Below are 72089 nucleotides of genomic sequence, written 5' to 3' on the forward strand. Positions count from 1 at the left end.
AAGGGCAGGTTGGATGGGGTCCTGTCAGCCTGGTCTAGTATTAAATGGGGAGTTTGGTGGTCCTGCATGTGGCAGGGGGGTTGGAGCTTGATGATCCTTGAGGTCCCTTCCAACCCTGGCCATTCTGTGATTCTGAGAAAATTTATCCTGAGGAAGAGCAGAGATAGGCTGGGGGCTGTCAGGATGCAGAGCTCATGCCGTAGGGGTGTAGTGAAGCAGAAGCGATGAAAGGTAGCAAAGGAATAGTTTCCGGAGTTTCTTCTTTGAAGAAGATAGTAATTGGAAACAGTTGAATAAAGGGTGTGAATAAGCAGAGGGAAAACAACAGTGGGAGTATAGGACAGACAGAGAAACAAAGACACAGTATAAAGTTAAAAGGACTAAAAATAGAAGTAGGAAACTTCAGAGCTTGGAAGCAAAAAAAAAAATAAAATAAAAATTAAGCCTTTCTGAATGTGCTGTGCATACCAACTTTAGGTCTTCTGAATATTTGGGAGGATCATGCCTGACCAATGTGGTGGCTTTCTGTGATGGAATGATGGCAAAAGAATGGCAACTGATGTAGTGAAAGGCCTTCCCACACCACATCCTTACCTCTAAGTAAGGAAAGATACCGATTGAAAGGGTGGACTATTTGGTGGATAAGGAACTGGTTGGAAGGTCATAGCCAGAAGATTGTGGTAAATGACTTTATGTGCAGATGGAGGCTGGTAGCAAATGGCATCCCCTGAGGATTTTGGGACTGGTACTCCATAACATCTATCAGTGACCTAGATGATAGGATTGACTGCACCCTCAGAAACTTTGCTGTTGACCCCCAGCTGAGTGGTGTAGTTGACACATCAATATGAAGTTGTCCAGAGGAACACTGAAAAATCTGTAAGGTTGGCTCATGTAAATCTAGTGAGGTTCAACAAAGCCAAGTGCAAGGTGTTGCTTTTGGGTTGGGGCAATCCCAGATATGCGTACAGACTAGGAGAGCTCACTAAGAGCAGCCCTGTCAAGAAGGTCTTAGAGGTCCTGGTAGATGAAAAACTTAACATGAGCCACAGCAGTTCCGAATACCAACAATATTCTGGGTTGCATCAAGAAAGATGGCAGGCAGGGCAAGGGAGGTGGTTGTTCTACCTGCTCTGGCCTTGTGAGGTTCCATCTGCAGTACCATGACCAAGCCTTGGGACCCAGTACAGGAGGGATGTGGAGCTTTTGGAGTAGTTCTAGAGAAGGGCCACAAAAGTGATCAAAGGGCTGGAGTACCGGTCCTATGCGGACAGGCAGAGGGAAGTGGGCTTGTCTAATCTGGAGAAGAGAAGGCTCTGGGGAGACCTTATTGTGGCCTCCCAGTATTTAAAGGGAGATTATAAACAGGATGTATAATCAACTTTATACATGGTTAGCTAGATATATAAGACAAGCAAGAATGGTTTGACTAAAGGAAGGGAGACTTTGATTAGCTTCCACAGGGAAATTTTTCACTGAGAGGGTGGTGAGGCACTGGAACAAGCTTCCCAGAGGAGCTGTGGATGCCCCGTTCCTGGAGATGTTCAAGACCAGGCTGGATGGGACTTGATCTAACTGTCAGCACTTTGACTGCATCAGGAGGCTGGAACTAAATCATCCTTGAGGTCCCTTCCAACCCAATCTATTCCATGATTCTACAGTATTATGATTCTACGATTCTAAGACATAACACTAACATCATAGTGAATATTTAAAATATATCCTGATTACTCGGTTGTTTGTGTCATAAATCTCAAAGCGAAGACAAAAGTAAGGGAAAGATTGGATTTAACAAAATACTAAGTCTTAAAAAATATTTACATGACTCATTTTTAAATAAAAAGACTCAGATTAAGTCTGCATGTACCTGTGTCACCATTCATTTACACAGTTATTGTATTCATACTCCTGTACTTTGTTGGTAGGGATTATAAAACTTCCCATCTTATTTCAAATGTATTATTTGAAAGTATAATTTTAACACATTTGTTCAACAAAATCCTATCAGTAGCTAATCACTAAGGATATTTCACACTCCACATCACTTGCTCCACCTGTTTGTTCCATTCACTGAAAAATTCTCTCCTCTACACACATGGAGTGATCTGTGCATGTTCTTCATTTAAGAAGGACAGATTTCATGTCCATCGCAGCATTCAATTGCTCCAGTTATTCATGTTGCACTTCAACAAGCAGTTATTCAATGATAACTGGTTGTTGAAGCAGTTATGGTCCGTGAGGTCTTCAGGAAAGACGCAGTTTATTCCTTGGGACCACCTTGCTACCTAAAGTGTCTACAAAAACCTTTGATAAAGTATCATTTTGAGGCGTTTCTATACTCAAACTTTGATGCACATTCCCAAGTAATTATGGAGTAGAATATTAAATATGTTATCACATCTTTCATGTACAGGCCCAAAGCTTGTAGCCCAAAGCTCCTGTAGTTAGATACTAAAAATGCACTGTAGGTTTCAAAGGCAAAAGTATTTACCAGTATGTGCTCAGCAGGATAGAACCTTGAACTCAGTGCAGAATTTCCACTGAAAGGAAAAGATGACAAACACACCGATGTTACCTTTTATGAAAACCACTGGTTCTTATGATCTAGGATTTCAATATTAAAAGGAAAGACACTAATTCTTGTTTCACATACCTACATGCACGCATATTATATACATGCATATATGTCTGTATATAAAATGAGAGTATGAATAGTATGTATATATTGTAAAAGAATATGTAGCATACATAAAGCACACACGTATGTAAGCATGATTTTCTGATCTGCTGCTCCTCCATGGAAAAAGAGGATACAAGTCACTACTTTGCTTTACACAACCACTCAGGTTTGACCACTTCAGGTGACTTGAAAATTAATGTGGAAAGGTATGTTAATTTATTCTTTTCTCAGAGTAGAATTCACTTGTGCATTTCTGTTCCCATTTCCAAAAGTTTTATCAATGATTATGGTTAGGAATGGGAAGAGCTACAGAATTGGAAGGGATGGATTGTGTTTGAGATGGGAAGTTTATGGCCCTTAGCACTGGCTGAGGACAAGTTTAATGTTACCTCTCTGATATCATCAGAATAACATACCAAGTTTGGGGTAAAATGAAGACCAGCAAAAGTATTTTCAAAAATAGCAATCTCCGCACAAACTTATCGGAGCTTACATTTGGAGGGTTGACTTATTCAGTAAAATCATTTAAAACCTCAGGCACCTTGTAAGAGGAAATTTTCTCATAAATTTGTTGAAAAATGTCCAAGAATATTCTCTAACTACCCCCGTAACGATCACCTCTGTAAAGATATGCTGCTGATATGAACGGAAAAGTTCCCTAAGAATGATCAAGAGTATGTAGAAGTGGATATAGACCAAAGGAGAAAGACTTTCTGCATTTAAAAAAAAAAAAAAAAAAAAAAAAAAAAAAAAGCTAATAATTAGTAAATATTCTGTTCTCAGTGTTGTAGCTTTGGACTTTTGTTCATTTTTCCTCTCTCCTAAGTTCTCGCATAACTCCTTTATTCTGGTGAAAACAACATTTTCCCTCACAGATATATAGAGATGGAGCTGGGAAGCAGAGGTAACAAAAACTCTGTCAGGAGAGCTTCCTCCATTCTGAGGTCTTTGTTCATGATTGTCCTCAATTTTTTTCCTGTTTTCATGCTTGCTTATTTTTTTTTTTTTATTTTTTTTTTAATATCTTTTGTGAAAGGAAAACAACAGATCTTAGCAAAGTCAGTGGTTATCTGCACAAAGAAATAGAAAAGTGTAAACAGAAAGTTGCAAGGTGAGTATTATTATTTGTAATAAGACAAATAGCTTTTGATGCTGCACATCTAATTTTCCTTCTATTACTAGTTAATGAACTAAAAATTCCTACTGATCACAGAATCAGTAAGATATAGGCCTTTACTATAGGAATATAAAAATTGTTTCTGATTATATGATAGTGTCAGGCGTTATACATAGCTAAACATTTCCATTTCAAGAACAATTTTTAATTTGTGCAAATTTTACAAAAGGGAAAATTACCTTTCATGGCCACTGGAAGAATATATTACAGTAATACAGGAGAAAAAGATTTAAATTTGATGTCATAAGCATTGGCTCTCTATTCTGAAGAATGGATTCCAACAATTGCAAAGAGCATTTTGGCATTGACAGACCCTCCACACAGATCCTTACTTCATTCTTCCAGAGCCCATTGCTGGTCAGAGATTATGCATTTATGCTTCAGTTCCAGATCCAGCCACCAGCAAAGTTGTGCATGATTTTAGAAGGATAGGACTTGGTCTCACACTATACCAACTGTCCCTATCCACGCTCTCTTGTTCTAATTCCATTTAAACTAGAAACTGATATGAACGAGAACATAACACCTTAATGTACTTCAGAGTAAGCAGGAAAATATCACAAATCTAAAACTCTTCAAGAACTGACAGAAAGGTCAAAGAATGATACACAGTACACAGTGTACTGCCAGCCAATGCCGCTCTAAACTCACCTCAAGGAGCTCAAGGTGATGAAACTCTGAAAGTTACTCTGATTTAGCCCTGAAAGAATGGCAACTGTTGTTTCCAGGCTAAATCAGAGCAGTTCTGCCAGTAAATCTGAGAACTTAAAAGTGTACAGTATTTCTTGTAGGTTGTTCTCTGTTTTTTTAATTAATAAGAACCATGCTTATGGAGTATTGTACCTATTAAGAATTACTAAGTAAGAAGATAGCAGACAATTTTCTCTTAAGTCCCCCTTGTATCAACATTTAAAGTTACGAGTTATCCGAAGGAGCATTTTATTTATATTCAGGAGGCCTTTTTTTCTTTGATATATGGACCCCTAAGCATTTTCCAGTCGAAATCCAGAGCCCAACATAAATAATATTTGCAGTGGGCCTCTTTTTTATTACCTTTTTCTTTTGAATGATACTATTATCACATAATAGTGGAGACTGAGGTGTTAAAGTATCCCTATCTAGAATCACAGAATCACGGGGGTTGGATGGGACCTCCAGAGAACACTGAGTCCAACCCCCAGGAAGAATGAAGATCCAGCCTTGTTGGAGATTCACAGCCAGGGGCATTTCTCAGCAGAGATACAAACTGATAACTGCTCAGTGAGGTCAAGAGTCAGGGCAGACAGAGGTACTTTTGCTTGCATCGCTCTTGCATAAAGCTGACCAGTCAGAGATGCTACGTTAGGCTACTGTCCATGAGCAGCAACAAAAGAAAATACAACACAGAACGTAAGCTATTGAAGTATATTTTATTGTACAGTAATTTTCAATACAGGAGAATACAGCTCTTTTGAAAAATATACAAAATTACAGTGGATGCACACCACAGTTCTGATTGTAAACAATATAAAGTTTTTAAAGTTTTAACAATTTAGAGCCTTCATACACATATTTGCTTTATTAAAAGCTGGCATGTGCAATTGGCACTGAATTTCTTCCCCATACTAGTAAGAAAATACACTGCTGTTTTAAACACTTCACTGCAGTAACCTCAGCAGCTTGTGTTTATTGGCTACTCAGCCACTTGATTAATATGATTCATTTCATATACACTCCCTTATAGATCTAATTCAAAGGGCAGAAACAGTAGGAAATTGACTCCATTTTACAAACAATATAATGCATTTTCACCTGCTTTCTGGATACATCCGAGCCAAATTATTTTTAACCACAGGGAAGGTTTTCTCACAAAATAGGAAATGTGGGAGAAAAAAAAAAAACAAAAAAACCAAACAGGCAATGATCAATAACAACATTACCAGTCCTAGGGAGGTGTGTAAGCAAGGATTTGGCCAGATACTGATACAGTGGGAGAAAAATGCTACAGGCTTTAGTGCTGTAAAAAAGTTTCTTCAACCATAAGAAGCCTGAACATGATCAGAGGGACAGCATCACGCTACATCAAATTTGGAAAAAAACAGTGGTAAAGGACATCTGAACTGAAGATGAGCTATTGGATTTTTTTTTTTTTTTTTCATTACTTACTACGGTAAGAAACATCTTGGAAGATTCTTCTTACAATAATAAAGACTGTAAAGTCTATGAAAACTATATGAGGAACTAACTCCCTTTTGTTTATGAATCAGGATCTTTCACTGAAGTCTTTATTCCGCCTGCTCTGGCACAGGCTCTATTAGCTGAACTGTGCATCTGCAGCAGTGCGCGCCTGCATGAAGCTCCTTGAAGGAGCGGCCTGTATTTTCCAGGGAACACATTTTAATAGATGTACAGATACAAAACTGTTACTTATTTTTCCTAAAACAGAAGAGGATTTTGCAGTCAGTACAAAATTAGATACACTGAAACCTTCAATCAATGTTAGGCCATAATTACATATTTAAGAATAATTAACCAAACGTGCAGCATTAAGGCACTAATGTAAGTCACAAGGCAGTTAGAACACTCATTTGATCCCAACATTTCCAGTGTCTTAACAGAAATTCCTGCCTCAGAAATGTGCACTCTGCCACAATTAGAAAAGGTCAAAAACAATATAGGACAAAATAATACTTCCATATCAACTGAAAAAAAAAAATATTTACAGATTGTGAGGAGAGACATGAAAAGCCTCTCCTTTCTGAATAAATACATGTATTAAGGGAATACATCCACTAACTAAAAAAATAGCTTTGTATTGTTAAATGAATAGTTCTCAAGTACTGTGTAAAACAATAAAAACATTTAAAGTACAATAGTGCAACTATATCAGAGCATAAAGCTGATATTTGTCACTTTACATTTCAGATAGAAGGCAAGGTAACTTTTTAAAGCAGAACAACAGAAAACCTTAAATATTTGTTATTTCCATGTATAAATACATGCTTCTGTTTCTACATTGAAATAAATATTTTTATTCCAGATTCTTTTGCTTTAACACAAATTCATTCTACCTGACAGTAGGTGAATATTCAGACTTGATGGAGCTGATCATCACAGAGTTTCCAAAAACAGTTCAAACTGAGCTATAGCTATATCCCCATTCAGTAGTGCTTTTTCCAGTAATCAATTGTACATTGATCATAAAACTACTCCAAGGTAAAACTTTGTTATCAGTTTCCAACCCTGAATCTTATTTAAAAATAAAACACTGTTGCTTTGTACGACACACATTAAAATTACGTAGCTTACAAAGTGATTCATTTTACATAGCTTAGCCAAAGAACACAAGATATATTTTGCTCATTAAAATAAATGAGAAAAAGTATCCAAAATACCTAGGGCCCAATCCAGGACAGAGAAAAAGTAAGTCTCTGAACTCACGCCCTTCAACCTTGGTTGATACCAAAGGGTATCAAACCTTCACACACCATTCTGTATGAAAAGAACCTTGGCTGTGAAAGGAATTACTGCACACACACACACACTGATAACGTCAAATATCTGAAAGCCACATTTGTCAGGGGCGCTCTGCAATGAATTACGCTGCTGAAGATAAGAAGGTAGACAGTGATCTTTCAGTAGCCTACAGTGACTGAAATTATATGATCTATTCAGCTACTGATAGTTACCACAGCCAAATTGTTCTTGGGAGCAGCAGATGGTATCAAAAAGGGGAAACGGATTTGTATTTTTACATAGTGGTTTATTTTTAAAATAAATAAAGGGAGATTCAAATTCATTGTTAGGGGGAAATGTTTTACTAAGAGAGTGGTGAGACATTGGAACACATTGCCCTGAGTAGGTCTGGATGCCCCACGCCTGGAAGTATCCAAGACCAGGTTGGATGGGACCCTGAGAAGCCTGATCTGGTGTGGGTGGCAACCCTGCTTAGGGCAGAAGGTCCCCTTCAATCCAAGCCATTCCACGAGTCTACAATTCTGTGACTGATGATGACAGAAATATCTACAATTTCTACTACATTAATTTTGGGAACTAAGACAAGCAATAATAACTCAGATCTTAGAAACACCTGCACTTAAAAATACCATTTACTGCTGCGTATCTTGGAAATTTCTTACAGTCAGGCAACAATATTCTCATTATCATAGTTGGCTGCCATTCACTCCAGCAGTTCCTTTCAATGAACGGTTCATACAGATGTTTGTGTGTGTGCAATAATTCTTTCACCTAAAACTTGAAAAATGCATAAAGAATTTACATTAGAACAGACTCTTCTGTACCATTACAATCACTCAACTAATGTCTAATAAAAAGCTTTTGAAAAACACAGGAAAATTACAATCCAAATCTCTCTATTACACTGTCAATGATCTAGTTTAAACAAACAGAAGGGTACTGAAACATCATTTCATCTCATCCTGCTTATCACAGGTATTACAGGTCTCTTTAGAATTTGGAACTGTAATGGTCCATGCAAATGTTCCTTTTGCTATTGAGCTGTGTAGGACTAGAAATAAAGTCTACTTTTTAGTTCCCAATCAAATCTCAACTCTTCAATTTAAATAAATCCTAACTTACTGCGATAAAATTACACCAGTAGCCTACGTATCTGCCACTGTCTTCTAATAAACCATTCCACTTTTTGTCCACAACTTGATTTACTTTTAAGTGGGTGATACTTTAATGGCTTTGGGTTTTCTTGGGAAATTTTTCATGAATGTGTAAGTCAAGACCTTCAAAAAACTGGGTACACAAATATGAGCAAAAAAATTATATTAATTCACATTCTTGGCAGAACTTTTTTTCTGTTCCTATGAGCGATACATGATACTGTCCTACCATATTCTGTAAGAAATGGAGCCCAAAATGAAACCCAAAAAGATACCAGGTAAAGGAGATAAAATATATTACAGTGTTACATGCACTGACTACTGTAGAATTGATTCTGAGCTCGCTTCATCGAATTTTGTTGCTTAAGAAGAGTGAAAACAGAGACTAAGGGTCAAAGCAAGTATATAAAGATGAATTAGTAGAAAGTCTGGATTTTTTCCATGATGTCCATCTCCTAAATACACAAATGTATAAAAACATAGTAAAAAGAAGACATAATAGAAATCCTTCATTTTTCTTTTCTTTTCTTTTCTTTTCTTTTTTTTTTTTTTTTTTTTTAAATATACAAATTTCTTATGCCAGGTAAAGTGTCTGTGACTTAAACATTGCAGCAATTTTTCATAAGTGCTGATTTTTTGACAGGCGTCCCAGCCAGGTTAGTTACCGACCTTGTATCATCTTGATTATCACTTCGTTTTCTCACTTCACTGTGAAAAAAAGAGAAAAAAAACAGCCACACAATAAAAATGCAGTTAATTAATGTATTCTTATTCAAGCCCAAGTTTACTATTTTGTTTCTTCCAGTATATCTTACACAATTCAACATCACCTAATGCCCAGGAAAATATTATTGCAATTTTTAGTCCACAGAATCAACATGTCTTCTAAGATTTCATTCAGGAAATTGAATCAATATTTCCATACAAATCACTGTACATATGGTTTCTGATATGTAAGAACTCCACAATGTTCTTTTTTCCCTTTTATTTTCTATTGCTCATTTTAATTTAATGTTTTTGCTTCAGTATATTACTATAAAAGGTTACATTCAAAGCTGAAAATAAAAAAAAAAAGAAGAAAAAAACTAAACAACTGCAATTTCAAGTATGAATTCATCCTCAGAGGAAAAGCACAAATTGAATATCTTGTACACAGACTTAAAAGTTGTGTAAGTATGAGAAATTATGTATCTTTACAGGGCCACTGTGATGAGTCCTCCTAGAAACTCAAAAGCAAGTTCTAGAATTTCTTGCTAACATGTATATGTATATGCATTATATATATATGTACATATACATACATTTAAGTTCTCCTTGTATCAGTAGAATAAATTCATGAAGGTGGGAGAATTTTAAATTCAGAGCATCATATTATTCAACAAAACAAATAATAGGAGAAAGGAATCCTACAAAGAAGTAACAGGTTAGTCTGGAGGACTATCTGCTCTAATGATATGTTTTTTAAGAATTTTTTTTTACTTCAAAATGAAATGTTTCTTTCAAAGTATAAGTATTACTAAATTCAAGAAATTGCAGCCAACCATTCCAGACTGAGTCTAGGTGATCTCCAGAGCATTTAAGGAACTATGAACCTACCAAAGAAAAAAAAATTTGGAGGTTCTGAAAAGAAATGCTGCAACTGCCAAAACATTTTTATCCTTGAGGCAGTTAAACAAATATATCATGTTTAAATATTAGAGAGAATTTTCCAACTGTGATTAAAATTATGTAACTGTTAAGTATGCTCTCTAATTTATTAAGTCACAGGTTCCTGGAAATTAGTCATTTAAATCAGCAATTAATCTTGACATTAACAGAAAAACAAAACACCTGTGCTCATGCAGCATCTCCAGTTGAGTTGTTTTCTTGAAATACATGTGTTCTTGAAGACCAAATGTGAAGAAGCAATTATGCTCTCCAAAAAGCCAGTACTTTTATTCAGGCCATGTTTTAACACTGAATAAATAAATACTGACCAAATGCCATAATGTTTGATGAGTAAGCATGAGCACATGAGTAAGTAAAGCATGAGCATGAGTAAGTCAAAAAACAAAATGAATATAGTCAAAATTGTAGCCTTGATTTCGATGACTAAAACTGAGAAATCTGAGCTTGAGGATTTCTTACTGCCAGCCTTTCAAAACACTGTAGCACAGAACAGTTTGGAAAAGTTGTAAAAGTGTAATGTTTGATTCACATTCTTCACAGAAATACCACATTGCTAAATGGATGTAATGCAGAGTTCTGTCTTTTAAATAATTTAGAGAAAGTGACATCAAGAAAATATGTGAGATTAGAATGATCAGGAATAAAACTGAACACGTGTTAATAGATATGATAGAATTAAGAGTTACTTACATGCATAATTATAAGTATTAGAAATTGATCTATGTATTTGAAAGAATTAAGAAAGTAAATCCATCTACCATTAAACGTATTATTCATTCACCAAGTTTTAAAACTGTTAGATCCATAACTAAGTTCTAAATCAAATATCGATAAATAAGACAACTATGTAACATTTGTAAGCAAAACCATTGACTACACTGAGAATAAAACCTGCTTTGCACGTCTCTATAGAATCAACATGGCATTCCTTCTCTAATTTAATTTGTTGAACTTGATGTTGGGACAATTTTAAATTTGTACATGCATGTCTTTATATGTAAATTTATATATAATGTCTATTTTATAAAATATATTGAAAACAGAAACATTACTACTTACCGAGCAAGATGAAGAACTGCTTCTACAATATTAGATCCATCTTTAGCACTTGTTTCACAGAATAGAGCATTGTAAGTCTGTGAGAGAAAAATAAGATGTTAAGCCAACTCATCTGAAATCGATCTGATTTGGATATTTATATTTAAATGAACAAGATTTCCTTTGGTATTCCTCATTCTCCAATATATTCACCTCAGTACAGAAGAAACAAATTGCTTTTTAAATGCAATTTTTGCTGTAACAGCAATATTTAGTTATATTAGTACATAACTAGTAAATTCTTTTATATTTAGTATATTCTGAATTAGCAAACTGAGTTAAAAACATATAATAAGCTCAATGTCTGAATTCAATCTTTTTGTCCAGAAGACTCTAAAATAGAAAGAGTTGCTAGGACAGGTTACTGAATTCAGCACCGTTACCCACTCATAATCTGCATCATTCCAGTATTCTAGCTCAACCTACAGCTTAACCAGAAACATGATTCCGTAATTATCAGCCATAATTATCAGCCATGCTACTTGTCCTACAATAAATTGTACAAGCAATTTTGAAGAACAGCAAGATGGCGAAGAGTCTAGAGAAGAACTATTTGAAGTGGCTGAGGTCCTTGCATGTGTGTTCAGCCCAGAACAGGGCAGGCTGAGGGGAGGCCTGAACGTAGCTGCAGCTCTTCACAGGGAGAGGAGAGGAAGCATTGAGCTCTGCTCTGTGTGACACAGACAGAATCCAAGGGAATGGCATGGAACTACATCGCATGAAGTTCATATTGGTGTATTTGGTCTGGATGAGATGGAGTTAACCTTCCGCACAGCAGCCCACACTGCATTGTGCTCTACATTTGTAGCAAGAAGAGTGTTGATATCACACCAATGTTTTATTATTGCTGAACAACACTGGCACAGCATTAAGACTATCTCCAAATTACTCCAAGCAAAACCATTAAGTTGAGGACAGCTGATCCAAAAAAAGTAGAAGAATATGTCATACCATACCATATGTCATCCTCAGCAATTAAATGAGGAAAAGGGGGGCAAAGAAGGGTAGGTCAGAGGGGACTTCTTCTTAAGAAAAAAATCAGTCCTCCTAAAAAACTGCTATTCATATGGAGGCCCTGCTTCCCAAGACATGGTCAGAAACTGCTTACTAATGGGAAATACAGAAGAAGTGTGCTCACTCTCGGTCTCTGCTTCTGCATGACTTTTGCATGGTTGATTTTTTTTCCTTATTTTCCCTTTAGTTAAATTATCCTTATCTCAAGACATAAGCCTTCTTTTTCCATCATATTTACTCCTTCCCACTTCCTTCAAGAGTAGTTGTGAATTCAGCTGTCCATCTGGATGAAACCACAGCAATTGGAAAAGATTCCCATTTACAGTGGTCATGGCACCAATCCTCCCAGAATTCTAGAAAAATTTGGACAATGCTCTCAGAAATACAGTTGGAATTTTGGATGATTAGATGTGGAGGCAGGAGATGGATTTGATAATCCTTGTGGGTCCTTAGAACTCAATATATTATATGATTCTAAGCGAGGTTAAGATTCTCATCTGCCTACTAACGTGCTTCATTTCAGTGGCAAAATTCTATTTGGAGGTTAAAAAACTTTGTCTCCTGGTCCATTCACCTTAGAAACATGAAGGCTGAGAAGAATATCCCAGAAAATAAAAAAGTTCAGCTTAGCTGCACTGAGGCAAAATTTAGCTCAGCAAGCACCATCAGAAGAAAAGAAGCTTTCATGAAAATTGTTCATGAATCATAATAACTAGATCTGAACAAGTGACCAGTAAACGACTTTTGTTTACAAGTTATTCACAGAGTTCCAAGATTAAGTTATAAAAACCATTTTATACTGAAAAGATAGTCATTGTTCTTACCATAGCCAGCTTTTCTCCATAGCTTATAGGTACACATTTTTGCCCTTGTTCTGTAACTGCTTGGCGAAGATCTGCTTTGTTTCCTACCATCATAATTGGAATATTCTCATGAGTTGCATCCTGTAAAGAAATTTCTTTTCCTTATTGCTAAAATTCTCAGAATAAAAAAAGTTAGCTAGCATCATGTCATAGTGACTTCCTTCCCACAAAAATTCCTATGTGCTACCAAAAAACACATCATTTTATGTTACATAACTGTTCAGAGAGAGTACATACTTCAAGAAGCCAGTTTAAACATCAGCCTGCAGAGATATGCATCCATACTCATAAACTCTGTTACACAACCATGAATTTAATGTTCTAGCAGAAATAGTTATCATATCTAAATGCTTTATGATAAAACTATTGTGGGAAGAGAGATCAACTTCTATTTTACTATTAAAAAAAAAAAAAAATGCCTTAAGAAGAGGAATTTTGCTTACATTTTCCCTCCAATTAAACAACTGTGGCACAATAGAAAAATTCTTTTCATCAAATACAAATTTGTATTAAAATAAGCAAGTAGTAGCAGATAGAAATACTGAAAATTTCAGCTGGAGAATAGCTAGTTTAAAGAATTTAATATACTGATTTAAAATGCAGGAGCTCCAAGGAATAGTCAAGCCATCCACAGGAAGGTATCTGAAATGGGCTCTCATGTTTCTTCCAAAAGGAAGTGAATGGGAACAGTGATGATCTTTCATATTAAAACTGCTTTCATTTTACACTAAGCATATCAGAATATACTTTAATAAATTAGAATTTCCATTTAGTTTGCACTTACACAGGAGACTGCAGTTTGGCTAATTCCTGAGTTACACAACTTTTACCTATTAAACAAAACAATCTAAAAGGTCTCTGGAATTCTAAAGCAAAGAATAAGATTTCCATACCTTCTTTTTTCAGACAGTCAGACATTAGAGTAATGAAACATAGTTTTAAAGTTGCAGATATTTAAGATACTTACCCCAATCATATCAACCCATTCTCGCACATTAAGAAAGCTTTTTTCACATGTTACATCATATAAGAGTAAGACACCATCTGCTCTTCTGAAGTACGATTTAGCAATACTTCGGAATCTTTCAAGGGAAAAGAAAGATTTGTGTAAGGCTAAGGAGTTACACTGCAGAGTGTAGCAGAGTGGATTACTCTGCTACATTTGAAAAAAATATGAAGCAGTAAACTTCCAGGAATTAACTCCAGGAATTAATTCAACAGTTATAATCATCTTTTAACATAGGAGAGTCTACTTAGCAACTGTACAACAACTAGGTAATTACATTACACATTAAAATATTCTTCACAAATTTATTACGTGGGAGGAGAATAAATGTGTCTCCAACTTCCTATGTCTCATAAGCACTCTTTTAGGTAAAAGTAAATATACACAGACCAGTACAGAGCTTTGCCACTGAACAGATAAAAATGACGTGGATTTGTCCTGTTTGGTATCTTACTGATGACCTGGGTGAGGGCACTGAGTGCACCCTCAGAAAGTTTGCAGATGACATCAAGTCAGCAGAAAGTATTGATCTGCCTCAGGCAGTAAGGCCCTAATGAGGGATCTGAACAGGTTGGATTGCTGGGCTGAGGTCAGCGAAATAAAGCTCAACAAGATCAAGTGCAGGTCCTGCACTTCAGCCACAACAACCCCAAGCAATGCTACAGGCTTGGGGAAGAGTGGCTGGAAGACAGTGTAGAGGAAATGGACCTAGGGGTATTGGTTGATGCTCAGCTGAACGTGAGCCAGCAGTGTGTCTAAGTGGCCAAGAAGGCCAATGGCATCCTGGCTTCTATCAGAAAGAGCATCCCTCTGAACTCAGCACTGCTGAGGTCACACTTCAAGTACTGCGTTCAGTTTTGGGCCTCTCACTACAGGAAAGACACTGAGACCCTGGAGCATGTTCAAAGGGCAGTGACACCAGAGAAGAGTCTGGAGCACAAGCCTGACGTGAAGCAGCTCGAGGAGATGGGATTATCTCATCTGCAGAAGAGGAGACTCAGGGGTGATCTTATTGCCCTCTACAACTACCTGAAGGGAGGTTGTAGTGAGGTGGGAGTTGGCCTCTTCTCCCATGTAACTAGCAACAGCACTAGAGGGAATGGACTCAAGTTACACCAGAGGTAGTTCAGGTGGGATATTAAGAAGTACTTCTTCTCTGAGAGTGGTCAGGCACTCCCAGGGCTGCCCAGGAGGTGGTGGAGTCACTGATCCAGGAGGTTTCCAAGAAATATTTAGATGTTGCACTGAGGGACATGGTTTAGTGGAAAATATTGGTGATATGTAGACAGTTGGACTCGATGATCAGAGAGGTCTTTTCTAACCTTGGTGATTCTATGATTCTATGACTTCCAAAATCTTAGATTAAACTTGTAATGAGCCCTAGATGTCAATAAAGTAATGGCTCTACAAGTAAGTGATATAAGATTTCGTGAAAATTCTACGTAGAAAATTGAAGAACTTTAGTTGCATACTTAGTAATCTCAAATATAAACCATCAGACAGGCAGATCTGTAAGAACAAACATAGGAACAAGATAAAAATCTAGATGAAAAAAATCCAAATTTAACTTAGAAAAAAACAGAAACACTGAAATGACTTAAGTTGCAGTCAGTCACCAACCTCTCCTGCCCAGCTGTGTCCCATAATTGTAGCACTGTAGGTTCTCCATCAACAATTAACCTTTTCATTTGAAAATCAACACCTGAAAAGCATAATTTATATAGTCTGAGAAAAAACACCAACAACCTTAAAAAATCCACAGAAAGTTATGCTGCATATAAGAGCATATAGCAGCTATCTCAAACTACATGGCTTGTACTAGATCGACAGATCCACTCATATAGCGCTGGAGTGCAATAATCCCTGAATATAGAAATACATACTTAATTTGTCTTTAGAAAAACATCTAAAGGAATATTAGAACCAGATATTTTCCCAGAAACATTGATACAAATTTAGCATTATGATCAACAAACAAGTTCCATCTGTGCTTCATTTTGCAAAATTCTCCTGTAAGTGAAAATATTTTATAAGACAGACTTTATTTCAAATCCCAACAAAGGGAAAAATAAATCATAACAAAAATATAACAAAAATCCTAAGTTTGAGTCAGTAAAACAAATACACAACTATGACTAGATTAGAAAGCAGAATTCAGTCTTTGGAAACAGTAAGTCAAGTTTGTCATCTGGCAGCTAGAAAAATATACACAATAAGCCAGTCAGAAATCCCTCCAGCTTCAATGACATTTTGAAGAAATGGAGATAAAGAACAATAGAAGATCAAAGAATATTGTGCAATAGTAATATTCAATTTAGTATTTAAGAAGAACAACAGTACCAAGGGTTGCACTGGTATTGCCTCTAAATTCATTCTTGCAAAGTCTCATAAGGAAACTAGATTTTCCCACTGCTGCATCTCCAGCAAGAACAATCTTGTAAGCCTTCTCTGAACTTGGATATTTTGGAGTACATTCTGTTGCATCTGACTGAAAAAAAAAAAAAAAAAAAAAAAAGGAAAAGAAAAAAAAAAAAAAAAACACCTGATTAGTCTCATATAAAACTGATTAAAATACAGTTTTTTTTGTTTGCTTGGTTTTTTTTGTTTTGTTGTTTTGTTTTTTTTTCCTAGAGAACTGGTTACCTGAGGAGTCAGAGCAGATATGTATTTCCTTGTTGAAGCAACTGAGCTGCTTCGACTTACTGGTCTTGAGGATTTCCAGTCTAATATTGTACTGCTGTTATCAGGACTGTACGCTTCTTCATCCCTGATCTCAGGAACCTGAAAGTATAAGTCAGCATGTTAAGTTCAGTGCAAAAATACGCTTTCTGCTTGCAATGATACAGCTAAAACTGATTGAAACCTTTTTTTTAGCAGTTTGGATTAAATAACAAACCTAATTCAACTGTGCAATTCCGGCTGAAACTTTGATTTTTCTCTTCTTCCTTGTGAGAATTTAAACAGCTGTCTTAAGTCACATACTCTCTAAACGGAATAAATAACACTAATAACTACTTCAACAGCAAGTTCAAAGGACAACTCATATAGAGGATGCATTTCAGTATTCTCCTACATGTTCCTTTTTGCACCGTGAAGACACTAGCAAATTCTGAATATGAACTTCTTGGTTCCACAAACTTCTCTGGCCTTCTACTATGGAGTGATGGCATTGGTGGACAAAGGAAAGGCAACTGATGTAGACTGCCTGAACTTATGCAAGACCTTTGACACAGTCTTACATGAAGTCGTGTCTTTAGATTGGAGAGAGATGGATTTGAAGGGTGGACTACTAAGCGGATAAAGAATTGGCTGGATGCTTGTAGGCAGAGTTGTTATCAATTTCTCTATATCCAGTTGGAAAACCAGTCACAAGCAGCACCCCTCAGGGTTCTGTCTTGGGACCAGTGCTTTTCAAGATTTTTATCAATGACTTAGACCGTGAGATTGTGTATCCTCAGTAATTTTGCTGATGACACTGAGTGGTGCAGCAAATACAACAGAAGACAGGGATGCCATTCAGAGGAATGTAGATAGGCTTGAAGAGTGGGATCACAAGAATTGAATGATGTTCAATAAAGCCAAGTGCAAGAATTGGGGCAATCTTAGATACAAGTACAGACTGGGAGATGAACTCCTTGATAGCAGCCCTGCCAAGAAGGACTTCAGGGTTCTGGTAGATGAAAAATTTTAAATGTGCAAGCAGGGTGCACTTGCAGCCTGGGAGGCCAATGGTATCCTGAGCTGCATCAAAAGAAGGGTGGCCAGCAGGGAGAGGGAGGTGATTATCTATCTCTGTTCTGCCCTTGTGAGGCCCCATCTGGAACACTGTGCCTGGGGTCCCCAGCACAGGAAGGATGTGGAGCTGTTGGAGAGGGTCAAGAGGAAGTCCACAAAGATAATTAGAGGACTGGTGCGCCTCTGCTATGAAAGGTTGAGGGAACCAGGATTGTTTCACTTGGACAAGACTCCAGGAAGATCTCACTGAGATTGCTCAGTTCTTGAAAGAAGCTTAGAAACAGGAGGGGGATCAGCCTTTCACACAGGTATATAGTGATAGGACAAGGGGAAGGAATTTAACCTGAAAAAGGGGAAGTTTAGGTTAGATGTTAGAAGAAATCCTTCACTTGGAGAAAAGGTGTGAAGCACTGGAACAGCCTGCCCAAAAAAGTTCTGGATGACCCTACCCTGGAGGTGTTCAAGGCCACTCTTGATGAAAAAAAGGCAATAATTTCAAAGCTTATTAAACAAACAAAAAAAAAACACTTATAACTCACATACTCAGTTCTATATGGTCAATCGGCAAATATCCATCTCATTCTTGCCTCCAAGCTGCTTCCTAGTGAGGCAGTTAATACTTACATCTGTATCAGAAGCATCACCGCCATAGTTTTCTTGCACACACTGTGGTCTTTGAGAAATTCTTTGATGCCTGTATTCCACCTCTGAATCATACTCGTTTGAATCTCTCAGGGTGGACAAACCACTGTCAAAACAGCTCTCAGGTAAGCTGTCAACTTCAACTTCACAGTTTATTCTTTGCATTGGGTCACAAAGGGCTAAAGAATCATAATCTTCATCCACACAAGATGGAGATGACCTACAAAGCAAGCATTGCAAAATAAAAACAACAGAACAAATAAATTTTCTTTCACAATTGTTTTGGTTTTGCTTGTTTTTGTTTTGTTTTGTTTTGTTTTGTTTTGTTTTCCAACAAAATCTACACCATTCTAGAATGCTGAACACCTACAAATGCTAACTATAACATTTAACACATATGGTACTACCTTATTTTGCATTTATAATTTTTTTTTTTTAAACACAGTTCTTGATACTCAGATTACAAACTTAATGCATAAATCTCTGTAATAATGTTTGTTAATTTATATGCCAAAAAGAATCAGTTTCGCTCTGTCCTATGGGAACAGATGAAAAGTACCTCACTGCTATAATAGACAATATCAATATAGTCTATAAAGATTGCTGCCAGAGAGGCTGGGTCCTTCCAGTGCACACCACAGAAAAGCCAAAACATATGGTTTTTAGGGACTTCATTGTACCATGCAATAACATGCTGAACTGTCTAATTTTCATATTTGCAGGCTAATGAATAATGAAAGGAACAAATGCTATCTTTGTTGTGAAATATCACAGTATTCATGCTCTTTATATTCACCTACCTGCTAGCCTATAGCAAATCAGTGAAATACAAATGAAGGGTGCATGCTATAAGCTTGTTAGGCATTCACTGAAATAAAAGTCTTTATTATTGAATTTTCAGCCTCCCTGAAGCAGGGATTCATTACTAGGATCTTCATATGCACTTCAAGCAAGTTAGATCTAGGTGCATTGCACAGCTAAAGAAGAAAAAAGGTACTTACTAATGTAAATCACTTATAAGATGTTTGAATACAAATCAATATTTCAAAATGATAATCTGCTATCAGGTAACAATCTATTGAAAACTAGCAGATTTTGAGACGCATCTCTTTTTGTCTTTTGACACTACTAAATCATTTCTAATAACATGCCTAATCATAGCCACTAAGTTTTATTCCTACCACATAAACTCTCTTCTAAAGTAGCCTGGAAGGACACTACTAAACTAAGTGAGAGGTCTTGAGGAAGAATGAGGATGGGGGTAGGGAAGAAGGAGTTCTAGAGAGCAGCAGGGGCCCAGGGACTCTCTGGTGAATGGTGACTCTTCAGTATCGAGATGGAAATCGAGAACGCCTGCTGCGCTGCCAATGGATATAGCGACATCTTCAGACAAGCATAATGCTTGCCCGGGCCTTATGGAGCTGGATCTATCAGTTCATCCTCCGGAGGTAGGTCCACCTCTATGGGCTTAACAGCACTTTCTGGTGGGTCTACTTCCATTGGCTTAGGCTCGCTGCTGCTCTCTAGAAGACAAAGTTCCCACAGTGGGAGGGAAGGGTCTATCTAAGGAGCTCCTAATCTCAAGCCTGTGCTTCCTCACCACAAGTTTTTCAGCTAGTGGTGTTCTGTTGTCAGGGTCCCTGTATTTATAGCGATTGGCAGGCCATGGCAATGGCATCTGTCCCATGACAACCAGAACTTGGCTGTATTGGGTGAGGAGAGGCTATGGCCTGAGAGTTGCCCTGCTTGTCACCAATGGGATTATGAAGGGCTCCATTTTAAGGCCATTTCTCTTTAATGTTTTCACTGTTGATTCCAATAAAAATATGGAAGTTGTAATAAGTAAATTTGTGGATGGTGCTAAGCTGGTAGGAGCGCTGACTTCCTTGGGGGTAGAAAGGCCCTGCAGGAAGATCTGGACAAATTTGAGGGTGGTGATTCTCGGCATGAGAAAGAGCAAGTGTTGGGCATCTAGAATGGGGCAGCTCTGGCTCTATGTGCAGACTGTGGAGTGAGGGGGTGGAGAACAGCACTGAAAAAAAGGAATTATTGTGTTCTGGTTGGTTGCAACTTGAATGTGAGCCAACAGTGAGCCCTCATAGCCAGATCTGCACATCAGAACCAAAAGCGCCGGGTGAGGAAAGTGGTTGCCCCATTCTGCTCTGTGCTGTGTAGCCTCACAAGCTGGATGCAGTTTTGGGTGCCACAACACAAGATGCTATTAGAGAGGGTCCAAAGGAGGGACACAGAAATGCAGAAGAGTCTGATGGCACAGCGTGTGAGGAGCTGTGTACTTTGGTTGCCGAGGAAGGGAGGAAATTCCTATTTCATATTGGTTTAAGTTAGCATCATATCATTTGGACTGGATGATCACCAGAGGCCCCTTTTCACCCCTACAGTTCTGTGATTCCATGATTCTGAACAGCTGAGGTCTCTGGGTGCGCTCAGCCCAGAGCAGAGGAGCTGAGGGGAGGCCTGATGGCAGCTGAAGCTCCTCACAGGGAGCGGAGGGGCAGCGCTGAGCTCTGCCGATGGAGCCGATGGAGCCGATGGAGATGCGTGAGGGGAGGGCAGCTGGGGGTTAGGAACAAGTTCTGCGGAACGGAAGCGGGCATGGAACAGCCTGCCCAGGGTAGTGGGCATGGCCCAGAGCTGTCACATGTGAAAGATTATTGGTGTTTGAATAGTCCTCTGTGGAGCCTGGGGTTGGAATTGATTATTCTGGATCCCTTCCAACTTGGGATATTCTGTGATTGTATATTCTAAACATCCAGAGAGATTTTAGTTAATTTTTCCTCAACTTTAGAAAATTATTCAATCTAATATACAACTTTGATATGACTGCATCTCTCAAAATTTCTCAACAGAGGGAAACAGGTATTATCCGCATTTAACAGAAGGGATCAATTTGTTACAAGCAAAATTTTATAGCCTGCAAACACACAGAGATAGTAGAATAGCACTTCTGAACAAATGTGGATATTATTACTGCAAAGCAGAAGCCAACTTAATCCCTACTAAAGATTTTTGTCTCATTGGAAAAACATAAAATACAGGCTACTATCAATGTAGGGTTGGAAGTAACACAAAAAGAATAAGGTAAGAGAATTTATGGATTGAATATGGACAAAAATTCTTAATGGCATTTCCAGTTATTTCAAATAACAAAAATGAAATAAAAATTTCACAAAATAGCATGATCTAAAGCACTCGAAGTTGAATCCAGAGCTCTGTGGTATCAGTGAGAGCCTCTACAATGACCTGAATATGATCTCATCAAAGAATGGCAACAAAGCTGGTGAAGCACTTGGAGAAAGCACCCTGCAAGGAGCGACTGAAGAAACTGGGGCTATTTAGTCTGGGGAAAAGGAGGCTGAGGGGAGACTCTATTGCTTTCTTCAAATACCTGAATGGTGATTGCAGTGAGAGCAGGGTTGGTCTCCTCCCACTGGTGACAGGTGACAGGACAAAGGGAAAAGGCCTCATGTTGCACAAGGGAAGGTTTAGGTTGGATATCAGGAAGAACTTCTTTACACAAAGGGTTGTTAAGCACTGGAACAGGCTCCCCAGAGAGATGGTTGAGTCACCAGCCTTGGATGTGTTTTAAAATTTTCTGGCTATGGTGCTCAGGAACATGATTTAGTTAGATGATTTGTGAGATGTAGGGTAGTTTGGTTAGGCTGCGGTTAGACTTGATGATCTTGAAGGTCTTTTCCAACCTGAGCAATTCTATGATTCTATGATTCAAGGATTTTCATTCAGTAGGTGTGAACCCAAAGGTGCTCTGACCAGTAAAAATATTTGTTACGTATGAAACAGAGGAAAGAGAGGACATTTAGACTTAAACTAAAAACATCAAGAGGTTGTCTGAATTCTCCATTCACCACTCACCATTACCACTAAATAAAATTTTCCTGAACTTGCTGATGTCATTGAAAACATTGCTGTTGAATTCACCATACTATGGATCTTGTGCTATTGCTACATATTTCTTCTAAATCAGGAAGAATTATTTTCTCTTTTGTTTAACAGTATTTGATCTTCTAAGACATTTGTGATGACCTAGTCTTTTTAAATTTAGTAGAAGCAAATCTGGCTTACCTGTCATAACGCGGGTTCAGAGGAGACTGCCCACCACTACATTTGGGACTGCTTCTAGAAATAGTACTTCCTGGTGAGGTATTTGCTAACCGCTGCAATAAATAAATAATAAGTGCATAACAAGTTTTATGAACATAATATAAACATCAAATTCGCCATGATTAAAGTGTTTATCGACAAAATGACTACTGTACATTTTCCTGTATATCCACTTATTTTTAAATAAGCTTCATTCTTTAAACAGGACTAGATGTCCAAAGGCTACTACATGCACCACTTAGGTTCCATTGTTGCCTTAATGCTAGACGCTGGACTTGCTGGCCTCATTCAACCATCCAAAAAAAAAAAAAAGGAATTTCCAAAAGGATTATTACATTGATTATGTGTTGTCTACTAGAGTGAAAAAGGAATGTCACTAGATGAGATAGAATTTGCTTTCCTTGTGTATGTTCTGGGGCATGTCAGAAGAAAATTCTATCTTCAATCTTTCTGTCCAGTACTGTTACTGTAGAACCATTATTCTGTCTAAATTATTTTTCAACAGTTATTTGCTCTTCCAGTGATTCAGGAGTTTGCCCAATTAATAGTTTTAAAGTTTAGAAGGCTTTCTAATACTATAAAAGTTCCAAAAATGCCCCAAAAAATCCAAAAAAGCACAAAAGGTCTGAGGTGAGATCCCCACTATCAACAGTTTCTGTTAGTTGTTATCCCACTGACTTGCCTGGACAGAAGTTGGATTCAGATCAATTACAAAGAAGTTAGTTTTCTAGAAATGTATGTTTTCAGTGCTAAAGAGCTCCCATGTAGACAATTCAGACACATTTCCTTTGCTGTGAAAGAAACTGCTAACCTGTTCATCACATCAGATACATTTGGTTACAAATTCAGTATTTCTAAAGCACCTAAAACTTTGCTGGACAAAAAGCTTTGTTGTTGCACCTTAAAATCTACTGAAATCCAACCACACAAATGTACTCCCACAGAAAGATCACTGAATGTAGCTCAGTTTGCTGAGTACAGCTACTCATAACACACAGCAAAATTATAATTACATACCAATGATCTGTTGAACTTGCTGAAACTGTTTTCAAGTGCAGTTCTTAAACCATCATTGCTGTCATGTAGTTTTCTATTAGCTGATCTAACAAGGAAATATAGTTTAACTTATAAAAGTATAACAAATTAAACTTAAAAACTACACAAATTAAGCAAATAAAATTTGAAAAAAAATATGCATTTTAAAAGAAAATGTTTTATTCTGCTGTAGATGAATGGTAACAGTTAATGTGGGATAAGAAATTTTGTTTAAACAAATGACTGAACGTAAAAAATGTGCCATAAAGTCTTCCTAAGTCTTTCAGTAACTAGAAGTGAGAAAAAAATAGATATGTTTTTAGAAGGCATGAACAGAACATGGATAGGCTACCAAAAATTGGAGTGTACAGTAGTTGCCTGGTGCACAACTATGTTAGGCTAAAAGGAAAAATCAGAAAGGCAACTAATACCATTCCAAATGAATTCACCCTTCTAAATGTATTTGTAGAAGTGGAATCTCATACATCTTTTTTTTCTTTGAAGAAATGAGAAGCTTAAATAAAAACATCTGAGAGAAACACAAAACTCAGATGGGAGACAGCCTAGCTTCGTGGTATCGGAGAGTTGGGCAGCAAGGGGCTCAGCAACCAGCAGCAGCTGGCCTTGTGTGGACAGACCTGACCTCAGCAGGTGCCCTGTCCCAAGCAGTGGGTTTGTCTGTGCTGATGATCCATCCCCATTGCAGCAATGTATTTTTCATCTCTTATTGGGAATATGCATTCTAAATGACTTCTAGTAATTTGCCCATATTTTTCCAAGTCATTCCAAGGGCTGTATTTCCTGCTTCATCCATAACGAAAGGAAGCCACTACTTTCCACTGTAGTCATGCTGGTGTGTCAGCACAGCTGAGACAAGCACCATTTTCTACTAATCCAAGGCCTATTGGTGACAGGTGGGTAGATGGACTGGATGATCTCGGAGGTCTTTTCCAACCTTGGTGTTTCTATGATTCTATGATTCTACCTGTCTCAAGTATACAGAATGCAAATGGAAGATGAAATTATACAGATCAGTTAACTACCTTCCGTGAGAACTGAAGCCATTTTAGTACTTGATAATTTTTCCCAAATCTCATCTCAGTCTTTTGAAGAGCTATAGAAACGTTTACCTGTGCCTATGTAGAGGTTATGTTTCTTAAAAATACATTGGAACAGCTAAGAACTTACTGAAGTATTTCAATTTGTCTTTCCAGATTATCTCTGTCTTCAGTATACTCCCGAATCATTTCTAGGTCTCTACAAATAAATAAATAAATAAATAAATAAATAAATAAATAAATAAATAAAATAAAATAAAAAATAAAGTTACACTTCATAGAAGATTTTTTTTCCAATTTATTTTGTGTTAGACACAATAGACTTTTTCAAAGTATTTCTGAATTAAATTTTTCAGTGTATAGATCTCTGCTTTCTAGAATACAGTAAAAGCATTTTTACACAAAATAAAATCATTTTCTAATTTCATTGATCTCTGCCAATACATCTCAACAAAAACTGTTGATGAAAAATAAAGGTGAGGGGTGCAGGGTGGAGTTATTGGGTTCGAGCTGGGCTGGACAGATATGCCTTGGGCATCCCATGGGCCCACAAGATGAGGGGTAGCATCCAAAGTTCAGTAAGCTAAAAGTCAGCTGCTTCAGCCTTGTCACAGCATGCCTTGATTTGAGAGGATGTCATGGTTTCAGCCGAGATAGAGCCTGAAAAGTGGACTTTCAGTATAAAGGGGGCTATAAGAAGAAAGAGAACAGACTCTTTAACAGGATCTGTTGTGAAAGGACAAGGGGAAATGATTTCACACTAAAAGAGGGGAGATTTAGAATGGGTGTAAGAAAAGTTTGTTATGGTAATGGTGGTAAAGCACTGGAACAGGTCGCCCAGAATTGTAGTGAATGCCCCATCCCTGAAGACTTTCAAGGTCAGGCTGAATGGGGCCCTAAGCAACGTGATCTAGCTGTAGGTGTCCCTGTTTAGTGCAGGGGAGTTAGACTAGACAGCCTTTAAAGATCCTATGCAACTCAAACAGTTCTATGATTTCTATGATCAGTGAAATAATCACATGAAAGGATGCACTGCTTCTTGAAATACTTTTTATGTTATATGAAGACAACTGTTTAGTAACACTGTCATAAAGACTCTTCTAAATCAACCTGAATGTCTAGAAGCAGCAATTATTTGCTCTAGATGAACTAGCTGAAAGGGATGTGGAAGGCTTCTGAAACTATTTTTGCTAATATTAGTAGAGATACTCTTCAGGTTGAAAATAATGGAGGGAAAAACTTGTACTCCTAACTGAAATACCCGTTAGATTTCCTTGAACAATTTTGAGTGTTTGCATTATGTACAGACATAGCTCTTTCATATATTTGACAACACAATGAACAGTAGTCATGGCAGACTTTATATAGTGTCAAATATTCACCTGCCTATGGCAAATTTAGAGAATAAGTTACTGGCTTAATACATTATAACAACATGAAACAAAAGATTCTTTTCCTGGTGAAGGTAGTGAAGTAAAAGCATTTACCTTTCTGTGTTTAAAGTCTGATCTGCATATTCACTTTTTAAGCTATCTAACTCACTCTGGAGAAAAGCGATATTTGTTTGTGCTTCTAAGAGGTCTTTCTTAAGTTTCTGGTTTTCCTGTATAAAAGAAAGATATTAAATATTAGCTGTCAAAATCACCTCCATAAAATGCTGGCATATTATATTGTGACGCTTAAATAAAAACCAACATAACACATAAAAATGAAACACTAGGAAAGCTCAGCAGAGATGGGAAAAGAAAATCAAACATCAGAGAATTCAGTGAACCAGTAGGCAAGATTCACTGAAATTTGATTTTTGGACTTCACAGTTCCACAAAAATGGGACTGTACCATTTTAAGCCGTTTCTAAATGTGATACCTAGAATGTGCATAAACATTATATAGAACTCTTTTTTTGAAGTTAGAGATCGTCGTATAGGTATCAATAACTTTAGAAAAACTTTAGAAAAGTTTTTCTCTTTTCTTACTTGTTAAATTATGCATTTAATTTAAATTTAATTATTTATTAAATAATATTAAATATGAAAAAAACAATCTGTATTGCAAGAAGAATAAAACTGAAGCTAAATTAATGTTTTTATGATAATATTTAATAATAATGTATTAATGATAAACACTTCTTACCAACAACATATCATGTATTCTCTTTTTCAGTTCAATCACATCTTCCCTGCTATTTATGTTTTTGGATTGCTCCTCAACCTACAAGAATTATAATATCACCCAATTAACGTACATACTTAATTACTGTCATTCAAAATACATAAAATGTAATTGAAATCATATCAAATAACCCCAAGAATGTGTTACAGCTAGTAAAGATTTAAAAATCAACAGTATTCCCAGCTTTATGAGTAGGGAGCATTATTCCAAAAACTTCTGGTCTTCTGTACAATTTTTTACATTAAAGCATTACAAATACTTAATTTTTACTTTGCACTCTGGAATTTGCTACAGGTATTGAATGTGTACGGAACACAAAACCCAGTAATTGAGAAGACAGTAACAGCTGTATCTCCACTAACACTAACATATATATATATATATATATGTATATATTAGTTCATCTACTGTCAATTCTGTACAGTGTATTTATTAAAAGCTTTCATGTTTCTCGTGAGAAATTTCCATTTCTATCAGTGCTCTTCTAAGTTCAATTCAATGTGAAAAAAATAAGAATAAATCCTCAATGGTTGCAAAAATTCTGGTCAAATTTCTATTCATATCTAAGATGTCAATTTACCTTTCAATCGGGCTTTGAATTAATAAGGTTGGGATTAGGTTTAGAAATTAGATTTAGACTAGTATTAACTAATTCCAATAGTAATTTCTGTTTGAAATTAGAGCTCAAACTTAACCATAAAAACTGAAAGAAATGTGCTCACTGACAAAAACACTATATTAGTTCAATATACTGCATTTATTTTTGATGATGTTTTTGGTAGATGAAATTGCCAATTTCATCTACCAGAGAATCACAGAATGGCCTGGGCTGGAAGGGACCTCAAGGATCATCAAGCTCCAGCACCCCCGCAACAGACAGGGCTGCCAACTTCCACATTTAATACTGAACAGCCCAGGGCCCCATCCATTGTGGTCTTGAACACCTCAAGAGACGGGGCATCCACAACCTCTCTGGGCAGCCTGTTCCGGCACCTTACCATGGTACTCATAGTAAATGTCTTCCTGACATCCAACCTAAATCTTCCCTCTTTCAACATAAAACCATTTTCCCTTGTCCTGATGATATCCCTTTCAAAGAGTTTACTCCCTCTTGTCTATAGGCTCCCTTTAGGTATTGAAAGGCTGCAATGAGGTCAGCTGCAGCCTTCTCTTCTCCAGGATGAACAAGCCCAGCTCCCTCAGCCTGTCTTCATAGGGGAGGTGCTCCAGTCCCCTGATCATCTTTGTGGCTCTCCTTTGGACTCTTTCCAACAGCTCTCTGCCTTTCTTGTATTGTATCTCCAGACTTGGACACAGTACTCTAGATGAGGCCTCACAAGAGCAGAGTAGAGAGGGACAATCACCTTCCTGTCCCTGCTGGCCACCCCTCTTCTGATGGAGCCCAAGATATCATTTGTCTTCCGAGCTGTAAGAGCACACTAATGACTCATGTTCAGTTTTTCATCCATCAGGACCCCCAGGTCCTTCTCTCCAGGACTCTCAAGGACTGCTCCTCCCAGTCTATAGATATGTAGGATTCCTCCAGCCCAAGTGTAAAACCTTGCATTTTGCTGTGTTGAACCTCATTAGATTCACTCGGGCCCACTTTTCAAGTCTGTTTCTAGTTCCATTAATTACAATCAGAGGCAATATATTAGATGTTTCTAAAGTATCACATACAGAACTAGTTAACTGCAGTGAAAATATCTTGATGGATTATTTAGCAAGAGAATTTGGCTATCTGGTCTCTTCACTATGTATTTCAATAGATTATGCAAAATGTGTACAACAACACAGAACTACAACATTAAAAAAACTTATTTTTAGTTGCCATTTACCTAGGCATGTAAACTTTGAAGGCTACATTTTGCACATCATCCTGGAGAAGGCCCTTCATAAGGTCAGAATCTCTTACACTAAAACTTCAAGTCATGAGTTCAAGCCACTTACCTTTTTAAGTTTTTTTATAGTCACCTGAAGATCCCCAACTTCAGTATCATACTGGCGCTTCAGCTCATTTAGTGCTTCTTCAGCTTTTCGTTTCTCCTATAATATTTTTTTTTAATAAATGTTCAGAAAGGCTTCAAATGTTTCTTAAAAGATGCATCTACCAACTTAAAGCCAAACTTGTTTTTCCCAGTAGATTAATGTGCGTAATTTTGTCTTCACACTAAGTCAACCACCCCTTCCTTAGATCCACAGGCACTGGTTCTACTATTTCAGTCCACTTATAAAATACTCAGAGAAACAAAACATTGAGGTAAAAGCAAAGATACAGGTTCAGCCTTGAATTCAGTGTTTGCTTTCACTTTGGTCTCCTGCACTTAGCATTTTAAATGTCTTAAACAAAGCCAAAAGAAAAACATTTAGTTTTCATTTTCACATGTATGTAGGTGTGTATTATATATACAGATGTCTGTACAGACAGACATACAGGTCAGAGCATTGCACCCTTACTTTCAACTGATAGAAAAGCATGCACCCAGCTCTGCCTAGCACTCCTGGGTGCACAGGACAGGGGGACAGATGGCAGTAGCAGGACGTGCTACCAGACTGGCAGGCTGTGCTTCCAAACGAGAGATGGCAGGTGTGGACTTTGTTCAGAATGCAGTCAGATGTTGACATCCGTGTGTTAAAATAATAATCAGTCAAAGTAATCAGCTTAAACTGGATTCTCTGACTGCTGGCCCCTGTACCAGACTCTTATGTATTGTTGGTAACTATTTGCTTCCCTGAAGAAATAAAACAGAGGATAGGCTCATGCTGAAGATACCATTACATAGAGGCAGGTGTCACTGTGGCGTGAGATCACTCTAGCAAACAATGGTCATGAGTACAGGCTGTAAGATTAACGGCTGAGCACAATCCCACAAAGTAAATATCTTACATTTACTCTCAGGGCGTTTTAGGAGGTGGAGTACGAGGAGCTATGAGTTACAGAAAGTGTACATGACTGAAAATGAGAAAAGCACTGCGGGAAACAAGTCATAGCCCATCTTTGATTCTGGGTGTGAAAACCCCATCCCAGCTCAGTGACAATCTGAAAACTAACACTGATAAAATCTGCAACCTGCTGCCCTGCCATTTCTTTACACTTCAATCCAAAGACTAGATCTAGCTTAGTCAATGCAAACTACAAGGCATTTGGTTGCTCCATGAGGGCCCTTTTTAGAAACTAAAACATAAACTGTGTACAGATAATAGGTAGCAGCCTTTAAATAAGGATCGCACCTAATTGCAGATGTTCTCAGACTCAACAAATGCACACATCCAGTTAATCTTTTTACAGTAGGGAATAAGATTTATAGGGCTTTTTCCAATGATTAACAACTTCATGCAGAACAGAAATTTTCCAAAGCAAATGCCTATGTTTTCTAAATAAAAATGCATATTCTCCATGGGAATAGTAAGTTTTTCTGTTCTGAAAGTTTCATTGTAATTAATTAAATATACATATGCTATTTTGCTGAGATGGGATCTTTTTTTATGCTTTGTATTTTGTTACTAGGAAAACAACAGACTTTGACAGGAGGAATGTTTCCTCTTGTACAGAAAAAAAACATTTGAAGCAAATCTGTCAGAACACCATTTTCCTTCACAGCTCAATTGCTAGGAGATATTTAAATTCGCCCCATTGGCTGACTGCACTTCATTGCTTCCTGTTTTGCAAATGCTTCTGTGAAAGAACACATACCAAATACGTAAAGGTTCAGTAGATAGCTTTTGCTACCAAATTAATGATCGCAGCTAGAATACACATTTTAACTAGTGAACTTCTTTCATTCACATTAGAATACTTTGAATGAACTGTTGCTCTTACGCTTACTACAAAGCCAGGTAATATATCACATAAATTTAGGAATACTTTAACAAGAAGCAGGCTAGACAGGCAGAGCAATTTTCTTATACTGCTTTCTGCTTAGAATTAGACAGACACTTATGGTTCTACTCAAGTTTTCAATATGAGAGGGGAAAAGGATTCTTGTACTTTGCATGAAGACTGCAAGTGAGCTGAAACAACACCTAAAAACTGACCACACTGAAACAAGTGAACTCAACTGAGAGGTCCAGACCCTCATACTCTGTTATCACAAACATCCTCTCTCCTCTAGAATTCTCCAAACTATAACTGCAGAATCAGAATGCATCAGCAGGGGAAAGAAAGATTACTGCTACAGTCAGATGAAAAAATGAAAAATAAATGATCTGAGCATTAATTACTTAAATTCTTCCACTATTAAAGCAGGTTCCACCATTTTCTGGTGAAATGTTACTTGTCTTTTTTTTTTTTTCTCATCAGTTACCAATACTCTTCTCAGAAATAAACTCCTTTGCATGAAAATTATCTTACAAAAGAGCTTGGTTTCTTTTCTCACTTTATTTCTGAGTAGCCATTCCCCTTTGGGTAAGCATTATCAGAATACATTTTCAACCTCATGGGTAGTTTCTTTTTGTCCAGGCCCTGTTTACAGTGCCTTTGTGTTAGCCTAGCAGCATCAAAGACTCACCTGGCCATTAATCCTATATAAACCCACAGAGAGCTTAGTCACTATGAAATTGTGCAAACAAAAAATACTCACTTCCTTTTTAACTTTTTGCTCAGCAGCCTGTATCCGTTGTTCCATCTCTTCTTCCAGCTCACTGAGCTGAACTGCTGCTTTATCCTGAGCTCTAAAATTTAAAAGTAAATATTGTTTTAGAAATTGCCCTGTGTCTTGACAGAAAATTGTGTGAAATATGTTTGCTGAAATGGATAAGATAGACAAACATGCGAAAGACGTTTAACAATGAAAACAATTTTAAACATTTAACAATGACCAGACCTTGAAACTGATGTGATTGGGAATCAAAATCATAATGCAGTTTGAAAATACATACAAATTAGGTTTTAAATTATAGCTGATATCATATGATTATTGTGAAAGACACCTCATATAGAAAATTAAATTACAAAAATAAAAGGCCCCTCTGGTTATCTTATGACAAGGCTGTAAGATAATAACAACAGCAACTTGCACCATCTATCCTGTCCTGAGCTAATCTCCTTGAAGCTGGGGAAGCAAAACTATGTTTTTTAAAATTAAATTGTAATGGGAGTGGATGCTAAACCACAAAGTTACAGATGTGAAGACTAGTCAAAATGCTTAAGGCATTAGTTGTAAGAACAAAGCCAGGACCTACCCAAAACATGAACAGGGAATACTTACATAAATGTGCGTGCATGTAAACAACTTCTGAACTCTGTTTATGAAAATTCTGTTTGGCATATTTTGTCACTAATCAACAGCATTATCTAATCCAGCAAGATAGAATAAACAGAAAAGTAACTGCGTAAATGAACTAGAAGAAAGACTCAAAATACCTTTTTACAGCAATGGCCAAGGTCTCCATCTCTGTGCTTTGAAGTTTGATCTCTCGGATGAAGTTCTTAATGACATGCTCGTATGGCTGGATTAATCTTGGTTCCACTATGTGTATGTTCTGATACAGAACACTGACTTGCTCCTGTCTAAAAAGATAGATAGTTCTTTAACATACTTACTTGGAACAATGCTCTGTAGAGGTTTGAAAAATGCTATAAGTTGAAGTGTATCTCTTTATTGCCTATTTTTTAAATTTAACAAGTAAGACTTTGAATATACAGCAAAGATACATCTGAATTCTTCTAAATGATTTTTACTCCTTCTATTTCTTTAACGTAGCTACTGCAGAAAAACTTTTTAGGTTAAATAATTTTTTTAAATTGTATTTGTGATACACCAAAGAGTATACCACTGGAGCAATCCATAATGTAAATCAAGATTGGCTATAATGATAAATTACGCATTGTGGGGAGGTTTACCTCTCTAAGAAACTGAATAAAAAAAATTAAAGGGGCTAAGAATACCAACTACCCAAGTAAAAAAAAAAAAAAAAGACAGTGACATCACTGTAGGGAGTAAAATAAACAGAGAAAAACAACCCTGCAATAATATGGAAATAAATAAGCATGGACTGCAAAACTGGACGTTAAGAAATACTACTTTTCTAAAAGAGTGGTCAAGTGCTTGAACAGGCTGCCCAGGGAGGTGGTGCAGTCACTGACCCTGGAGGTGTTTAAGGAATGTTTAGATGTTGTGTTGAGGAACATGTTTAGTGAGAACTGTTGGTGATAGGTGAACGATTGTACTGAATGATCTTGTAGGTCTTTTCCAACATCAGCGATTCTATGATTCTATGAACTCACCTGATAGATGTAAAATTTACCCATGGAAGCTTGGAATAATACATAGCTACCCACATAAAACTCAGGGCTCCCTTAGCTACTGGATGTTTTTCACGCTTTTTGTATGAACAACCTGATGGGAGTTGTAGCAGAACAGAGAAAATAGCTCTCTCATTTAAAACAAATTATTTTGGTCCTGCTGTCTACAACTCTAATAATGACAACCTTGTTTTACATCACAAAAAAAAATTCTTTTTGGTAAAAAGTTAATTCCATGTATGACTCGTGTGGAAGACTCATTGCAGTAGGGAAAAAGAAAAAAAGTCTCTGTAGATCCTTGAGTAATTAAAAGCTCTCTTGAAATTTATACTTAAATATACTTAAAGGCTGCTCCAATGCAAGAATAAAATATTCTGATTCCTATTTGATCAGGACTCATTTCAAGTGACTGTACACAGTTTTAATTGTCAATTACAAATTGATTGTTGACAAGATTCAGAGATAAATAATATCACAAGCACCAAAATACTGTAACATATTATTAGATAAACAGATTTCAGGTCACTAAACAGTACACCATGTCACAGCTTGTGTTGCATGGCACTTCCATAAGGCAATTTGTAAGAGAAATGTCTACAACAGAATTTAGTAATCCAAGGACAAGCAAAGCTGGCTGCCATGCAGACAATATACCAAAACATGAGCAAGTATTCAAGAGCTTACAGATGAAACAAAGTGGGAAAAAAAGCAAAAAGAGAGCCGGTCTACTAATGTGCAGGAAGCAGATCTGTAATGAGGAAACACAGCATACCAGTTGCAGAAAGGCAAACAAAAACAATGTTTTGCAATTACTGGTCTCACAGCATTTATAACACATCATGAATGCCTGTCCTCTTTTTATCGTTACAGGAAAGCTTAACCTTTGATTTAAAGATATTCCGTATTAGATAGCTAACATTTTCCTATGTTCCATAAAGATAGTGATGATTAACCCATTAACTACAACCATGATATCAACAATCACTGTGATTTGACACCTGAAGCACTTTTACAGTTCAGTTTATCAGCATTCCAGAACTTTGTATATTCGATATGATTTTCCCACTGAAAGTATAACTTCATTTACTACAATAGCAGTATAATTGTTTTAGCTGAGTCCTGTTTTAAACAACTGAAATTTCAACAAACCATAAAATCTGTTTGTAGCTGAAATGCAGATGTTTATTTTAATATACAGAAACATAAGAATAGCTCATAAAAATACAGACTTTCTGAGGCCAGGGGAATTTGTGCGTGCATGCCAGTTTCTCTCTTGCAAAAAAAGGCTTCTGTTTTAGGTGTACTTAGCATCTCCAGAAGATAATTTAAACTCAACACAGTACTCTGACTATGTATGCATAAAATTTCATTTTCATAACATACTTAAACAGAGTAATATTAAGATTCACAGGTAGGTGTTTTTACTTGATATTTCACCTTTAGAAAAAACAGTCACAGACATTTTCCTTTTTCAACCACAGTCATTAAAACTCCAAGATAAATACTCACACCAGGATAAAAAAAAAAAAAAAAAAAAAAAAAAAAAAAAAAAGTCTTATCTCTTCAAATATACACTCTTTTTTCTCTGTACTACATTCAGAAGTGAGATTTCTGCAGTGAAGGATTACTGCACAACAGAGAATTTCAGCATGGTTCTGATGACAGCAAATACCACAAAATCCGTTGGTGTTTCATGTTCAGCATATCTCAGTTAAAATGCAAGTATATAGCAGATTTGTAGTATTTAAACAATGACTTCCAAGCACAAGCAGCTGCACAAACAGTAAGTTTAGTGTCTCGAGGTGATACCATTTATAGCATTCCTACCGTACTTCCATTACTGTTGATTAGCCTTGAAGCTGGAGCATGACTGTACTTTAAACATTACAAAACACAATCTCTCATAATCCCTCTATTTGAAATTCCATTTATTTAGATAGCTGGGTATGGTAACATATGCTGCATTTCATGAATTCTTAGCACTTCAGCAGTTGTCCTTCAGAGCTGCAAACACGTCACTAAAACAGCTAACAAACTATTCTGGTATAATTTCAGATTTTACACAGAAGCAGCTGCTGTGCATATTTGGAACTAGCCACTGAACAATGCCACTTCGCACAGCATGGGTGTTCACAAATTTCTTTAACAGTGTGGTGTGTTAAACAGAAATGACAGTAGTAACAGCGAGATGGACAGAACTGTAGAATAATAGAATGGTGTGGGCTGGAACGGACCTTTTAAGATTATTCTGTTTTATCCTTCCACTTCCATAGGCATTGACACTTCCCTCTACATCAAGTTGATCAAAGCCCCCATCCAGCCTAGTCTTGAAGACCTTCAGGGAGGGGGAATTCACAGCCTTTCTGGGGCAACTTGTTCCACTGTCTCATCTCTCTTACAGCAAAAAAATTTCTTCCTGGTATCTAGTCTCAATTAGAAGTTATCTATCTTACATGGTAGATACACTGAGCACAGTCTGAGTGACTGGAACAGGCTGTCCAGAGAAATGGTGGATAGTCCCTGGAGACATGTAAGGTCAGGCTGGACAGGGCTCCGAGCAGCCTCACGTAGCTGTAGTGCTTAGTGCAGAGGATTTGGACTATATGACCTTTAAGAGTGTCCTCCAACTCAAACAATTCTGATTCTATATACGAATTTAAGAAATAAAAAATATAAACACAAGATCAATGTTATAAAGTTATATTTTTACCCTCAATTTCAGTGTTGGCAAGGAGATGTCTGCTAACAACTTTATTTCCTAGAAAGCAAACAGTGGCAAAACTCTTTTACCTAATACTAAGACAATTTGTTAAATGAGCAAATGTTTACCTGAGCCTTTTCCAAATCACAAGTTACTAAATCATGGTTGGATATTTAAGGACATACATTACCTTTTTCACAAGCACTTTATCTTTCTCACCTTATCTTCTGCAGGGTTAGTCATTTGCTGCCTTTAGATAGAAATGAATCCATAAAACTATACAGCATCTCAGTCTGTACTAAGAGTCCAGGGATAAAAAACAGCACATGACTATCACCAGAAATCTCTTGTCTCATGGACTGTTACTGGCTGCAGTACAAGAGAAAATGCAGTGTCTTACACTGAGGAACTGGAGAAACAACCATTAGTTTGGCCTTTCCCTACAATACTTTGTTCCAGAATCAAAAACGTCTGTATATTCTATATATTCTATTCTATAAGGAATATTGTAAAGAATCTGTGCAATTTTCATTCTCTTTGTAAGAATGTCTGTCACTCTCCCTTGCAGCTTTTTTTAAAAGCTCATGCAAATACACATACCAGAACTGAAGATAAGAATTAGTCTCTCCACACTACTGTGCCGCTGCCATACCACTGTCTGCTTGCTTTAAGATGCAGTAGTAGGAAGCAAAAAATAGTTACTATGAGAGTTAATTCTGTGTGATGAAAGAAGTACCTTGTACTTATTATTCATCCTTGGTCCATTGACTGACTACCATACAGATGGACTCAAAATATCTGTGACCTTGTTTTATGAGGGTTAGAAAACATAACAAAGCCCATTGAAATAAAACCATGCAGAATCCTGGAAAGCACCTGCAAGGCTCTTTTAGTCTCAAATTGGCCAATGAAACTCCCAATGACACTCACCTGAGTACTTCTATTGCAGCTTTACAGGAAATCTTATTTAAAAACATTACTCAACAACTGACGTAAGCAACAGAAAAACAGGAGAAATTAGTCATGCAACAAAACTGAGGGAATGCTACTTAAATGCTTATGTCTTCCAGTACCTGAAGGGGGCCTACAGGAAAGCTGGGGAGGGACTTTTTATTAGCGCACGTAGTAACAGATCAGTAACAGTAACAGGAAATGGTTTTAAACTGGAAGAGGATAGATTTAGACTAGATGTTAGGAAGAAATTCTTTATTGTGAGGGCAGTGAGACATTGGGACAGGTTGCTCAGTGAGGCTGTGGATACCCAGTCTCTGGAGGCATTCAAGGCCAGGCTGGATGGGGCTCTGAACAACCTGATCTAGTGGAAGATGCTATAGTAGGGGGTTGGAAGTAGATGATCTTAAAGGTTCCTTCCAACACAAACCATTATGTAACTCTGTGATTCTAAGAGAAATTGTTGTTAATCATTTCTTTCTATATTTTAAATCACTCCTATTTTTACGTGTTTTACTAATTATTAGTAATGCCACTGCAACAGGGCAAAATGGTTGCAATGGACATTACCAAAAGTATTTGTATGTTTCCAGCTCCCACTGAATACATATTATTTCTTTTTGCATGTTTGTTAGTTATTCATATTATTTATCAAGAAACATTTCACAAACAGATTTTTCTATGATAATTGTTAAACATTCAGTAGTCTTTGCAGTACAACAATTCAGAAATTCTTGATTCAGTTTCAACAAAATTCATGTGAAATGCTCTTAAGGGTACCCTTAAGTTCCTCACTAATATAACCGTAGGCATTCAATTGCAAATGCATAGAAAGAGCTTTTTTAATACACAACATGAAAGAAAGTGTCCCACTGGACCCTCTAGTTGTATGTTTTCACAGCCTACCCCACATGCTTTTTTGCAGCTTCTACCACGTACAGGCACAAGGCATGAGTGGCTTGAAAAAATACAGTACACTAGACAAGTTCTTCTCCGGCTTTACCTTACTTCATCTAAAAGAATTTATTATTTTAGTTTCCCTTCTCTGTAATATTACTATATGAAATTGGCCACTATTTTCACATCTTCACATCTTCACATGACAGCTTTTGTATTACATAAAGTTACTGCATTACAGAAAGAAAATAAATCTGCCCTGAGAATAATGCCATCTGTAATATAATAGATCCAAAACACTAAACTGGAATAAGGAGGAGCAAAGGGGAAAAAAAAAAAAAAAAAGAAAAAAAAAAGGGGGGGGGGGGAGGGGTTTAGAGGTATCAGATACAGATACTTAGAATACATTACATGGCATAATTCCATTTAAACCAATTCACAGCAACTCCTAGTACTGTTCTGGATGGCTGAATGTACAGTGGTAGTTGGCCTACTGGTCCACACTCTGAATACAGTTCAAAGAACATTTGTGGAATTTATAAAAAAAAAAAGACTAAGTAGTTGCTGAGGTTCTTATATCCATTCCCTTTGTAATTCCCATGGAAAGTAAGCTGGGTTACATGGTCCACTTAGTTTCACCTAAATGAGTGTATTTGAAGCACCATTTTTCACCAACTATAGGACAAATCGCAGTAAGCCAGTGGAAAACAGAAGAAAATCAAAGATTTGCCAGTGATGTTACAGTACCACTTTTCCTTGCATGATAAAAATTCAGTTTGTCTTCCTTCCATCACTATTTGATGGTTAGTTACCTGCATCTGCTTTAGAAAGGTAGAGACTTACAAACAGCAACATAGCAAGATAAGCTATAAACTCACCGGGATTAGAGGTGTCCCTCTGGGCCTGGATTTTAACAAGAGGTAAGAAGACTTGACCAAATCACAGAGTCAGAATATCCCAAGTTGCAAAGCACCCACAAGGATCATTGAGTCCAACTTCTGGCTCCAAACAGGACCACACAAAAATCAGAACATATGACTGAGAGAGGCATCCAAATGCTTCTTGAACCTCAGAGGCAAGGGGCCATGACTACTACTCTGAGGAGCCTGTTCCATGCCTCCCAACATATGGTGAAGAACCTTTTCTTGATATTCAATCAGGCCCTCCCATCACAGCTTCATGACATTCCTTCAGGTCCTATTCTTTTCTTCTACAACAAAAATCCTTACACTGACTCCAAAGAATCCCTTGACAGTTTTCTGACATTTGCCTTCACTTCTGTCCTCTTCCTTATCCATGTTGTTATAGTCTTTCAGGCAATGGAAAAATGTGTTTTTTATTTCTATAGGTGTAGAATGTGCTCCTGTTTCTAAGCTTTAGAATGTTCTCTATTGCAACACCCTTCCCAGTGTAGCTTATAAAAACACTCATTGTCTGTAGAACCTCACATCTAACATGGATAAGAAGGGATGAAATGTAACGTGACCTGAGCCAGGAAACCCTGAGTAAGAGGAAGAGAAAGGGGTATTACAATCTGACAATTGTCCTTACACTGGAGATAATAACCTCTGTTAGCTACCACGGATAGAGAAATAGCTTGTACAGAAATGCAAACATACTGGATATGTAGCTGGGTCACATAAAGGTGGGTTGTTTTGAAAGTAGTGCCTCTTATTTACTTCCATGGAAACTACAACTGATACAATGAGTACAATGACACTATTTGATAGAGCAAATTCACAGCTACAAAACAGTATTTTTCAATATGGTCAGCACTATTAGCTATGCATTTTCATCAGCAATGAACAAGAGCCTAAATGCTGTATTCATAAAAACCTACACAGCAGAGGTAATCCACTGTCACTGCTGAAATGCACTACCCACCACCTCACTGTGTTCACATCCACTGTTTTCTTGTCAGAGATGCTTGTCAAGAATCAATGAATGTCAATGGGTGCCCTTTTTTCCACATGGAGGAATTCAGTGACACCCCCTTTGCTTCATATGCACTTCCATGTCGGACACCATTCTGTCAGACTGCCCCTCTGCTGCCATCTGTCAGACAGCAACAAAATGTAATGGAATATTGATGGGAATGTTTAACCTCTATTGACATACTTCCACCATACACCTCTGTTGTCATGGGTCAAAAGAATAACATAGATAAATAGCATTCTTTTCAGAGCAGCCTTTGTAAATTATATAATATAGTCAATGCATATAAGTAACAAAACCTATTTTAATTTTTAATATTTTCATTTAAAAATGGAAAGGAAAAAAAAAAAAAAGGAATGAAAGGAAAACATAAAACAAGTGGGATATTTGACCTTGTTTTTGTGAAACAAACTGCATCAGTCTGGTTCAGTGGTAGTGTTTGCAGTTCTTAGTGACCTCTCAAAGTATTTCCCAGATGTTTTTGATATTATTCCTCCTTGTTTCATCCTTGAAAACAATTTTTCAAAAAAGGTGCATGGTGCCAAAAGTTATGACAAGTGTACAGTGTGATTGTGAAGTGAGGGACATCCTTCTCTCTCATAGAAGTCTAGTGGAGAGACATAATCAGATTTTTCAGTTGAATATCTGATTCAATTTTAAAAATGTATTTATGTTGAATTAAAAAGAAGTCACAAATGCATTAAAAAACTGACTACCTTTTTGGAGCTCTTGAAACCTATTCTCAAATTCCCTTACAGCAATGGAAAGCACAGCTGCATATTTTTTGCTGTTCACAAGACTTTTAGTCAGCGTATGAAAATGCATACAGTTATTTGCCGTCACTTAAGTCAGCACTGCACTGCACCCTCCCCATGCCCTGGTTGCAGCACAGATGGTGCAGATTACACATCAGTGTTTGGTTATTCTGAGGGATGGGAGTCCACCTGGGGCTGGGCCAAGCCATTCCGAGCCACCGCCATGATTGCATGGGGTGCGAGACAGATGCAAAGTGAGCGGGGCCAGGCTGCATGCAGCCCCAAGGGTGTGGGTTGAACAAGTCTGGCCTAATACTTTCTTCTTGATTAAATGCCTTCAGGAAACACATAATTCCATGAAATTTTCATACAGAAATAACTTCCAGGTGTTTCTCAACCTGAAACATAGTGTGTTTTTCACTACCAACTCAACCTGTCTTTTCACAGATTGGATTGTATCAAAAGAAGAACAAATCTACAAACTCCATTTGATAGTCTAGGCAAGAGAACCTCAGCTGATTCTCAGGGAAGGAAATTTTAATATTTCCATGGAATTAGCACTGTTCTCTGCCTGAAGGCAAAGGAGTAGCTTGGAGCAGGTAGTGGAGCTGGAGTAGAAAAAGTCCATTTTTCTTGACAGAAAGGAAAAGATCTGTGGAAAAGGAGAACATCCTGAAGGATGGACTTATGGCTCAGGAGCTTGAGTTACAAAAATTTCAGAAAAACAAATGCTGTAGAGCCTAAGTTCTTTCGCACAGAAACTATTCTGCTTAAAAGGAAAAAAAAGAAAACAAAACAAGCCAAGCAAGAAAGCCTAAGGTGGCTCCGAAAGTCTTCTATCTCATAGAAAGGCATCAGTCACACCTTCAGCAAGATTGCATTTGCTAGTCCCTTGTCATGAGATGTATTAAAAGATGAGATGTGATTATTGCAGCAAAGTTCCTTTTTCCAGTGCTGTGATAAAAGAGTTCCAAGCAGCTGCTTTTCCTCAGGCTTTGCCTCTACTGCCTCCCTGAGAAACACATATCCACTTCCAAGGAAATCTCCAGTGTTCTCCATCTCTTGGAAGGAAATGCAATCTGTCAGCAAGACCTGAGCTGTGCTCTGCATTGGCTTTGTCAAAAATCCATCACAGCTCATGAGAGCACAAGTGAAACTGGTTTTTCTGCAGCTTCTCTCCTATCATGCAGGCCAGCAGTACATGTTATGAGTACCTCCTGCCCTTGCACTTTAAGCAGTTAATGTTAAAATCAAAACTCTTTTCTCACTTTACCACGGCCCCAAATCCACATTTTCTATACAGATCCAATTTGCCAAATATCACACAAATATCACCTGCTATTGTTAAAAGGGATTCCATTTGTTCCTATCATACACCAGAATGTACACTACATGCAGCAGTTCAAAATCTTAGTTCTTTCTGATTAAGAACTTCAAAATAAAAAGTTCAGAACTTGTTTCCTGAGAAGATTTTGGCTATGATTTACTGACATATATAAGTGTCATAGAGCTAATAAGAATTCTCCTGAAGTGCCAGCAGATGTTGGATTATTCTGTTCCAACGATGATGAGGAATGGAAAAGCACTGTCATCAGGAGACAACTACACATGCTTAAAGGAGGTAAGGGAGTAGAGAAACAGATCTGAGGATGATCACATATTAAAACGGAATGGAACACTAGTTAACACAGCCAAGGGCTAAAGCCTTTCAGCACAAGCAGTACACTGGAGAACTCCTGCCTGGAGCACCAAATAGATACATTTCTTAACACCTTTTCTGCTGCTGTGTCACCACAAACACTTCCTAGAGGAATAGACCAGCAAATAGGTCTGAATTTACAACAAAAAACATCTCCTGCAGCTCACACAGCTATACTCTATATGGGAATTCACATCATAGAAACCAAAAGCACTGCCACCATTTGTGTTAAACAGCAAGGGAGAAGAACGGCTTCACACATTATACTGGCATTTTTTGTGCTCGAGGCACAATTGTCTGCTAAGTACACATGAAGATAATGACCAACAGTAATTTGACTCATGAGTGCCCCTCACCAAGACATATAACTGAACCCAGCCCTGAAGATCTCCTCAGATGGACAGGGAAGAAGCTGGACTGAAAACAAACTTTTTAAGTCATTCACCTTTATTTAACTACAAGAGATCACAGCATAAGTTCACAGAACTGTGCACCAAACTACAGAGTGGCATGATACCCCCCACAGTAACAATATTTTTTAAATATTAACTGAATTCAGAATATTCTGGAACTAGGCAGTACCTAACAGTAAACGATGCCTATTTGAAGATACTTCTCCATTAAGGGCAAAGTTAAGAAATTAATCGGTGGTACAGGGGTTTGCACACCTGCATTTATGATGGCTTACGCATGGTATCTGAAAGCTCATTTTCAGAGAAAGAGGATTAACCATGTGTACTAGAGACAGATTCCTTTTCGATTTCCATCTCTCCCACTCTATCTCCCATGCCTTGCTTTTCTTTCAACAGAAACCATAGCAGTATGAAAGCATATGCCAGTAATGTGCTAGAGTGCGGCCAGAACACAGAACCTGGAGATACCAAACCCCACAATCCTACGTGGTTGAGATCAGAAAAAGTAGACTTCACTCATCCCCACTGGAGGAGCACCTTCCTTGTAGTTACTTTTCTCATGATTTTCCAACAGATGTAACTGCAAATATAAAGGGTGATAACACTGACTGCTTTGTGCACTAACATAAGTCTGGGTTGTTGGGTTTTTTTTGAAAACAGATAAAGAAAAAATTGAACTGGCAAACAACTAAAAATAAATAATTTAAGCAAAACAATAAGCAAGTATTTTTCATGATTTAATTATATTCTTCCATTTAAAACCCTCAGACTCCTCTGACAGTTTTAGGATATTCACTATTATTCACATACTTGATCCAAACATTTTCAGTGGGACTATTCACATAAAGAAAAACTTATACAGACATTTCAACAACAACAAAAAGTGTGCCATAAATGGAAAAAAGCTGAGCTGCAACAAAGTCTGCTTCCACAGCTTCAGGACAAGAGAGATGAAAAAAAAAAAAAAAGGAAAACAAAGGGCACACTGTTCTTGGGCTGACGTTGGCACAACCTAACAAACACAGCCAACTGTGAAGGGTGTTCCAAGGTATTCACAAAGCTGAGCATGAATGGGAAACATTTACATCAGGCAACAGCCCACCTGACACACATAGTTAATTATTGATGCTCAGCTCTGTTTGCAATCTGACACATTACAATCCCAAAGCAGTATAATGAAATGACATGTTTGCACGGTGAGGTGTCAGAGGGACACCCATCTCCAGCTCCAGCTATCCTCTCCTGCAAGAGTCAAGCTGCACTTGCACTGCTACTGCTGTAGCACATATATGGGCTTACTGCCTAAAGGAAGGCTTTCACATGCCATCATGGGTCCTGAGTCACTTTTACGTCACCTATTGAGCTACTGTCTGCCTTCAGGCTAAGTACTGAATTGCTGCTGCAGATTCTCTAACAAAGAGGGTTTACTTCTCTTTGTCTCCACTTACAGCAGGGAGGACATCAGGAACTTGGTATAAAAGATCAGATCATTCAGAAGTCACTGACATGCATAGAACATTCCAGTATAAGCAGTGTTACTTACATTCCCCTTTCAGGAAAAGAAAGACAGAAAGAGGGAAAGAGGGAAAGAAAGAGAGAGAGAAGGACGGAAGGAAGGACGGAAGGACGGAAGGACGGAAGGACGGAAGGAAGGAAGGAAGGAAGGAAGGAAGGAAGGAAGGAAGGAAGGAAGGAAGGAAGGAAGGAAGGAAGGAAGGAAGGAAGGAAGGAAGGAAGGAAGGAAGGAAGGAAGGAAGGAAGGAAGGAAGGAAGGAAGGAAGGAAGGAAGGAAGGAAGGAAGGAAGGAAGGAAGGAAGGAAGGAAGAAAGGACATGAGGATTCTGTAACTCTCTGAGAAGTTCTTTGAAGAGATAAACAGCCTTTTAGAAATAGCTAAAACCGTATTACTGGCCTAGGAAGTAATTTGAGGAGCATTATACGAGGAGCAGGATTTTATACTTGCCCCTGATCTGGAATGTGTAAAGCAGCAAACTGTAATTCGATATGAGTGGCAGAAAACTTACAGACTTGTCTCCTGTGTGTCTCACACTTCATCTCTACTTAAGTTCCTTTGCGTATAGCCACACATCTAGTCTGGTCTACCGCCAAAACCTTAAACCCCGATTACCTGTTTTTCAGTTTAAATTGCAACTTTTACGTGCAATAGAATGACCCGGTATTCTTACGGGCAATATTTTTGCAACAACTTAAAGCACCTCTAGTTTCAGGTATGTTAATGCCGACGCCCTGCAGCGAAACGCAGCCGAGCGGCTCTGAGCCGGCAGACCTGATTCTCCCTCACTCCCCGACAGCGCCCTTCATACCGCCAGCACCGGAGGCGGAGGCTCCCGGGGCGCAGCGTGTTGCCGGAGTGCTGGGATGCCGTGATGTGCATGCCCGAGCGTCCCGCGTGGGTTGATCGGAGAGCAGTGAGAGGGAGAAGTTGTGTACAGAGGTACATAAGAAGAAAAAAGGAAGAAATGAAAAAGAAGAAGAAAAAAGGAAAAGAAAAAGGCAAACGAAAAAGAAGAAAACGAAAAGGAAAAAAAAAAAAAAAAAAAAAAGGAAAAGAAAATGAAAACAAAAAAGAAAAAAAGAAAAAGAGAGAAAAAGAAAAAGGAAAAGAAAGAGGAAAAGGAAAAAGAAAAAGAGAAAAAGCACAAGAGTTGGAAATCCCAGAACCAGAGCGCGGAGCCCTTTTCTCAGGGCCGCTCCCGGACAACAGCGCGCCAGCCGCGCTGGGCTGCCCTCGGGGCTCCGCAGCCGCCGGGCATATGCGGCCCGGGATCCTCTCACCGCCAGCAGCAGCGCAGGGTCTCTGTGGTCCTGGACTTACCTGGGGATGTACCTGGCCTCGTCCCCCAGCCGCACCTCGAAGTCTCTCCAGGGCTGCTCCAGCCCCGCGGTGCTCCACGTCGCGGCCGCCTCCTCGCCCTCCTCCACCGGCTCCTGTTCCCCAGGGCCGCCGCTGGACCGCCGCCGCGTGGCGCCGCGGAAGCCGCGGGCGAACTCCCTGAAGGTGATGGCCCCGTCGCGGTCGCTGTCGAGGCGCTGGAAGATGGCCTCGGCCTCGGCCGGCCGCACTCGCAGCTCGGCGCAGAGCGCCGCGAAGTCCTCGCGCTCGATGCGGCCCGAGCCGTTGGCGTCGCAGGCCAGGAAGAGCGCGCGCAGGCGAGACTGCTCATCCCCCGCCGCCTCGGCGTCCATCGCCCCCGCTGGCAGTGCTGTCGCGCGCCTCCTGCGCCCGCGGCCGGGACGGGGCGAGAGGCGGCGGCTCGAGCCGGCGGCACCACTCCGCCGGGCGTTCAGCGGGGCGGGGCGGGCCGGCCCCGCTCCCCGCTCCGCCCCGGTGCCCGTCGAGCCGAAGGGAGGCGGGCCGCGGGCGATGGCCCCTGCGAGGAGTGCGGTGGGGCGGCGGTTGCTGCGGGGCACGGGCGGTGCCGCCACCTTCGGCCCCGGCGCGCAGCTCGGCTCTGCTCGCAGCCCCGCCGGAGCCGGAAAGGTCTCGAGGCGGGAGCCGGCGGGTGCCGGGCCTCGGCTGCCCTGGGCTGCTGCTCCCGGCGGTGCTAACGGCATCGGCAGCTCACAGGCATGCGGTAACAACGCGGATGGACGGTTCACTTGTACTACCTGAATGGGAGTGCCAACGCTGTGCAGATGCCATAGTCTTAAACCTCAGTCCTATCTTCCAGCACTGCAAAAACAGCACGGCAATGAGCCCCAAGGATTCCATACATAAATTCTTTCTGATCACTTTGGAGTTGCATGTAAAATAGAATATCCTGAGCTGGAATCTCAGAGTTTAATGTCTACATTGTAGAAAAAGTGCATGCTACTATCTCATCACCTGTAATTCAAACAAGTACATCATCAAAATAGCGAGCAAAAAGCTGGGCGCAAATCAGTCAACTTAAGGACTCATATTTTAGTGCTTAGTATACAAGAATTCTGTATTATACTGCATGTCTTGTCAAGACTATTCACTTTCTTGAAGTCTTTGGTAAATTTCAAATTTCATTGGAACTTCAGAGGAGGGTCAGGATGGAGATCAGGGACAGGCTTTTCACCAGAGTGCAGTGGGCATGGAACAGGTTCCCCAGGGCAGTGGGCATAGCCTCAAGCTTGCCAAGTTTGAGGAGCATATGAATAATGTTCTCAGGCACAGGGTTTGGATTTTGGGTGGTCCTGTGTGGAGCCAGGAGTTGGATTCATCAGTCCTTGTGAGTCCTTCCCAAATTGGGATATTCTGTCATTCGTTTAAATTCTTAACACAAATGTATTTTATTTGCCTGCACTTATTTCTGTGTCTATCTGCAGACGTAAATTGCATATGCCAAAGTTGTGACAGAGTTAAACAGAATGCAAATCTACCTGCTAACAAAATCGTGTTTCCTTATTGACTGAAGTACAGCCCCAGGGCAAGGACGTGATCCAGAAGAGTACAAACCATTCACCTGACCTCTCATTTCAATAAATCACATATGGTAAATGGAGTATAAAGTACTTCTCTGCCTAAGAGGTGTGGAATGTCCTAGAAGCAAATTATAATTCTTTTACAGTTTTGTTTTTGTTTGTTTGTTTGTTTTGTTTTGTTTTGTTTTTGCCAGAGTTAGACAGGGTCAGCTTAAAATTCTGCCATCTATCTATCTCTAGTCAATGAAATACGAAGCTTTCACTTGCACTCTAAATTAATACAGCCATTCAGTAACTTGAAATACAAATTTTAGCTTAAAGATAGCAGAGAATTGGAAAGGATTTGATACATTATTTATTTTTGTCACTATGTTTCTGTTACAATTATAAAACTACTAAGTGTAACAAAGCAATGTCACCTTTGGATTCCTTTATCATTACAAAATAAAAGCAGAGTTAAGAGCAGAGTTCTTTCTGTTCTATATTTTCTTACCTGCCAAAGAACATTTTATACTCAAAGAGTTAACCGGGTCTATCATAGAGTCCTTACAGAGCCAGTGATGCTGTTGTTCAGCCAACATGTAAGACATTTATCCTGTTTACACCCACCAGGCTTCTGTAACAGACTGACACTTAGCTTTCAGTGTCTACAAGGCTGTATCATCAAGGGTGGAATGAGTTTCTCTGGACAAGTAGTTCCCAGTCAAACTTATTTGCTAACCTTATATGCTCTTCTGGCTGCAGGCTTATGAGGTGATGTTTGTCCTGTACCCTAGCCACTCTTTTACTCACTCCATTGTACATAGTTCTTGTGCTAGTGCTTACTTTGGCTACCAAGTAGAGGACATGCACTTTGGACATATTGCCCCCATTTTTTTTTCTCTGACATTTAACATTTTAACATCATAAAGTCTTTCTGTATAATGCTGTTCTTACAGGACTTTGGGTTTTAGAACCCAAGGCAATGGCATGGAGCAGTTACTGGGAGGGGTACGATGGGATACCAGGAAATGACTCCTCCTCAGAAAATAGTGGGCATAGACAAGGATCTTCAGAGCAGTGGTCACAGTCACAGTCTGCTGCAGTTCAAGGAGCATAAGGACAATCCTCTCAGACATAGTGTTTGCATTTTGGATGGTCCTGTGTGGAACGAGGGATAGGATTTGATGATCATTCTGGGTCCCTTCCGCAGAATCAGAGAATTGCAGAGGTTGGAAGACTTCATCGAGTCCAACCCCCCAGCTAAAGCAGGTACCATCCAATAGGTAACACAGGTAGGCATCCAAATGGGTCTCAAATGTCTCCATAGCAAGACACTCACTCACAACCTCCATGGAAATCTGTTCCAGTGCTCTGTCACCTTACCGTAAAGAAATCCTTCTACATGCTAATAGAGAACTTCCTATGTACAAGTTTTAGGCCATTACTCCTTATCCACTGCACACCATCTGAGAAGAGCCTGGCCTCATCCATTTGCCTCCCACCTCCCTTCAGATATTTATGAACATTAATTAGATATTCCCTCAGTCTTCTTTTCCCCAGGTTGAGCAGATCCAGGTTACTCAGTCTTTCCTCATAGGGGAAACGCTCCAGGCCCTAAATCATCTTTGTGGCCCTCTGTCAAACTCCTTCCCTAACTTTTTTGAACAGGGAAGCCCAGAACTGGACACAGTATTTTAAATGTGGTCTCACCAGGGCAGCATAGAGGCAGAGCATCACCTCCCTCAACCTTCTGTCCACTGTTTTCAGTGCATCCCAGGATACCACTGGCCTTCTTGGCCACAAAGGCACACTGCTGGCTCCATCAGGACACCAGGTCCTTCTCAACAGACCTTCTCTCCAGAAGGCAGATCAGCCCCTAGCCTGTACTAATGAAACTCAGAATATTCTGTGGTTGCAATTCTATTTACCTTCCTTCTGAAAAACTCTGCAGTTTTGTTTTCTTAAGCAGTTTGATCTTTCTACCAATGTGACACAAGTAAAAAACAAATGGAAATCTTCACACTAGTATTCAGTTTTGAATCAAGACATAAAAATGTATTGCAGTATTTGTCAATGCAACATCTACTTGGTCCAGATTTCTGCTTTCATAAGCAGACTTGTGGATTCAGTGAATAAATGTGCTGAGTTGATATGGCAAGGTCTAGCCAGCTGGGAGAACAGGGGGAACTTTTTCACTTTATGTTCTCCTATCCTGCAGAAGAAAGGGCATGAGAAAGCAGCTGTGGTGCTGAGCTGTCTATCAGTAGTAAACCACAACATCATAAAAGAGAATTTGCTCTTTCGTTTTTACTGTTGCCAGAATTTTGAGCCATGGATATCAGGATGAAGTACACTGTGCCATTTAGCACTGACATGGAACAGGTATACTCTGCAAAACAGATGGTACCTTCAGTATTGCACAATGCCAGATAACAGTTCCTGCTAGGAAGACTTGGTTTAGTTAGAATGTCCAAACATGCCAGAACAGAGATAGCAAAGAAAATATTTTTCATTTGTTGAGATCTAAGATTGAGTACTGAAGGCAAGATTCCTATCAGAGCTAGAGAGAGAGAGAGAGAGAGAGAGAGAGAATATAATAAGGACTCTTTTTCGAAGAGCTGCTACATTAAAAGCCAAAAATATCTTTCAGTACACATAGAACTTTTCATTCAACTGATCTCTTAGCATTTGGGACAGTGTAATCACAAAAAACATTCGTGGTTTCATTGACTTCTTTAACAGACACCAGGTCAGGACTGCAGAAAACATAAAGATCAAGCATCTCTAGTCCGTAAGAGAATAAATTGACCATTAATAAGGCAGTGAGGGGGACAGTGAGCCTTCCCATGATAAGGTGTGCAATGGCATAGATATATTAGAGGGACAGGATGCTAACAGGGTCCTTGAAGAACATGATGCCTTGAGAGGTGCTGGCAACACTGCAGCACATACAAAATCCTATGATAATGAGGCAGTGACTGCAGAGGCCATAGGAGAAGAGAACAGGGAAAATCAAGGGAAATATTTAAAAGAAATTAAGAAGTTGTAGGAAAGTGACAAGACCAGCTGCCCAAATGAACTGCCTCTATACCAATGCACACAGCTTGGGAAATAAACAGGAGGAACTGGAAGCTACTGTGCAACAAGAAAGCCACAATATAGTTGCCATCACCAATACCAGTTGGGATGACTCATGACTAGACCGTGGCTATCAAAGGCTACAAGTTATTCAGAAGGGACAGGTAAGGAAGGAGTGGGGGAGGCATTGCTGTCTACATCAGGAGAAGAATAGAATGTGAAAAGCTGTCCCTAAAGAAGAGTCATGAGCAAGATGAAAGCCTATGAATGATAGAGACTGAGGCACCAAAGGGAATGTTGTGACTGATGTCTATCGCAGGCTATCTGATCAAGTAAAGCCTGTTGATGAGGTCTTCTACCTCCAGTGTCACAATTGTTAGCACTTGTCCTGCTGGGGGCTTCAACCACCCAGATATCTGCTGGGAAAGAAGCATAGTGAGCTGTAAGGAACCCAGGAGGCTCCTGGAATGCAGGGAGAATAATTACTGAGTCAAGTAACAGTCAGCCCCACCAAGGGAGATGCATTACTGGACCTGTTGCTCACCAATGCCAATGAATTGATTGGTGACATCAGGATTGGAGGTAGCCTGGTCTATAAAGACCATCCTCTGATGGAGTTCACACTCCTAAGGACTATAAGACAGTCAGTGAGTAAAATTAGGGCACTAAATTTTAGGAAAACTAACTTCCAGCTCTTCAGGGAGATAGCCAACAAAACACTTGGGAAACTGTTTTCATGGGCAAGGGTGCAGAACAGAGTTGACAGACATTTTTGGAAGCTTTCCTCAGGGCATAAAAGCTTTCCAACCCCAGATATAGCAAGTCAGGAAACAAAGGCAAAAGACCAGAATGACTGAACAGGACCTGATAGTCAAACTGAAGAGTAAGAAGAAAATTCACAGGCAGGGGAAACAGAGACAGGTACTGTGGGAAGAATAGGTTGTGTCTGGATGGGGTCAAGGGAGCCAAGACCCAACTTGAAATAAACTTGACTAGGGTTGCCAGGAAGAACAAGAAAGGATTCTACAGATACCTCAACCAGAAGAGGAAAATCTAGGAGGATCAGAAAAAGAAGGTTCAGCAGGTTGTACTCTGCATCTACTGAGTGACATAGGCAAGCTGGTAGCAAAAGACAAGGAAAAGGCTGAGGTACTCAGCAACTTTTTTGCTTCAGTCTGCTCTGATAACTGCTGGTCACACAGCCCTCAAACTTTTGGTTTGAATGGAGGGGATTAGGGAAGCAACATTGCTCCTGCCATGAGCGAAGGTCAGGTTTCTGATCACCTGAGAAATCTGAGCATCTGCAAGTCTATGCGTCCTGCTTGACCAACCTAGTGGCCTTTTAAGATGATGCAAATGTATCAATGGACAAAGGAAGATTAACTGATGACATTTATCTGGGCTTCAGTAAGGCCTTAGATACAGTACCCCACAATACCCATCTCTCCAAATTGGAAAGATATGGATTTGATGGCTGGATTGTTCGATGGACAAAGAATTGGCTTTAGGATCGTGTCCAGAGAGTGGTGGTCAATGTCTCAGTGTCTGGATGGAGATCAGTGACAAGTGGTGTCACGCAAGGGTCAGTGCTGGGACTGATACTCTTTAGTATCTTCATCAACAGTTGGGTGTTGAGTGCACACTCAGGAAGTTTGTGGATGACACCAAGCTGTGGGTTGCAGTTGACACACCAGAGGAGGGGATGCTATCTGCAGGTACCTAGACAGGCTTAAGCAGTGGGCCAAGCAGAACTTCATGAAGTTAAAAAAATCTAAGTGCAAGGTCTTGCACCTGGGTAAAGGCAACATCCACTACCAAAACAAGTAGAGGGATGAAAGGATTGAGCACAACCCTGCCAGAACGGACTTGAGGGTACCGGTGGATGGTAAGTTGGACATGAGCCAGCAATGTGCCCTTGCAGCCCAGAAAGCCAACCATATCCTGAACTGCATCCAAAGATGTGCACCTAACAGGCCAAAGGAAGTGATCCTGCCCCTCTTCCCTGTTCAGACAAGGACCTACTGGAGCACATCCAAAGGAAGGTCACAAAAGTGATCCTTGGAATGGAACACCTTTGCTATGATGACAGACTGAGAGAGCTGGGGCTGTTGAGCCTGGAGAAGAGAATGCTCCAGGAAGATCTGAAAAGGGGCCTTTCAGTATCTAACGGGGAGCTCAGGATAGAAGGGGCAGACTCTCTAGCAGGATCTGTTGTGACAGGACAAGGGGAAATGGTTTCAGGCTTAAACAGGGGAGATTCAAGTCGGATATAAGGAAAGTCTTTTAGAGTGAAGGTGGTAAGGCACTGGCACAGGTTGCCCTGACAGGTGTGGATGATTCATTCCTAGAGACTTTCAAGATCAGGCTGGACCAGGCTCTGAGCAACATAACCAAGCTGTGGATGTCTGTTCATTGCAGAGATTTGAACTAGATGACGTTTAATTGTCCCTTCTAACTTCATGGATTCTATGATTCTATAATAAAAGAATAGTGAAGTACCCAAAGTGCATTTGCGGAAAGGTCAAGTATTGGCAGCAAAAATCAAATGAATCTTTTTAAAATTGCTTGTGTCTATAATCTATTGAATAGCCAGGAAGATACTGAAATGACCAACAACGACTGCTGAGTCATCGCTGAGTGGAGGCAATAGCAGTCATGCTCATATTGCTATAACAAGAATATTCCAAGCCTAGGAATGGCAGAAAAGGACTATTCAAAAGGCATGCTGTTAAGCTGCCTATGCTCATTTGTGCACGGATGATGAAATCCATACAAATCAGAATGCTGTGTTTCCTACAGAAGGCAAGAAGAGAGTCACTGGTAGTGCCATTAAGAGTAGTCTAAAGACATGAGCAAAACAAGCTTTTGAATTTTCTGTATTATCATTTATTGTTTTGCTTGCTCTGCTGGAAAAACTTGCAAAAAAAAAAAAAATCATCTGTTCAAAACCTTTTCTCTTCTTGAAGCTGACGTCTCAAAACGTAATTCCCACATGCATTCAAATTAACAATGAATACAGATGTGCTCTTTTGAGGACAAGGTGTTCATATGTTGGGCATGCCTCCTTCTGAGTAGGATTGGTTTTATCTTTTTTTTTTTTCTGCAGAATGTTGCCTTAGTTCTTTCAAAAACATTACATGGTGCACATTTTCATAGCAAACAGAGAGATAGCTGTTTCACCTTCCTCCTAATGTTCTTTATTGCTCAACGTGTGGAATATTTCCCTAAAAGCTGGAGAACCAAATTTACTCACTGCCTAATTTAAAGAAATTTAAAGTTACCTTTTCTTTTCCTCAGTATAATGTCGTAACCCAAAAGATATTCTGGACAATAGTGATGTTGAGAAGCATGCAACCATTCAAATCCACCGCTCAAAGTACCATTTATCTGTTTTACACTGCTGCTTATAACTAGATCTAGTTAACAAGATAACTGGAACACTGCTTTATAACTAGATCTAATGGTCTTTGCAGGGTATACTGGATGTCACCTTTCCCTGTGCCAATGGGTCAGTCATCCATTCTTCTTTTTTTTTTTATATCTGACACAAAAAATATTTCATCATTTTCATAAATTCCTGCCAAATGTTATACATTACATTATGTGGCTGTAAAACAACCTAAAGAACGTAATTCTGCTTATGAAGGAAGAAAAATTTGAATCCATTCAAACAAAGATTGTTGAACCAATCTTCAGGTTTGTGCATGATGCTGTTAACTTTAGGTTGCTACGTGAAGAAAACAAAATCGATACTTATTTCTACTCTATGCTGGGTAAAAGTGGCCGCCACTGTTTCATTGTGCAAAACCTTCTCCTGTTCATACTTGACAAATTATGGATATTGACTTGAACTTCAAACATCTGTGCAATTTCATTGGGTAGAATAGAAAGAATCAATTCTCCTCTGATAGCGGGTTTAGAAGGTGTTTCTCAGACTCCTTGAATGCAACCAAGCATTTTAAAAGTGCCAGATCTAAGGCAAAGGTATTGGAACTCCACCATCTGTGCTGCTAAATTTCTTAGAAAAATACCTCAGCATAGAACAAAAGGAATTCTCTGTCCTAGCAGGCATAGTTTAGGAGATAGAAAAAGGCAGTTTCAATGTGGACACCATGTCTCAGAAGGTAAGTCAGTTGAATAATGAGGAGGGCAATGTCATGTCCATTGGTCTTAATGCCAGAAAGGAATTCTGGTGTTCTGTATTAGTGTGAAAATGTGTAGATATTTGTATTTATAAAAGATAAGAGTAGCATTTGAGATTATACTCTAATGAGAATTTACTCCCTGAATACATAGCACTTTGAAAATAGTTATTTCACAGACAGGACATAAGTGTTGAATAAATGTGAACACAGTTAATTTCAGTTTTCTCCACCTAAGCAAATTGAATTCTATACTACTTGGAAAAAGAAAATAGGTGTATTAAAAATACTAAAGATTATTATTACAATAAGCAAAAATGAATAAATAAATCAATAAATGGGATTGTATATATAGCAATGTGCAAACAGTATTGCAAAAAAGAATACAGAGCAACTGGGCAAGAAGTAGTAGAAATATATTACAAGAAATTCACAGTGTTTTTATATCTAAGTAGATGAAAGGTTACATGACTCACAGCTGAGAAGTAAAACAAACAATAAAGAAGTACAGAGTTATAAAGCCACATTCATTGCTCTGGAATGTAAGATAAAATATTGTGCTATTAACCTTGAAGAAGAGTGGGATTTCAGTCTCAGGCAAAAACTTGACTAGATTTTGTGACAATCTAAGAAATCTTTTCTCATTGTTCGAATTATAGAAAAGACAATGCATCTCAGGAACATAGTGCAAAATCAGTAAAGATGAATTTCATTTGGTTGTTTCCTCCTCTAAAAACACTGAAAATGGTCTCCTTTTCATATGATTCACAGAATCACTGGATTACAGGGGTTGGAAGGGACCTGCAGAAATCATCGAGTCCAACCCCCCTGCTGAATAACACTCCCTAGACCAGGTTGCACAGGTAGGCATACAAGCAGGTCTTGATTGTCTCCAGAGAAGGAGACTCCACAACCTCCTAAGGAGCTCATTCCAGTCCTCCAACACCTTCACCATAAAGAAGTCATTGGTGCAGAACTTCCAGTTTATGGTTGTTGCTCCTTGTTCTGTACCCACAGACTGCTGAAAAGAGTCTGGCCACGTCGCTTTGTCTCCCACACTTAAGATATTTATAAACATTAATAAGATCCCCTCCCAGTCTTCTTTTCTCAAGGCTGAACAGACCCAGGTCGGTCAGCCTTTCCACATAAGAGAGGTGTTCCAGGACTTTTATCATCTCTGTGGCCCTCTGCTGGACTCTTTCCAGAAATCCCTGTCTTTTTTTGTACCAGGGAGCCCAGAACTGGACACAGTATTCCAGGTGAGGCCTCAACATGGCAGAATAGAGGGAGGAGGATCACTTCTCTTGACCTGCTGGCTGCGCTCCTTTTAATGCACCCCAGGATGCCATTGGCTTTCTTGGGCACCAGGGCACACTGCTGGATCATGGCCAATCTGTTGTCCATGGTGTAAATAAAAATAGTGTTTTTATGATCCTCAATCTATTAACAGACCTAATATAGTATTTAAACATTTGTATCATCTCACAGATGTTAAGTATTTACACAACTGCAGAAAACTACAAAAAAAAAAAAAAAACATTCTCCAATATTTTATATTTCTACAGGTAGAAATTCTTGCACAAATTGTACTGTGCGCACAAATCTTTTACTACACAAATGTACTGATGTCTATGAACTCAAAAAAACTAAATACTAATACCATGGAAAGTGAATTCTTCATCAAGTGAAAAAAAGTGTTTTTATTGACAGACTGATGCTTCATCCAAAACAGCTTCTCAGCATAGCAAGCTGCTGCTCATTTTGCTGCATTAGGTTAGGATTTAGCTGTGATGAGGTCTGTGTGCTTTGGTTGACATGCTGAACTAAAAACATTCAGATATATTCGTATTGCATTTCTTACCACATTATAGCTATTTGTCAGTTAACATAACTCTGCTGAGTTGCTTCTTTTAGCACAAATGGGCCATCAAACTCTAATCAAGGGGCAAAATCATATTACTTGACCTTAACTTAAGCAGAAGTGAGGATGACTCTAATTTCAAGTGCACATCATGACTGTTAAATTTCAAGAATGATCTTGTTGAATGAATAGCTTAAAGAAAAGAGTTCAATTTTTTACAAGTAATCCAGAGCAACTGATTTACTTTTAAGATGGAACTTTTTAAAACTTACTGCTTTAAATAAAATACAATATTTTGTAAACAGATTTATTCTTTGTGAATTTCTATACTATACAGTATTACACAGAAATCAGTAAATTCTGTACTACACAGAAATCACTTTAAATAACTACAATATTATGCTGTCATACAGACCCTCCTGTGACTTTGAAAACAATAATATACAGCTTATAAAAGAGGGTAATTTAACATGAGATCTTATGAATTACTATAATGTGATCTTAATACACTGTTTTGCAGACAAGATCATAAATAATATAAACTGGCTATAATGTAAAAGCTAGCTTATTGGAGCAAATAGTCAATGACTTCAAAATTATAATCTGCATAAAATGAAATTAATAATTCCCCCATATTTACATTGGATGTAATGATTTATCAGAAAATACTGGAACTGTAGCCAAGGACTAAAGAATACATTTTCTTAAAAACCGAACTCTTAAATTTTACTGTTACTGCGGAGCTTTGTGGTTGCATCCAAAGTGATATTTCTTCAGAAGTAGCATTTCACAAATTCCAGACTGAGATGGCAAATGCCAATCAGAAGCTAGCGTAGAGACCAACAAACAAAAAACAATTATTGGATTCTGCCAAACATCTTAGAGGTTCTATGGTCATTACGACTTACATAAGACAAGACTACAGGGCCTGATCCCTTTTTACATTTTGAAAGCCATGAGTAAATATTAAATGCAAAATCCTAGCAATATTGATGAAGTGTGAATTTCATTTTCCATGCTCTGAAAAACTTGAAGGAAAGAAAAGGAAATAAAATGTAAACAGCTAAAGGAAAAATCCCTAGAAATCATTGGATTTGAAGGTATCCTTAATTAAATGTGAATTTTAATGTGTAACTTTCAAGGTTAGGAAAAGGGACTTCATCCACATAGACAACTTAGTAGGCATATTTTCCACCCTCAACATGTCAGTGCTAATTCTTACACTATGCAGCTGCCACAGTGAGAATACTAGACTATTTCTCAGCACAGTCATGGCCTGTTCTAAGTAGCACCCTCTGAGCAACTTCTCTGCAGCTAAAATGGCTCAGGGATTCAGTTCCCGAAACAGAATGAGCATGCAGTTGGCACCTCAGACACTGCAGCGCCTAGGAATATCCCCAGGCACATACACATACTTACTAGTATGGGTGTAGACTTTGAGCTTATCTAAACTGAGCAACAGTTGTTTCCACAGAACACCACATGCCAATTAATTGTAGAGAATGATTGCTATCCAGTACATTTCTAGAAAATAACCTACAAGTCATGAGAGGTATTCCCCAGGGGTCAGTCTTGGGACAAGTGCTCTTCAAAATGATATAGACAGTGGGACTGAGTATGCACTCAGCAGGTTTACTGACGACACCAAGATGAATGGTGTGGTCGAAGAGAAAGAAGGGGTGTCATTCAGAGGGACCTGGACATGTTTGAGAATTGGGCCCATGTGAGCGTAATGAGATTAAACAAGGTCAAATGCTAGGTTCTGCATTTGGGTTATCACAGTCCCAGATTTGCATACAGACTGGGAGAAGAACTCGTCAAAAGCAGCCCTGCAAAATAGGACTTAACAATCCTGTGGATAAGAAGCCAGACATGAACCAGCAGATAGCATTTGCAGCACAGGTGACCAACTGGCTCCCGGGCTGCATACAAAGAGGAGTGGTGAGCAGGGTGAGGGAGGAAATAGCCCTACTTTACTACGCCTTCATGAAGTCCCCTCTGGAGTACTTTGTGAAGGCCTGCAAAGAGAGATACAGAGCTGTTAAAGTGAGTCCAGAGGAGGCCATGGGGATATTCAAAGGGCTGCAGAACCTCCCTTATGAAAAGAAGTTGAGGGTACTGGATTTGTTTAATCTGGAGAAGGGAAAACTCTGAACATACGTTATTGCAGTTCCAATTGATTTGGGGCTTATAAACAGGAGGGGAACCGAGTTTTTACACTATCTGACAGTGGTAAGACAAGGAAGAATGTTTTTAAAATAAAAGAGGAAAGATCTGGAATTAGAAGTTTGGAAGAAATCCTTCACTCACAGGGTGGTGAGGCACTGGCACAGGCTTCTCAGAGAAGCTGTGGATGCCCTGTCCCCATAGGTATTCAAGGCCAGTCTGGATAGGACCGTGGCCTGTATAATCTAGTGATTCACAACCCTGCCATGGCAGGGGGTCGGAACTGAATAGTCTTTAAAGTCTCTTCCAACCAAAGCTATTCTCTGATCCCATGAAAATAAAAATATATTAATGACTAAGCTAAAGAAAAAGAAGTCCCTCTTCCTTCAGTTCCCATTCTACATAGTGGTAAGAAGAGGTAAGTATTTTTAACAGCTGCTCCATTGCATGTGCACCTTTGGTAATGGAATTTGAACCTGTCTATATATAAGAAAGGAGATTTCCAGGTTCATCAAGAATTTTCCCACTACCTCAGCAGGGTCAGGTTAAAGCAAGGGAAATTAATTAACAAAACAAACAAATAAATAAGAAAAAATAAAATAACAACAACAAAAACATGCTTCTAGCTTTTAGTTTGAACTAATTAAGTGAAAGATGAAAAAGCTTTGTAATTTTTAATTGGCAAATTTCTGTAACTTTCCCACAGAACAATTTTTCACGTGCTAGTCCAATATGGAGGTTGCAATCCCACTTCTTCAAGATATATTGTATGCATTTTGAACTGTGGCTTGAATGTTCTTTAATTACATCTGAGTAAATGATATCTTAGACCTCAGGTTTTTGCAGTAGCAAGCCTGAAAGAAAGCATGAGAAGTCTTGATTTAAATTGACATGTCCTAAAGAATCAGATTTTACTATATGCTCTGAAACACTTAAACAGTGAAAAGATACTTAAATGTGAAGAAGCAAATAGGGCATATCAAAAGGAATAAACAAAATGTATTCCATCATCTTCAAATAAAGGTAGAAACAGCAATTTTTCTATCCGATATATTTTTCTAAAAGTTTTATATGTATACACATACATATATATAAACATTAATTTAATAAAACAGAGAGAAATTACAGTAATTCAACGCACAGCAACTGAGAACTTAGGAAAAGTAGAGGCAATGAGGAATTTACTGATCTGTCTCAAGTGTAACCTGAGGCTTGGAATGGGGTTGTCATTCTTATTTTAGGTTAGCTTTTTTCATTAGTGTGATATTTTAACATGGGCACATGCTACACTACAAATTATATGCCTCAAGCACTGAGCTGTAAGACCATCTTTTCAATTAGTATTTTTATAATTAGTCTTATTTTCAAAATACATATTTATCTCTAAGTACTGAATTTTATACATTTACTGCAATCCAAGGAATAAGATTAAAATTGGCAATGTGTCAGTCAATTGCCATTTTAAAGAAAAGTAGCCTGTTTTTCAACCAAGTAGGAAAGTGAAAGCATAAACAAATCCACAGAAAGCATACATGTAAAATTGTAACTAATAACAACAGAAAAATTAAAACTAATTCTGATGACATTAATTTGGTGGGTTTTTTTAATTGAAAAAATGTGGCTACTAATTGGATGAACTCTGTTCTGAGCATTTCTTTAATTAAATTAGCACTGAAAGTTTCTCACTGATAGTAGCATTCAGAGAAGAAAAAAAAATTCCAGATCAATAAGATCAACTTAAGTTTACAAGATCCAAAAGCCTACTGAGCTGACAAAATCCAACCAAGACAGGTAATTTCATTGGCTGCTTTCGGGGATAATATTTGGCTCTGGGTATGTTAGGTACTGATAGTTAGCTTAAGGGTACATGTTCCTATTTTCTTTTTGTTTGTGGAAATTAAAAAGATTTAAAACTCCAGTTTTTTAAAAGGCATAATATGTGTCAATCTATTCACACATATAAACCTTTGGTTGTATTGGTTAAGTGCAGAGAATTTGGAAACAATTCACTGTTTAATAGAAAAAGGCAGAAAATTTGTTTGCTCTTTGGAATAGTTTCGATGCTAAAAATCTTAAAGGGAAGGAGAATGCATACAGAACCACAGAATGGTCCTTGACTGCCAAAAAGTTATACATTTTGTACTCTGCATGACTACTGCTTCAACTATGATAACAATGCCATAATTCAAGAGAATCATCCTTGAAAAGTAGCACTACTGGGGAAATTTTACTTTGTGGTTCTATTGCAGCTTTTAAAAAAGCATATATTCCATATAGTTCACCAATTTAAATGTTTACTTAAAAGGAACTGTAAGCATACAACAGACAACATGTGGCACTGAGCCAGGTAATCGGCGATTTCTTCTTTACATTCAGGCAGAACAAAAGTAATATTCTAAATACTTACAGTTTGACCAAATAGTGCAATATTTCAAGAAGCTTCTTTAAAAAAACAATGTCCACACAGTTGTTGACAGATCTATTTATGTGGTCCACTTTATGGCCTCCTCTGCATTTGTTCCAATAGCTCCATGTCTTTTCTTGCACTGACTGCCCCAAGCCTGGATGTAGTACTCCATATGGGAGTAGAGTAGAGGAGAACAATCACCTCCCTCTTCCCATTGGCCACCCCTCTTTTGATGCAGCCTAGAAGACATTTGGCCTTCTGGGTTGCAAGTACATGTTGCCAGCACAAATTCAGGTTTTTATTCACCAATACCCCCAAGTCAATCTCCACAGGACAGCTCTCAATCTATTTTCTGCCTAGCCTGTATTCACAATTTAAATTGCTGCGATCCAGGTGCAGGATCATGCACTTGGCATTTTAGAACTTCATGAGGATTGCCAGGCCCACATCTCAAGCCTGTCCAGTTCCCTCCGAGTGGCATCCTTTCCCTCCAGCATATCAACTGCATCATTCGGTTTGGTGTCATCATCAGATTTGCTGAGTGACACTCAATCCCATTGTACACATCACCATCAAAGATGTTAAAAAGACACATGAGATCCTCAAAGGTATTAAGCATAACCTCCAGAAGACATTTATATTGAGCTCCAGAAGTTCAAAGGTGAACATTCCTAGATGCAATTATAATAAGAGTACTTTGAGCTGCATAAATACACAAATCACAGCACATTAAAGCTGAGAAGTTCTGCCTTGGTGACTTCCAAAGGAGAGCAAAAGGACTACAAGGAAGTAGTGGAATGGATATGGAAAGATGAGAGTCTGCTTTCTCCAGTACATAATGATGTGATGACACAGATATCCTGAGAGAGGAAAACAACAGGAAAGTTACAGTTTTCCATTTGTCCCTCGCCAAATTAAATACAAGTATATTCCACCTTTATTTCAGTAAATGTAGTTTCATAAAAAATCGGCTCCGAAAAGAGTATACAAGCTGCACAAGATCAGAGCTACACATTTTTTCTTCTGAAATCTCTTGAATGGTTAGAATAGCTAGTGTAGCCTAAAAAAGTATTGGAAAAATAATTTCAGTATTTAAAATGAATAACATTTACTCAGCTTTTTTGAAATAACAGATAAGAACAGTCAATCTTGGAAAAAAAATTGATGATTCCTGAGTTAGAAAATTCACATTATCTAACTAATTGATAAGTAATACAGCATAAAGTGAAACACTTTTTGTTTAATCTTTTCAAATGCAGAGAGACATCCATGTACAGTCCAATAGCAGAGAGCCATTTCATCAAAATAGAAGGCACTCCTAGGCATAAAAGTCCATTAAAGTGATCCCTATAATTTATTAGGCACAGCAGTAAGCAAAGTCTAATTAATAAAAACATACGTAGTTAACACAAAATTTAACTCACTTTCACTGCAGGAGAAATAATGCTCAGGATTAACCGAACATTAACCGTTCACGTAAGCTATTCACGACTGGGCAACAACAGGAATTAAATGGGTGACCTTATAACACTGAACTCTACTTAAGAAGCATAAATGCAGTAAGAAACACATTACTATAGCAATGTGTGAAACACAGAACAGAATCCTAATACACTGTGATTCAGGATAGGAAATTGAAAATGCACTGAGAGGCTTTTTTACTCTTTTACCTATTCTGTTCTTTGTATCTTAATTAGAAGGCTCTTAGCTTCTTAAAAGATAGATTTCATGATGAAAAGAGGGTATATTCATAATGCATGTTACTTTCTCTCAATTCAAAGCCTTGAAATCTGTGACAGACAATAACTCCATCAGAGAAGGTGATCTTCTTTTTAAATGTAAATAATTCTTTCATTAAAAAGTTCCAATTTAATACAAACAGAATACAAAGATCCACAACTGTAAGCAAGAAGTGAACCCATAACAAATGTATGGCATCATCTTCTCCATAAATCTTAAAAAAAAAAAAAAAAAGCAGTTTTTTACTACTGAAAAAGATATATTTTATTTGTTAAAAAATGAAAATGTCTTGATGGTGAAGTGGTGAAGTAATATATGCAAACAGAAATGCAATAGATTTAATAAAAGTTATGCCAGGAAAACTATCTGCCTTTGCCTGAATGTGAACATAAACCTATTTAAGAAAGTCTGTCATTTCCAAAATAAAACTTAAAGAATCATTAAAATGTTAGACTTGATCAAGCCATGAAATAACAGAATAATACAATTTGCTGAGTTGGAAGGGATCCACAAGAGTCATCATAAGCAAACCCTGTCTCCACTCAGGGCCATCCAAAATTCAAACCTTGCATTGATTTGTCCAAGTGCTTCTTGAACTCCAATAGTCTCAGACCATGTCCACTGCCCTGGGGAGCCTGTTCCATTGCCTGATCACCTTCTTGGTGAAAAACATTTCCTAAAACCCTAAACCTTCTCTGTTGCAGCTTTATGCTGTTTGCTCGGATCCTCACGAAATTCTAATTCACCATCTTTCCTCAGCTTCTTATAAGGTACCTTCAGTGTATGATAACACAGACATTAATCAGAGCTCAGGGTGAGAGAATGAGGAAATTTTCCTTATCTTATTTCTGCATGATTCTACACACAGACACACACACACACACAAAAGTGTACTGTCATAAAATAGCACTGCACTGAACAACAGTTTTTTTCTTTTCCTAAGGCACATTGGAGGAACAAATCAATAAAATATTTAATGAAATGCAACTTAAACTTCCTTTATTATTCCTCAGAAAGCTAACTAAATATATCATCTTCTGCTATTTAGGAAAAAAAGTGACTTGCCAAAGGTCAGGGTATTTTAACCAAACAGAATGAAAGCAAAAAACTCACATTTATTTAGTGTCGACTCCTTACTCTCTTCTGTAGAATGTCCCAATATTAAATCAGTTGTTGAGCAGCAGCAGCTACCTAAGACTTTGAAGCTGAACTTTCAAATCAAGACTCACTCTGATCAAACTTTATTGAAAATATAGAGAACGTTTAGTGGCTAACTGGAATTATTAACTAGACACATACTTGTACTCGGAAACAAGCCTGATTGCAGTTTGATGCCATTTTTAATCGGTCTTAGAGCAATCACGGTGGTAGGTACTGACAGTAGTAGATTTTATAGCCGCTTTCACATGATAAATATGCACTCAGATAAGAAGGTATCTGTTCTTATTTCTTGTAAAAAATGTTGAATCTAGAGGGTATTCTTTTCATGAATTTAATTGGATAAGAAAGAACAGATCAATCCTCCCAAGCAGGACTTTATCTTACTTTTTTCTGATATTTTTTAGTTTATTATTCTTCTGATACTTTTTAGTTTATTCTTTGTTCTTATTAACATCTTCCTTTAACATCTTTTCTTCTCTCTAATAACATAAGATCCACTTTAAGAAACCTAACAGTCCTACATAATATGAGATCATGATTATTTTCCCTTTCCCAGTATTTTATTCCATCATAGGAAGAGACAAAATCAGTTACTTTTGCTCTCAGTTCATCTACTTCTAAATTTCTTCTAGACTTCAGCAGCAAAGGAATTTCTCTCTGCATGTATTATATAATCTGTTCCATTTGTTTTCACATTTTGCAGATAATTATGGTCACTCTCATCTTGTAAAATGTGAGCTTGAGGTACTGAGGTAAGAGGGGCTTAATCTCTAATGTAAGATCAACATGTAAGTAGATGAACAGGTGTTCTTTTGAAAGCGGTTAAAGAGAATTAGGGAAGAACTGTCAGGAACTGCAGTGGAACGTTAATTACAGGATATGGATCCTGGCTGGCTTGCATGTATCTAAATATTTTGTTGCACTTGGCAACCACCTGCTTTCAGCCTGTCATGTAGCAGCAGACATATAGGAAATGGAACCAACGCTTGATAGTCAAGTGCTCAGAATGTGTACACAGTCACCACTGTGATCACAGCTTGAAAGCTGTGCCTGAGCTTGCACTGAACTCACACAGCTGCAAAGCTGCACCACAACTGAACATAACTTGGGCCAGAACTGCCAATGACTGAACAGCTTTTCTCTCTGTAGTGATCCATCCCTGTGCTTAGCTGAATTAGTTAAAAGCCAGTACAGATATGCCCACAAGACATGCTGCAAATCACTGCAAAGAATTTCTTGTGGAAACTGAGTCACACAGATCTGGAGCATCTCAGTAGCAGACAAGTCCTGTGCTTTTGGTCACTGTTATGGATAGACCCTTTTCCTTCAAAGCTGCTTTGAGGGCCCCTGCTGTAGGGGCTCAATCTGCATCTTCCCTGTCCCAAATCAATGAATATTCCCATTTTTAGGAAAGGGAGAAAGGAAGACCTAGGGAACTGCAGGTGTGTGGTAAGCCTCGTCTCTGTGCCTGCAGAGATTATGGAACAAATCCCCTAGAGACATGTTAAGAAACACAAGGGATAGGCACATGATCCAAGACAGCCAGCATCACTTCAGCAAGGTAAGATGAGGCTCGACAAATCTGGTGGCCTTCTATGATGGAGTGATGGCATTGGAGGACAAAGTAAGGGCAACTGTTGCCACAGAATCACAGAACTGTAGGGTTTGGAAGGCACCTCTAGAGATCATCAAAGTCCCTGCCGAAGAACACTCCCTAGACCAGGTTGCACAGGTAGGCATACAGGCAGTTCTTGAACATTTCCAGAGAAGACTTCCCACCCTCTCTGGACAGTCTGTTCCAGTGCTCTGTCACCCTTACTGTGAAAAAGTTCATGGTCACATTTGTGCTGAACTTCCTATGCTTCAATTTGTGTCCATTTCCCCTTGTCTTATCACCACACACCACTGAAAAGAGTCTGGCCTCATCCCCTTGTTTCCCACACCCTAGATATTTATAGGCCTTGAACAGCTTCTTTCTGAGTCTTCTCAAGGCTGAACAGACCCAGGTCGGTCAGCCTTTCCTCATAAGAGAGGTGTTCCAGGACCTTTATAATCTCTGTGGCCCTCTGCTGGACTTTTTCCAGAAATCCCTGTCTTTTTTGTACCAGGGAGCCCAGAACTGGACACAGTATTCCAGGTGAGGCCTCAACATGGCAGAATAGAGGGAGGAGGATCACCTCTCTTGACCTGCTGGCTGCACTCCTTTTAATGCACCCCAGGCTTTCTTGGGCACCAGGGCACACTGCTGGATCATGGCCAACCCGCTGCCAATCAAGACACCCAAGTCCCTCTCTGAAGAAATCCTCTCCAGCAGGTCATCCCCCAGTCTGTACTGGTGCATACGGTTGTTATGAAACCAGCCTGGACATCTGCAACACCTTTGGCATGGTCCCACGACACATTATTATGTCTAAATCAGGGAGATATGAGTTTGAAGAGATAATCCAAGATATGCATACAAATTGGGAGAAGAACTCACTGAGAGCATCCCTGCAGAGAAGGACTTAAGGATTCTTGTGGACAAAAAGCTGGACATGAGCTAATAGTGTGCACTTGCATCCCAAAAGACCAACTGTATCCTGGGCTATATCAAAAGAGCAGTGGCAGGCAGGGCAAGAGAAGCAATTGCCCCTGTCCTCTCTGCCCTCATTAGACCCTATCTAGAGTAACGTGTCCAGGTCTGGGGCCCCCAGTTCAGAAGGAACGTGGAGCTTTTGATGCAAGTTCAGAAGAAAGCTACAGAGATGGTCAGAGGATTGGAACACCTCTTCTAAAAAGGCAGTCTAGGGGAGCTCAACTTGTTCAACCTACAAAAGAGGAGACTCTGGGGCAACCTTATTGTGGCCTTCCAATTTTTAAAGGGAGATATAAAGAAGAGGGAAATCAACATCATACACAGGTAAGGACAACGGGGATTGGTTTTAAATTAAAGGAGGGGGATTTTGATGATCTGCAAGGGGAAAGTTTTTCACTGAGACAGTGGTAAAACACTGAAATGGGCTGCCCAGAGAAGTTGTGAATGACTCATACCAGGATGTGTTCAAATCCAGTTTGGATGGCACCCTGGGCAGCCTGATTAAATGCTTGATATAGCAGTCAGCTATCCTGCCTGTGGTAGGAGAGTTGGAACTAGACAATTTTGAGGTACCTTTCAACCTAAGCTATTCTATGACTTTATGGTTGTATGATTCTATCCCTAGACTTGTGTATTATAAACAGAATTTAAACACCAAATTATTGCAAAATATTAGTTTGTTTTCTCTCATTATCATGCATCTTATTACTTTTTCCCAAATAGACTAAAACAGCTCTTAAACAGACTCATACTTTCCACAGGACTTGATTTAACTTTCTAGCTAATCATTCAAATCTAATGCTTGTTAAACATTCTCAAATAGCAGATTCAGATAGGTTCATATTAAGGTTGTTACACAGCATATCAACCAATTGAGATTGTGTAAAGCTAGGCAATAAGCCATTTGTGTGTTCAGTTCTGCTCTGCCAGTTTTCTTAGCACTGCTACAGCATAGAATTTTCTTCAGGGAAAGTACATGTAATAAGGGTTGTAAATGGACTACCAGAGAGAGCAGATAGCAGGAAAATTAAAGGTTTGATGATTTATCACTCATCTCAAATCACAGACCTCATCATTTACTGGTAGTCTCAGAACTCAATTTACATTCAAAAGTTCTGGCACAGCCATGTGAATCTGAATCACAGAATAACAGAGAAGACATAAGTCTACTGTCAAAAAAGGAAGATTATCATTAGAAAGAGGATACTGCTTTAAAATTCTGCTAAGCAAGCACAGCGTTACAGCAATTACACCTCCATTCAGGGAGGAAAACTTTCAAAAAACAGTTAGGAAAACTTCTCCTTGGAAGTTAGATTAATAGTCACATTCCAGTGTAAACACACTTTCTATTTCCCCTTTTATTAAAATAGCTCATCGGAGTTCACAGAACTTAATAACATGAGGCCAAAATAATTGTGCTGTCATCATCAGCTGCATAATACCAGTGAATAAGGGCGTAGTTTGAATGGTAGTTACCTTTCACCAAACTCTTCACCTGGTATCTGTAGTCAGGAATCCACACAGAAACATCATCAAGACAGAAGTGCAAAAAACTAATGATTATTTCTCTGCTTGCTTATAGGTATGTGCTTTTATATAGGACAAAATAAAATAAGTACTTTTGCAGGCATGAATAGGGTCCAGATTAGCAAATCTTTAGCTGTTTACTGATGTGGTTAATTGCAGTTGATAAAGTTTATGTCTTTAACACCATTTACAATTATGAAGCTTTAAAAAATGTCTACATTTTTTCCTCCTTTTAAAAATAATTTAAATTTTTGTTTTAAAATGACTGTACACGGGCACTGCAGTTTAAGAGGATGATGAAATTATTAGAGAGGGCTACAAAGATGGTGAAGGTGTGTGAGGATCAGCTGAGGTCCCTGGGTGCGTTCAGCGCAGACCAGGGCAGGCTGAGGGGAGGCCTGATGGCGGCTGCAGCTCCTCACAGGGAGCGGAGGGGCAGCGCTGAGCTCTGCTCTGTGTGACAGCGGCAGGGCCGAGGGAACGGCATGGAGCTGTGTGAGGGGAGGGCAGCTGGGGGTTGGGGACAGTTCTGCACCACAGGGCGGTCGGCATGGGACGGGCTGCCCAGGGCAGCATGCACGGCCCAGGTGCCAGAGTTGAAGGTGTTTGGACACCTCTCTCAGGCGCAGTGTTTGGGTGGTCATTTGTGCAGCCAGGATTCTTATGCGTCACTTCTGAGTTGAGTTATTCTGATTCTATTATTTTATTAAATAATAAGTAATTTTTTAATTTGTTTATATTCTTTTTACTTTTTTTTTTTTTATTATTTTTTTTAATAACTCTTTGGAATTCCTGTTTTCAGAGGTGGGAGTGTAGGTATTATGGTAACTACAGACAAACACCAAAATGTATAGCTTGCCTACTGATATCTTTTGTTAGGAGCAGAAGGCTAAAAATGCTGAGCGATTACTCTGTTAGTTCGCTGCTATCTTATCTGTAGTTAGCACTCACTGTGGGAGCCCTCTCCAAATTCACTCCTACACACAACCAGTGTATATTTACAACATATATTAAGCCAGGCACAGCCTAAGTTTGAGTCCTACCATGCACCCTGTTCTGATGGTTAAATCTCGTATCCAAACCACTGTGTCTTGAAGACTTTGGGACGTCAGCTGTGCTGTACCTTCTGAAAAAGATGCGGGTTTGCAGCTGGTAATCATACTAGATAGCTTTCCCTAATCGCTTGTTACAAAGCAATCCCAAATCCTGTATAAGTCCCTTTTTTTTTTTTTTTTCCCTTCATTTGGTTACAGTCCACTGAATGCCAGAGCCTGAGAGCTGCTTCCAGGTATTATGTGGCTACCCCTCCAATTCAGATATCCCCTGTGGTTTTTTTATACTTGACGTTCTGTCCCCTTGGAAACTGATTTATCTCTATTCAGCTCTGGAGCATATTCACTCCTGAAGCACAAAAGCAATTGTAAATGCCAAGAACTTTACCACAGAGCCACAAATCATTTTTCTATAAGACAGAACATGAATTGTCTCTGAGAAGAAAAAAACTTTTATTCTTTCAGGGCACTCTTGCTATACTAATCAGTAAAGCATTTACTGTTATTTCCCTACAAAAGAAAATGCTGTAACAGATTTCCATTGCATTTAGTATAACTGTAAAATCAATTATTGATTAGCAGTTCACCTATGCCATCTCTAAATAATTGGATGTTGGAATTGAATTTCTTCCATTGAGTTGATTCATTGGGCTCTAGTTAAAAATTACAGGCACCACCCTCCTCTTGCTTTCACATTTATCATGACAACTATAACAAAAAGATCTAAAATGATATAAATGTAGGTTACTCCAAAAGTAATGCCTCATATTATTTCCATGGAAACTACAATAGATACAGAGAGTACAATAACACTATTTGATAACACACATTCTTAGCTACAAAACAATATTTTTCAACATGGTCACCATCAGTACCTGAGCACTTTCACCAGTGATGAGCAAAAGCTTGCATGCTGCAGCTGAAGTGCACCAGTGGAGGTGACCACTATCAATCTCACCATTGCTGAAATATCACCCACTCCCTCACTGTGTTCACATCCACTTCTTGGTCTCCAGAAGCATTCAGTAAGAGTCAGTGACTGTCAACAGGTAAAAAAACTCTGCATGGAAGAATTCATTGACACACCATTGCTTCATGTGCACTTCCATGTCAGACACCTTTTAATCAGACCTTCCCTCTGCAGCCATGAGTCACACAGCAAAAAATATTTAATGAAACACTGTTGGGAAGATTCAGCCTCTACTGCCATCCCACCAACATTCTCCTCCAAAATTGTGGGATAAAATAACAAAACAGGAGGCATTATTTTGGAGCAGTCCTCATAATTTCTAGCCAAAATTCTTCCTCCATACATCTATATCAAAATATTTTTTTCATTTTCTATGACAACATCATCAGAGAAGTTGGCAGATAATGAACATACTTTTTCGCCAATCTCAGAGCAAAATTATGTTTATCAGCCTCAGTTAATAAATAAAAATGAAGTTTCATTTTTCTAAAATGAAGTAATGCATATGGGAATTCTTGAGCTTTCATTTCTCCTTGAGAATTTTCATTCAAATAACACAAGGAGTCTGTGACAGACTCAGGAATTCCCATATCACAATTTCAGTGACTTTACTGAAAATTCCTGCTTTACAACTTTTTGTGTTGTGTACTGGATAGTTTTAGCTATAGACCTTCTTTTCTTTTGGTAGCTTTTGCCACTGAAGGTTGAAGCTAAAGACAGGAATAGTAGTGTTACTTTTCAGTATTTTCCATTTATATTCTTGTTCACCCTTCTTATTACTGCCCTCAAATACAGTGAGATGCAAGTGGATAAGCACACTTGAAGAGTAGGGTTCAAGAGAAGGGATCCAAGAAACTCAAGTCTGATATTGGCTCAAAAGCTGTGACAGCTGTGTCACAGTTTCCGCTGCACCTGAAAGAACTAGTCGCTAAACAGATGTGCAACCAGATTCTTCATATTTGCTTTAGAACATTGGCAAGAGGACCATATATAAACTTCAGCTGAAACTCAAAATATACAAATGGCAAGGAAAGTAAAAATTTCTGCCCCAGATGCCAGCTGCTTTGTTACCAGCAATGGAAGGTGCATTTAGTCCAAAATGTTATATTAAGTGGGCAAAATACCTGGATGAACATGTAGGCCAAATCTTGCAAAACACCATTTCTCAAACAGCAAAATCAAATGTTAATATTGTTATCAAATACAGAACTATTAAATGCTAGTAAATATACCCTATAACTCCTTTAGCAGAGCAGATTTTTTTCCATTCACTGTTATAAAACTTACAGAAAAGTGCATATAATGAAACAACAACTGCACAGAAGATTAGTTTCTGCAGAAATCAACTCAATTTTTCCTTGTAATTCCTTATGTCTTAAAAATATTGTACAACACAATGTTCTCATTAGGGAGCATTCAGCCATGGGTAATGTTCTGAAGAAGACTAACAAGACTAACAATTCACATGACTTCCAATTTATTTTGGCAGGACATTTGCTTTTACTTGATATTTTTTATTTCCTGATGAAGAATTTGTTCACTTTATCCAACTGATGCCCAGGAAAGACTACCTTTTTCTGGTGTGTTACATACAGCATATTAAATCATTTACCTGTGTATACATATCATATACCTGTGTAAACACAAGTATATGTTCCTACATTTGCATATGAAGTATCAACCCACAACACTAATTTTTGTCCAGTTTTGTGATACATCTTCCATCACAATGACAAGTATTAGCAGCTTTGAGATTTCAATTCATGATGTCAAAACTACCTCTTCACTCTTTGCCATTTTTGCAGCAGCATGACATTGCTGATAAATGCTTTAGTTAATTATTTAATCCTTGCTGCCAAGGCCCTGGCACAGCCTCTCAGTTTGTCAAGTTTGTGCAAGCTCTCTGCATTATCAGATGGATCATCACTGAGAAATCTAAACAACAGATTAAGAGGAACAAAATAACTGTACCAACTCAAAATGTTCTACCAATACTAAAAGCAAACCTGTTCTTGAAATAGATTCCAAATACTTTTCATTCATTCGTAAATCTACGCTTAGTTTATTTCCTTTGATTGCTTGTGAGCATACCACAGAAAACAGTGCCTAATGTTCTGAGTCTCTCTGCAAGGATTGTTAGCATACAACAAAAGAGTTTTGGTTGATTGGAAGACGGTAGATACTAAGCTTTTTTTTTTTTTTCTCTTTTCCTTGCTTCAAGCTAACAGTAAATTATGATTGCTTATCTGAAAACTTCTCCAGAAATAGAAACTAAAATTATCACGTTAAAATTCCTGGCTTCCTTCTTTTTCTTCTTATCCAAGATAAGCACTGCTTCAGGATTTCTCCCATCTTCTGTAATTTTTCCACAATGACAAATCACAGCTTAATCAGCTTGCTCTCTGGGAGAAGTAGCCCAGGAGAGCCAGAAAGGCCCAATCAGTCACAAATACCTAAGTTATCCAAGTATATTCTGACCTGTTCTTTCCCTGTATGATGCTGCACACTTTCCCATTTGTCTC

The 72089-nt window shown here is 38.6% G+C and overlaps 1 protein-coding gene across 1 annotated transcript; it reads right to left on the reverse strand.

The window, feature by feature from the left end:
- Nucleotides 1-5247: 5247 nt before the first annotated feature.
- Nucleotides 5248-45797, reverse strand: RASEF (RAS and EF-hand domain containing). The gene is made up of 17 exons (XM_048930849.1): nt 45330-45797; nt 32261-32407; nt 31479-31569; nt 28849-28944; nt 26860-26937; nt 26214-26329; nt 24857-24925; nt 23651-23735; nt 22595-22686; nt 18476-18713; nt 16760-16897; nt 16457-16604; nt 15737-15818; nt 14078-14192; nt 13072-13191; nt 11195-11271; nt 5248-9175 (listed from the first exon to the last, which is right to left on the reverse strand). Exons 1-17 carry the CDS (start codon nt 45698-45700, stop codon nt 9067-9069), a joined length of 2172 nt encoding a protein of 723 aa, XP_048786806.1. The 5' UTR covers nt 45701-45797; the 3' UTR covers nt 5248-9066.
- Between the last annotated feature and the right edge of the window lie 26292 nt (nt 45798-72089).

This window comes from Lagopus muta, chromosome Z (assembly GCF_023343835.1).
Source record: "Lagopus muta isolate bLagMut1 chromosome Z, bLagMut1 primary, whole genome shotgun sequence".
Lineage (NCBI taxonomy): Eukaryota > Metazoa > Chordata > Aves > Galliformes > Phasianidae > Lagopus > Lagopus muta.

Excerpts from the sequence above, each read along its gene's own strand:
- RASEF (XM_048930849.1), bottom strand. The coding sequence starts at position 45,700 with ATGGACGCCGAGGCGGCGGGGGATGAGCAGTCTCGCCTGCGCGCGCTC. Across the intron at positions 22,687-23,650 it reads GCAAGTTCAACAGATCATTG|CGGTTAGCAAATACCTCACC; the intron begins GTATGTAATTAT and ends TATTTATTGCAG. Across the intron at positions 18,714-22,594 it reads CTGAACCCGCGTTATGACAG|GTCATCTCCATCTTGTGTGG; the intron begins GTAAGCCAGATT and ends CTTGCTTTGTAG.